This window comes from Sinohyriopsis cumingii, chromosome 12 (assembly GCF_028554795.1).
Source record: "Sinohyriopsis cumingii isolate HCF-2022 chromosome 12, ASM2855479v2, whole genome shotgun sequence".
Classification (NCBI taxonomy): domain Eukaryota; kingdom Metazoa; phylum Mollusca; class Bivalvia; order Unionida; family Unionidae; genus Sinohyriopsis; species Sinohyriopsis cumingii.
The window spans coordinates 40,628,333-40,700,421 of NC_142972.1; the positions used below are offsets into that span (position 1 = coordinate 40,628,333).

Sequence of the window (72,089 nt, forward strand, 5' to 3'; positions counted from 1 at the left end):
AGACGGATTTATTAATAATTTAGTTGTATACGACGATGTGATGCTAGATAAACAATCAAATCCAGCCAGAATATTTTCTCGCGGCAGACATAAAAATACAGATGTGATCTATGTTACTCAACGGTATACACAAATACAAAAAGTGATCAGAGACAACTGCAATATTTTAGTTGTGTTTAATGGTCTAGATACACACACACTTAGAAATATTCATCAAATTTGGTGTGGTGGTGACATGGATTATAATAAATTCAGAAATTTCTTCTCACGAGCGCAAGCTACTCCGCATGGATTTATAACAATAAATTTACATGATCCAAGAACAAGATATCGTGTAGGTCTTGATAAAATCTTTTAACGTTTTTGATTTTTAAAATTAATAGCAGCAGAGAGGGCGCCTACCAACGTTGGTCGTCCGTGGAAATTAAACAAAAAGTAAATAAACACGTAGAGTACTTTATTTTTCAGCTACCTTTTCGAACTAAGGTTTTATTGATGGGGTTGGTTTCAACAGAAATAAAACATCTCAAGGAAACGTTTATTTGTAAAAATCTGGACCTTTCTACGAGATGATTTTATTTTTTTTTTGTTTATTTTTTTTTTTTGTCGGAATTCTTGGGTCTGTTCGCCCTCTCTGCTGCTAATGTCATGGAAATAAATAGGATCTTTTAATTGTGTGTTAAATGTCCATAACGTATTCCAGAGATATCACGAAACAATAATATCAAGCTTCATTTCATGTCGAAATTTGAAAAAATGTTCTTGCAGTAGATTTGTAACATAACTAAATGCAATGTGTTCGCACGCACAGCCACGTATTATCAACGGAAACCTTTGTTAGCCAGTTGTCAAACTGTGCTATGTACGTCTCTGATTCCTTGTTATATGCACTTCAGCTCTACACATTTATAATACTGCAATATTTACAAGCAATTCCGTTTTGCTTGCTTCTGCTTATCGCTTTATATTACAAACTTTTATGGCTAAATCATTGTGCTACGAACTGATGCTAAGGTTACTTGTCATTCAGTAGCATTTTTCTTACTCCCCTGAGACAGAGCTTCTTTACAATACAAAAAAATCTAGCTGATCATCCCTTGATAAAACTTTAAAGATTACACGCAATATGGTGCGTTCATGTGTAATAAACGTAACAAAATTTAATCCGATTTAGTAGCAGCTGTATAATAATGAATTGTATACATAACACAGAACATAAAAAGACAATTAACTATGGTCTAACGTCACTATTAGCGGTACGGGTTCTATTCCTGGTCGGGACAATAAATGTGTGTGTGTGTGTGTGTGTGTGCGTGCGTGCGTGCGTGCGTGAGTGCGTGTATGTATGATATTCATAGAGTAAGCAAAACTGTATTCAGTCTGTATGGCACCCGCCAGGTTACACCGTGGTGATTACAAATTACATAGATTTTTACTTTGAGCCTCTAATCTACCTGCAAACTAGTCTGAACAATGATAATGTTATCGATTCCTTAACAGGAGTGCTCCTACATGTAACATTTTATTGCTGACTCATCCTTCAGGAAAAAAAAATGAAACTTTAGATTAGCAAACTATGTGTATTCCTCCAGTCACTGCAGTTAGGTCAGCTGATTAACTCACCTACTCTGTATTACCCATCCCGCAAGTGTGGAACGTGACGGTTATATATTAAGCAAGATTTGCAGGCGTGGTTTTTATGTCAATCAAAACCCAAATTAACATTTTCATGGTTTACATGTATCTATGTACCACACTACATACATAAATCAATACGCTTGTGTCGTTTTCTTATGTAAAATTCATCAAACCCTTCAGTGCGAAGAATATGTATATGAGATGTGCTTTTCTATCATTGCAATTTGTCTCCAGATTATTTTTTACTTATAATATTTATATGTGTATATGTGTGTATGTTTCTATGTATTCTTACTATTCTGTGGTTTTAAAATCAGTCATATAAAAGAGTGAGAACCAACAAGTTTTGTAAAATTTAACAATTCATTTATTTGTGCTAGACATCACTATAACCTGCCACACTGCAGACATCGTAGCGATATGACTGAAAAGTTGTTAAAGCTATGTTACAAATCCAAATCACACACACACACACACACACAAACACACACATTTCACTAGAATAAAAAGTGAAAAATGTAAAAGGAACGTACAGAATTGCTAAATAAGCTAAATTATCCTAGAATTTTCAAGACAATTCTTAATGATTAAAGTTCTCAATAAACTTTAGTGGTAATACAAAATAAATAAGCCAATGCTGGAAGTGTTGATGCGCCTGTGGTGGCCCGTGTCGTGGTGATGTGCCAACAAAAAAATATACCTATGGTCGATGTTGTAGAAATTTACTGTATAAAAAGCAAAAAAAAAAACAAAACAAAAAAAGCGTGATTTTTGTACGGGTCCCTACATGAGGTTACTATCTTAAACAAGCCCGTATCATTGAATGAGGTCTGCTTTGTGAAGACATTGGTTGTACTATTTTCAATAATGAATGAAGGTATATAAAGCATGTAGTGCATGATACGACAGTTACTCTACATAAATATCCATCAACATTCTGAGTTTATAATGAACAATTTACATTAAATGAGTGATACTCCATATTATAGTGTTACAGGTCTTACGCCAGTCGGCTCGGGTCAGTTATGGGCTTTTGCCAATGTGACTGATATTGAACCTTTGACATACATATAACAACATCATGCCATCATAGCCTATGTGCGTTTCCCCCCACCCCAACCCATCAGTCCTCTTTCCATTCATATTTTCTCATTACAGTAAGAAATCAAATGTCAGTTTAGAAAATGAAAATTTCTCTTCATTTCCTGCCATCTTTCATTCCACCATTTTAATAAAGGTATCACTTGTTAAACATACGGATTAGACATATCACTTGGATTTGAGCAGAAAATGAATACAGAAAAATGAAAATAAGTGATAGCAATTAACGTTTTCCATTAATAGAAATGGATGATACAACGAAGATAGTCAAAGAAATGTTGTCTCATATAAGTTAAATGATAATGCACTGTATAAAATACCGTGTTCACAATGCATTCTCCGCAATAATTAACGTCATAAATGCGTCGCAGACAACTTACAATTAATTTTTGATCCTAAATGGAAACGTTAGACTTGTACCACATTCCACGTTGAATACCATTCTTCACAATAAAATTGAACTCTTGCTCATCAAGAAAGACTAGATCAATTATTGCAGTTGTTAGTAAAGGGTTAACTCTAAGCATATTGTAATGTGTAATTGTAATATGTAATTACATATAGAAGAGGTATAAAGCTTTCGATCGAGAGAGAGAGAGAGAGAGAGAAAGAGAGAGAGAGAGAGAGAGGGCGGAATGCTCGATTCGTTCGTGAGATGATCCTACTTCAATTGTGTCCCCTTCAAATAGATACACATGGTTCGTTCTTTATTGTTAGAGAAATTAAACAGCTATACAAGATGCAAACATAAGACTAAATGTGTCCCTCAAGGACAGTTAGATGTATTAGGCAAAATGAATTCACTGGTCCAAAAATGAACCATTCTACCATATCAAATCTACATTCAATAACATTCCTTACGATTTTCTATCAAATTCTACTTATGTCTCTACAATACCAATATAATTTCAATTATTAGTTGGTAGTAAGTCATTTCACGAAGTACTAACAATGCAAAAAGTTAATAAACAAAACAATCGGGGAAACATATATCCCAAAAAGGACTTACTGCAATTTTCGAGATAATAACAATGCTATAATTTTTCTTTTACGAAGAAATGGTGATATTTCGACGAAAGCTTGAATATACAGTGATATGGTTGTGCTTCACATGGTTCCCAAATGGTACTTACTCAATCATTACTATTAAATGTACACTCCATTGCAAATGTAAGTAATACTCCTCTAAGCTAGCTGACCACGAAGTTACTATCAGTTCATATCCAAGGAGTTCTTTGTGAACTACGAGGAAATGAAGTTAATATCCTTGCAATATTCATGAGCAATTGCATAAATAGACCCAGAGAGTTTCAAGAGAGTACGATCATGACACCGAGCTCACTAATGCTGAACCTTTTCATTCTTTGGGAATATATGTATGGGATAATGGCTTTTCTTAGTGACTACATACAGCTAAAGACAATGAAACCCTTAAATATATCACTAGTCTTCCAAAGTGGACCAAAAAAGGGGTGGGGGCGAACAAATTGCCATCATACAGCGAAGGAAACTGTTAAATATATACATTATAACCAGGGGCGGATTAAGGCTCACTGGTGCCCTAAGCACTGACAAATCTTGGTGCCCCCTCCTTTCCACGTACACCTGGGAAGATAACCCTAGGGTGCACCATGATCAAGAAACAGAACATTATGATCAATTTGCACTAGTTTTATCAATTTTTTTTTACAAATCTTCATTCGTTTTTTTCTTTTCACTCTTTTCTCAACTTTGTGGTGCCCCATTTGGCCCTGGTGCCCTAAGCACGTGCTTAGTCTGCTTAATGGTTAATACGCCCCTGATTATAACTGAAATAAATATCGTAGCGTGTCAGTGGTAAAAGGACTCGACCCTTTATTAGGCTGGTGTTGTCACGTGCACTACCACGTGTCCTAATACTGTATTCACGAAACTCGTTAATATAAGTGCGCACTAAACGTCAAATTTTAACACCTAGAACAAAAGAAACTGATTGAAGTAGACGCGATTTTAAAACACGGTACATTTAGTTACTCATGCTGTTAAATATGCATAGTTTATTTATTAATCGTTTAACAAATAAAAAAACATGATAAATACCAATTTCAAGTTCTTGTGCAGATTTTAGTTTAGGAGTTTCGTGAATAAGGGACCATGTCATTTTCTGAATTAACCAACATTTTATTGCTTGACACAGATAGGTTACATTATCCAGAAATAATCGCAGTGAACTAGGCCAATTTTCGACTGAACTACAGAACGCATATCAAGAGAGAGAGAGAGAGAGAGAGAGAGAGAGAGAGATAGAGTACGGTTAGATTATTCAAGAAAGCTAACATTATATATCCTCACAAATTCACTCAGTAATTACACACACACACACACACACACACACACACACACATTCATGATCTATATGCTCCATAATTCTTCAAGTGAATCACCGGTACTTTCAACCTGATTGCAAAAACATACATCCTATTCATGCCACACACAGGCGAATCACATTCAAAAATTGTATATGCAAAGGAAATAGTAACCCTCCCCAAAAATAATGTGAAAAAAGTAAAGTGACACACCCGTATATTGCTTGCGAATAAAAGTCCCATACAGATTTATCCTTGCGGAAATTTCACATACTACGCAGCCCACCCATCTGCCTACCAGGCGACCTAAACTCTTATTTACCTAAGTTAAGGTGACTCACTAAATAAAGGTACAGGACAAAACCTTATCGGGATGTAAATATTCACGACCCAAAATTTTAACTGTTACATAACAAAGTGTAAATTTATATATTTGTTAAATAAGTAACGAATATCTCGGGTATTTAGAATAATGCATGTTGTTTCCTTCCATGGCAGGTAATGACATGGATTTTATGAAATGCCACAAATTTTGAAATGTATTTTTTCCATTATTATTATTATTATTATTCGCGCGGATGAGGTTCATATACTATTTTGTTTGGCATATTTGAGAACCAAATTTTCACTGTTAATGTACGAATAATTTAATTTCATATCATCCTTCAGGGGTTTTATTCTAGGAATTTGCACAACATTTCCCGATATGTTCCAGTTTTTGCTACTTATTTTTTTATCGCTCCGGTACCATAAATGGTTAGAGCGTCCGCCTCGGATGCGGGAGGCCGCGGTTTCGATTCCCGGCCGAGTCATACCAAAATACTTATAAAATTGGTACTAGCAGCCGCCTCACTTGGCACTCAGCATTAAGAGGTTAGTGTTAGGACTGGTCAGCCTGGTGTCAGGATAATGTAACTGGGTGAGACATGATGCTACATGTCTACAGCATGATGCCCCAGTGCTAGACATCGCTATAAACTGCCACAATCCTGACATAGTAGCGATATGACTGAAAATTTTTTAAAGCTACGTTAAAAATCCAAAGCACACACACACACACACACACACAGAATATTTATCTCACTGAGATCTATAAATAATTTTGACAATTACCTCTTTTGCGTCTACTACTTCTACTTCTATCATTACTAATCTCACTACTATTACTACTACTACCGTTGCAACACTCAAACGTAACAAGAAAAACAAAGCAAAACAAAAACTTATAAAATAACAGCAGAATGTCACATGCTTTTGATTTTACTAAGTATCCCATGACATCGCATAAAACAGTACCTATTTAGGTGACCGGAATTACTGTCTCCACCCTCATGACATCACCAGTTACTTTATTTTTTTTTATTAGAAACAAATCTTTAATTGCTGTATTCAACCAAAATGTCACTGCCGTATATTCAATAAATACATCTACGGGGCATAAGACTGGATACTGTTTACTAAATATGTTAACAGTTAGCAAAATGATTCCTATTTGATGTATGGCGCTGAATACTGTTCACACTATTTTTGCGCTGAAGTTTATCTTTATATATTTTAGTTCACCATACCAATGGCTACGCAGTTCATTCTGCTGACGTAAAATGAAGTGATCAATAATTCAATTAAACCCCAGCAATACTGAATTCTGTTAACTACACAAATATATATGTGGGGATAAGGGGCATATATTTCTTAGTCGCTTTTGTTCAATAAAACTCAAGGAAAAAAACGAAAGCTGTTTAAAATTTGGAATTGTATACACATATTAAAAAGCTAAAAATATGACTAATATGAGTTAAGTGCAACATACCTTAATATTCCATGATAAACAATGGCTATCACAGGTTACAAAAGATTTTCTGCCCACACCTCTTTAAAATAAAACAGCAGAGATACGATCCGTTGTATACTGTTGGCTGGTACATTTTCATCGGTGATGTCAAGATTTTCAAGATACATTTTCAAGATGAAAATGTACCAGCCAGCAGTTTACAACGGATCGTAATTCTGCTGTTTTATTTTAAAAAGGTGTGGGCAGAAAATCTTTTGTAACCTGTGATGAGAATAACTCTGACAGGTAATATATACCGAACATTTTTTTCAAGCCCAATTTATGATAACTACCATAGAGATTATATCTTGTATCAATTCTTCCGGGTCGAGAGTATCAGAAACGTTCGTTTCTTAATATGCATAAACCCCTCTGTATAATGACAAACGATAAAACAAATTTTGTTCACTTAAAAATATTCAGCACCAGCTGTGGGACAATTTGGGATCTAATGTACTCAAAATTTCTATAACATTATCACTTAACTATTGTTTCGTGCGAATCATCGGAGGCATTTCAGTACAAATTATAATTACTTGCAGCAATGTTTTTGTTAAATCTTGCCATATGAGTATATCATATCCTACAATACACAGCAACAAAACTCAGCAGTTTTGTTGAATTTCAGGGAAGAAACTAGTTTGATATGGCTTATAAATATGTCTGGGACTGACTTCCACGACGTATCCTTGCACCACATCAAATGTGTTATTTCCACCTATTCAGAACGAAACATATATGCAGTTTTGTGTACATAGCTAAACCGTGTCACGCGTATAATGTAACGGAAGAAAGATGCATTCCACATGACTTTCTCACATGGGCAGGGTGTATCACACATAAATGAATGAGAGAAAGTGTTTCGAAGATTGTTCTCTTCAGATGACATTGTCAGCAATATAAATAATGTCACTGGCTATACAGACACCCTCGTTTCGAGTTGTCATTCCAGTAATTTTTGCGTAAACTCCACGAATCTTCTCCCAATAATAATAACAATTCAGATCTGGATATGTTCAAGGTTTATGTTTCATTGTGATGCTGAGTTCCCTAGATAGCTGTGGTAGTTCATTTGGATGCCGAGTTCCCTAGACAGCTGTGGTAGTTCATTTTGATGCCGAGTTCCCTAGACAGCTGTGGTAGTTCATTTTGATGCCGAGTTCCCTAGACAGCTGGGGTAGTTCATTTGGATGCCGAGTTCCCTAGACAGCTGTGGTAGTTCATTTGGATGCCGAGTTCCCTAGACAGCTTTGGTAGTTCAATTTGATGCCGAGTTCCCTAGATAGCTGTGGTAGTTCATTTTGATGCCGAGTTCCCTAGACAGCTGTGGTAGTTCATTTTGATGCCGAGTTCCCTAGACAGCTGTGGTAGTTCAATTAGTAGAGCATCAGACTCATACTCCAAAGTCTACTACTTTACTAGTTTTGTAACCGACCAGAACAGCCCATGATGGCTGTCACAATCTGTCCCTCGCAGAGATGCTGAGAGCCTATTTACTCGGCATGATATTGCATATAATGTGCTGAAAGTCCAATATAGAGACACTATGGAGGTAATAAGATCAAGCAAAGACGTTTGTGCTAGAAAGTAGCAGGCATAACATTTGTTGTGACAGTGGTGTTTTATCAGAAATCGTGGACTTTACCTGGGTAACAGTATTAAATTTTCCGCCTGGGATATTTCACCTGAAAAATTTCTATACATGATAATGAGGGAAGTGAGATAGAAAAATTCCGAATTCAAATCAGCTCCACATTGGATGCCAGCATAACGCCCTTCCTTATTTGTCGCTATTTAATCTACTCCTTTCGCCAAAACTGAATACAAGGATAAACGAAATCAATGCAAGCTAAAGCCAAATCTACCCGGGAAGTAGCAATATAACGTCACTGCTAATACGAAACTGTGTGAAAACATTTAGCTGTAAAATGTTAACACATGTTGCCCACGGGACCATAAAATCACGCAGAATGCCTCAGGTCTTTTAGAAATAAAACTCATGGTCACCACGCACTAGAGTGACGATTGACTTTATTTCGATGAGATAAACATTTTAAAATTAATTATTTTCTCATACGATCGCTTGAGCATCAACATGAACAAAGAATGCGCTGTCAACTATATTTAATAGGTGTACACTGCCAGATCATGCTACACTTATTACTGTATTTAACAGTACAAGATACTACTTGTAAGAATTGACCCAACTACACCTGGCTCACTTTTCAAAGTCCTTTCTGGTGGGTCAGACAGCGAGCAGATTATGTCCATCCCCGGCGGTGAAGAGAGATGGCACGAGCTGTGTGGAGAGAACATTGCATCAACTCAGACGCAACATGAACTGATGGATATCCACTGCATCAGGAATCGTCTCCAAACCTCTCGACATTGTCATGCTACTGGATTTAGACAGGCCTTGACGAATGAGTATGGGAGTTGATTTAAATCCAACTCAGGCGCAAGTCATGATATTACTTCCCTACCCACTTCAGATCCTGTCGCGATGGGCTAGCAGCAAGGCAGCTGGTGTGGATACACTAAAATCTATAGCTGTAAACCTTCACACAGACGGTTCAGGGCATAGGGTAGTTTTCATTGGACCAAGGCAGCAGTGGATCCCATCAGTCCTTTGGTTGACTTAGCAGCCTTTGTTAGGATCAAACTTTTCACATCCTTAGCATCAAGAAGGGGTGGAAAAGGTACCCTGAACATTTCCTGCGTCACCTTAACATTGGTAGGTATGGAAAAGGTGCCCTAAACATTGCCTGTGTCACCTTAACACTGGTAGGTATATCGCTGCTGACAGGTTCCCACAATGCGATAAACATGACGCAACTCTTCCGTCGCTGCATGGTTATGTTCACACAGTAATGGACAGTACACCAGCAGACAGACCAGACATAAATAAAGCTTTATTTGGTATAGAACTGACCTGATTTAACATACATATAGCAGCCCTGAGTGAAAGTCGCCTCGCTTAGGAAGGGCTACTCACCGAAGCCAAGTAGGCGCTGTCCACACCTTCTTTTGGAGTGGCCTAAGTAAAGGAAAGAGATTGAACTTAAGCTGGTGTTGGGTTTGCCATCAAGTTGCAGCTAGTCAATAGCTCACAAATCTCCAAACGGGTATGAATGGCAAACTAATGCGAAAACGAGACTCCCACAGTCTAAAACAAATACATACACCTATCAGCAATGTATATGCATCCACCAATACAAACCCAGACAAGATCACAATCTTTTTTTATGAGGACCTGGAGTCTCCTCCTGTAGAAGTACAAAAGGAAGACAAGCTCCTCGTCCTTTTTAAATTCAATGCAAGAGTTGGCACGTATTACCAAACATGGCCAGATGTCATTGGCAACTAGAGCAATGAGGTCCTTCTCCTAAGAACATCCACATCGTAATCGTCAACACAGTCTTGCAGCCTGCCAAACCATAAAAAGACGCATTGGATGCACCCATGATCAAGATAATGGCACCTAATTGACTACGTCATCTTCAGAAGACACGTGCATCATGTCCGTATGACGATGACCATAAGAATGGCAGAACGCTGGACTAACTACAGACTCATAGTCTTTAAATTCAATATCCAGATTCAGAATTGCTGACAACCAAAAGTGCTTAAAGAACTTAATGTCTCCAAATTGAAACAGGAAAATGTGAAACGGGGATTTGTCAAAGAACTTTGCAGTCAAATGAATACAATCGATATAAACTCTGAGAAAATAAATTTGGGCATCCTTTACATACTTTGTTTTCTCGACTGCATCCAAAACCATTGATCCTATGACACATGACATTATGAGAACGACGCATCCATACACAGACTTCTGAATGACAACCATCGGCTACAGAAAGCCTGCTTAGGAGACACCACTTCATCATCCAGTAAAGCAACATTTAACAACATGAAGAGGACTGTCATGTGCAAACTCAGTTTTAAGACTCACGACTGAGTAATACGGCAGGTGGGATTCAGAAAGGAATCTTACAGAGAACTTACATGATGCTTTTAAGCTAATCTTCGGGCCACATTAAGCAATAACATCACTACTACTGCGTGTTGACAGCGCCACACTGCTTACTGACAAAGAAAATAAATTTTAAAGATGTGGATAACACTTCAGCTACATCCTCAGTCAAGAGTCATCTACCAGTGGGGAGCTACCTGATCCACTGCCCCAAATTAAAATCAACACATCACATGCTGATCCTCAAACGCTAGCTAAAACTGTGAAAACAACTGACCTGCTGTCGAATGTCAAAGCACTTGGAATGGATACAATACCAGCAGAATTCTACAGAGCCGGAGATTCGCACACGACACAGAAGCTGACTAAACTCTTCCAGTCAATGTGGATTCAGAGGCATAAACAGGAGGAGTACAAGGATGCATCCATCGTCCATTTGAACAAGAGGAAAGGCAGCAGACAATCCTGCGATAACCTTTGGGGTATCTCCCTCCTGTCATTAACATGCAACATGCTCGCCATAAATCTGCTGAATATCCTTATGCATAAAATTGATCATGGGCTCCTGCTTGAGAGTCAGTGTGGCTTTATAAATATCAGTCACCATAGGCATTGCGTTTGCAGCTCGTCAACTCCAGAAGAAATGTCAGGAACATAAATTCAACCTGTACTTACCTGACAAAAGACTTTGACACAGGCAACCATGGAGGCCATTGGAAGATCACAATATATATATATATATATATATATATATATATATATATATATATATATATATATATATATATATATATATATATATATATATATATATATATATGCAACACATGTAGAATCACCACAACATAATTAAAATTTGTTGGGTAAACTGTTTTAGGTTCTAAATTGCAAGATTTTCTCGGGTGATATGTCCTCATACAGTTTCTTCAAACACTTCACATTAAAATACTGTGTCTTGCAGGGTGGAAATACACTTGACAACAACGTGGTATACTGGGAGTGTATACTTCCCGGTCAAGGTTCATCTTTCAAACGGTATGCATGACGAACAAATGTATGTCCGATATAAGACTGGGACAATACCACCTCATATCTCCAATTTTTTCTTAACGAGACAAAATCTAAAAGTCTGGTACAAGTTTAACTAAACATTAGATAAGGGAGATATCAAAATATCATTTCTCTGGAATTAATATGCATGTGACAAAAATGTAAAAAAAAACCACATAATACTTGCTTAATTTTTACTAACATGTAACGAATACACTAAATTTAATTTTATACATTTGTTTCTAATATAATATTAAGTACTGTGAGTATAAAAAATCATCGAGACTTTCAGACTCAAATAAAACGTTTATAGTTTCTTGTGCTTTCCGCTGTCTTTCTAGTTCTTTTGTAGTTCTGTTAAACCACAAACTCACGCGGCTGTTAAGTTGTCCGTGTTAAGAAAACGTTTGTGAATTATTTACCAAGTATATTTTTTGTTTCTCTGAGAATACGTACCCGATCATATTAATGTACCGATAGAAGTCTACTAACTCCCGAATCCAGTCCTATTTTATAAAATTCGAATTTTTCAGTCTATTTCATATAGATCAAGGGCAATAACTCTTGCCTATTATCTCACCTTGCCACGCCAGGTCTTGCTAGTTTTTAAGCTATTATAATAGGTAATAGGAGGTGGAAATGCTGAGCATCCGACCTCAATCTCGGGTAACCTTCTAGGGAAATAAGCTAGATTCCACGCGTGAACGATAACTCATTCTCCTAATTGATAAGCAACACAACCTAAGGTCACTTGATTCTGACCTCTATTTGGTTAAGAAGATGAATATATAAGTCTTCCCACCAACAAAATTTGACTGGCGAATCCAGTTAAGATTCTAGGCTTTGCTGACTCTAAATTCGGTTTGGTGACTGCATATAAGTCAACCACTTCTATTATCTCTGGTGATACTTCAAAGTACGCCGAGTGTAAATCCCACCTCAACAGCTTAGATATGTCCTATGGAGTGTTATCCAACTTTCCAGGTTTCACCGGAAGAAATATTCGTTTGAGCATAATTGCCACCGTGCGTTTCAAGTAGAACTTGAGAGCGCGAACAGGGTCTTGCATAACCACTGCTCTCGACTATTCTATGGAGGTGAGAGTGCTTATATCAGGTGGTCTTTAATTGCCAACTGACGGAAACCTATTTCGGCTACAAAGCCTGACTGCATCAAGAGGACCAAACAATCATCTGATCTGAAGATATTGAGGGTCAATTGAAACGGCATGTAATTTGCTCATCTTACATGCTGTGACTATGGCTATCACGGAAACAGACTGTGTATGATAACAGTAGCTTAAGCGAAGCGCGGCCTAACTCTCGAACTTATTTGAATTGAGCCATGGTAGAACCCAGGTCAGATTACATTTAGGAAACAGGCTGAGTGATCTTAGTTGATGCATTTCAAATTAGTTAACAAATTCAATAGGTCTTTATCATGATATTGTATCTGCCATGACGTCCGAATGTGTCACAGATCACTGAGCGGTAGATTGTGATAGTAATTGAAGCCAGCTTATTCTGATTGAAGAGCCAGAAAAATACAAGTAGGCCTGTTAGGGAAAAGAGGAACTCACTGGAACGATATTACTAATTTGGAACCATTCGCTGCATGTGCCATTTTCCATCATAAGCCTTCAGATTGGAGGGCCTTTTTCTCGCGAGATTCCTTCCATAATATAGGGTTTAAATTATTTGTTCCACAAGGCTATCCGGACAAGAACCATGCGTGAAGACGACGGTTCAGGAAGGGGTAACACTAGAAACGATGGCTCTTTGAGAAGATTCGAGATCTGTGACCAAGAACTTGACTCATCTTAGAGAGGGTAATCATATTCATTTTGGAGCTCTGATCCCATAGCTTTCTGGATTATATGTGGTACCAAGACCTTGGGAGGGTAAGACGAATGTATGGAACCCTTTCAAGCTAATTGATAGTGCGTTCACACACGACCAAAGCATGTGTGTCTGGAACTGTGGAGACTAAGGTGAGCAGCTTATGTTTTCACCTTGTTGCAAAAAGGTCTATGATCACCCCCCCCCCCCCCAACGCGCGAAAATCCGAAGAAAGACTAATGGATGAATAACCTGACCCTTCCTAGATAGAACATCTGCTATGGCCTTGCGTCCCCAGTGATATGTCGGATTGGTGCATTGATATCGAGTTATTCCCACCAACGTAGAAATCGTTAAATCAGAACACAGGCCAGGGGCCAGGTGATTTGGTGACCCTTGTTTGAGGATGCAGGTCACAACTACAGAGTTGTTTGATACAATGACCGTTTTCCTTTCTTGAATTGGAAGGCGTTTATGACAGTCTTCATTTCTATAAGGCTGATGTAGAGAGGCCGATCACCAGGCTCCCACTGGCCGTAGTTAAGTCCGGCAACATGTGGGCACCCTTGACATATGTACTGGCATATGTACATACTGTCATTTCCGCTTGAGGTTTTTCCATAGGGACCCCCTATATCAGCCAACCCTCGGTGGGCCACTGTCCCAGGAATGATCGTACGATCATGCTTTGTTGAATCAGGGGAATGTAGAATGGGCGCCAATGAGTTAGAAATAACAAGTAGTAAGTGGCACATATGAATACAGCCTAGCAGAATCAAGTCCGCTGCCGCATTGAACAATCCGAGGTATTGCAAGGAACTCTCTTGCTGAAATCTAAGTCTTGTTGGAAACGGAATCGAACAGTTCTACGATTCTTCTTACGAGATCACGGGAAACCGTACCCGATTGAGGTTCGTGAGAAATTACATACCCAGTGGAAAAACACTGGGATAGATGAAAATCGGATTTTCCCTAATTCACATGATAGCCTAAGACGATGTAAAAGTGAAAGGAGATCTTTCCTGCCTTTGAGTAGAATCGATTCTGGAGGATGTAGTCGAAACACGCTGCCGTTGCCGTAGATGATGTTGATCGGAATAGCGGTGACTCAATTCGTAATCTTGGTAAAAGCGTACGGGTTGATATTAAGGCGAAAGAGTTGGACATTGAACAGATAAACTGTTTCGCAGTCAGCAAACCGAAGGAAATTTTGTGATGCTGAACTGATAGGAACATGAAAATATGCATCAGTCAGATCGAGACTGATGGCATACTCGTGTTTTCTAGTGGAGAAGTGGATTGATCTCGCCGTCTTAATCTTGAATTCTGTATGAGAAAACTTGAATAAACACCTGGATGTTGTGTTTTTACACAAACTCCAATGCCCGTCTGGCGATTAGTGACCATTTCTCTGGCTGGTGGTACCAGCGTAAGAAGGGGTGAAGAGGAAGGGTGTCACGTACTGTGTTGATACTGTTGTTGTTGTTGTTGTTGTTGTAGGGTTTAATGCCATTTTTCAGCACACGATAGGCTATACATGGCGGCCAGTATTAATGATGGAGGAAGAACCCGGGAAAACCCCGGAAAGAACCACCAACCCACGAAACGCTACTGGCACGCTTTCTTACATACCCACATTGGCTGAATCCGAGACTCGAACCCACGCAGACAGAGGTGAGATGGCAGTGATCCGTAACGGAGAGCGCTTTAGACCACTCGGCCACTCGGGGCCACCTGTGTTGAGCAAGCGAAGCTTTAAATCAGGCGATACCGAGCAGTGGCAAGGAACGGTAGCTAACCCGAGGTATTGCTCTTTTGTCTATATGAAATGGACAGAAAAAATGATTTTTGTCTTTGTAGTAGGGCTAAATTCGGGAGCAGTGCACTTGTATCATATTGTTAATGTGATTGGGGAACGTATTTGAAGGAGAATCAAAATAATTAGATAACACGTCTGGCGTGAATGAAACGGGTTTTGAGTTTTTACTGAAAATTATTCAGGTGGATCAAATGCCATGGCAGTGACAGACATGTTTGCGATTGCCCACTTATACAATGAATTAACAAAACAGTTCACAGTACAAATTTAATAACCTTCTTCTCATATACTTTAAACTAATCTCGACATTAAGACTTTATTTTGTACATGCGTTAGTAAATTAACTTGAAACAAAATGACATAATGTAACAAGTAATGTTTTCGTCTTCAGCCAAACGAATTTAAAAGACTCACTCGTTTTAAATGTTTCTTGAAAGAAACAAATGTATCTTCAATTTTATCATACCTAACAATAGCAGTGACATAAATTGAACTCTTGCTTTGTGTTGCAGGTCAAGTTTTCATGGCGGCAAAAATCTTTGTACTCTTTATGGAACTGCGGAGGGAGAGTTCCGGTGAGAAATATGACTGCATGTCAAGAGTGGGAAACAATTGTCAACTCCCAAACAAAATGACTTGCTGAGAGCGAAGCTGAAAGATAGAAAACAGAGCAGAAGAAACACTTCCTGATCTTGGACAAAGTATCAGTATATTTATCTGAGATTTGCAAAAGCGACAGACTACGAAACTGAAGTTCTGGCAAAAGAGACTTTTTTTACGCACTGGTAGACAAAGTTATGTAATTTCGCATTCGACAGGAGAAGCCAAAAGGTTTGAATAATGTCATTCACAAAGCCGTAGAATTGGAAATCTTTGATCGTACGATTCTTATATCAGAATACGGAGAATGTACACATATCGTAAACTTAATGTATCTTGCAAACTTCTCTGACTGATTTACTATTTGTTACTTGATATATTCGCTTAATTCAAATGTTGTTTTCATTATATACTTGTTTGTTTTCAAATGTGTGAGGCATTGCCAGGAGACACTGGTATTGTAGTGATTTTCCATGTCACTCCAGTCAGCTGTTCGTTTAAGCATCCGTGTACGAGCAACGGGATGGACCAATTATAAACAGACATTTCTGGTATCGTGATACGTCAGCGGATGATACCAATTTATATAAACGCGAAAGCTGTACACAGAAGATGATTCTGGGGTGTATCGTCCTCGGAACAAGAACCAAGAGAAACGGCATAAGGGCATTATAACAGAGAAGTAATAATACAAAATTAATACGATAAATTTGAATTATTCGTTTACGCACTCCTCTTTACAAGCAAAAATACTAACATAAATTGCGAGGATATGTATAACTACCGCACAGCAAACACCAGTTGTTCCATCTTATTATATGTTGTCAGTAACATGTCACCCCGTTCGAAGAATTTGCACACTTTTTATATGATATCATCATAGCATTCTCGAGAAATATCAAATAAAGAAGTGATTCACTCACTATTTGCACCCAAAATCCAATTAAGTTAGTACATATTCGGTTGCTAATCTTCACCCTCGTGGACACCAAGCAAACAGTAAATGAATTTTTCGGCCCACATGATGAAATCATCTTTGTGTTCCAGTAATTTTTTCTCAAAATAAATTATTGGAAAAGCAGTGAGTTCTGATGGACAAGTACATCCATCTACAATGATTAGACTAAGTTTCGATTTCTTTCCTTCATCAATTTTCTGGGCTATCTGGATGAAGTAATCTAGTTCACCTTGTGGCTCTTCATTTATATCCAGTATCAAAATAATATTGATGCTTGATTCCATTTGACGTGTTTGCTCTTGTCGCTTCCATCTGCCGGGCATGACATTCTCACTGTTTCTTGTGGTTCGTAATCCATGAGTTCCAGGCAAAATCTCCGTGAACATTTTTGCAAGAGCAGATGCAGGTGCTAGATTTTCGTTCTTTCCAGTCTCGACTTCTTCATCGTACAGGAAGAAAATATCAAAATCTGACTCTGCTCCAGATTTGTCTACGTAACCTACATCAAACGCCTGTCGAAATCTTTGTCCAGATTCTTCCTTTTTGTTAGTACCAAGCAACTGGAAGGCACACTTAAGATATACCAACTTACAGAACTCTTCACTAATTTTGAATTTCCCCTCCGTGCAACTCTGAAGGTCTAGCAAAACTGCTGCTTGTTCAAAACGCCTTTCTTCCAGCAAAATATGAATCTTTCCACGGATTATTGCAGGATCATTTGCTTGTTTCTCATCAAGTTCAATAATCTGCTCATAGAAAACAAGTGTATCACCATATTCTTTCAGAATTCTGCTGAGCTCTGCAAGGATTTTCAAAGTTCCGAGATCTTTCGTTTGTGGTTTGAACATGTCTTTCACCGATGAATATGCCATCCAACCATCTTTCAAGCAATAAAGTTCTTGACTGGCTTTATATGCTATCGTTTCTATTGCTTTTCGAAAATATATAATAGCATCTGCTTCCAACTTTCTCCTTTTCTCAGGATCTACCTCTTTTTCAGCAAGATCTCTGCAACAGGCACCAAGGTGTTCATAGCAGCATACTGTGACAGTAGCGGTGGCTAATTCTTGCATACGTAAGGTCTTTAAGAATGTATCAATGGCCTTCTTGTACTCTTTCATATGCCTATACATCAATCCCTTTTCAAAAGAAGCCCATTCATTTCCGAATTGTATTGCTTTATCCAAATGTGACATAATTTCGTCTACAGCTTCCTTCTCGTCAGCCGGTATACTACAGACACGACTATAGCCCTTTGCTGCTGCCTTCTGTCGCTTTTCTTCAGAGGATATGGGAGATTGTGATCTTCTAAACTGATGATGCTCAGCCGTTTCAATGTTTGGCTGTACATTACATACGTTCTCAGTACGTACACACCGGTTAATTTCAGAGCTTCTGAATATATTACTTCTTCTTCTTTCAAAAATTCTCTTTATTAACCTTTTCTTTAGGACCAGCGCAAGATGGTGGTGGCCATATGAAGTCTCCAAGATGCTGACGGATTTCCTCAGTATTTCTTCTGCTTTGTCTAGATTCCGTAAATATTTGAATTGCTTTCCACATATTCTTAACACTTGTGAATCCTCTGCACATTCTGCCAGAGCAAAGTTAAGTAAACATCCAATATCTTTGCATGCAATTTCCTTTGGGAACAATTCTTTTTGACTCTTTGTGCGGTGTATCCCAGCAGCGATGTGATATGAAAGCTCTGCGAGGGACGCAAAACATAGGCCTTTCCATCTAGCTGGAGAATTGGAACGAATTACTTCGTAGAAAAGATGAGAAGCGTTTTCAATACAGGCATTGATGTTTCTCTCCCTCCAATCTTCTTTTGGCAATATGTTTCCGGAATTGCAAAATTTCCTATAAATGATTCCCAGGTCCAACTTCCAAAGTTGCACCCATTTTGCATCGATATCTTTGTCATTTATTTCACCGAGCAACGTATTGTACATATTTATTGAATGGGAAAAATAGCGTGGGCCAAAAGTGGCGTAGGAACAGGCGATTTCTGCTTTTCCTTGGAGTAGAAGATCTTGTTTTGATTGTGTCAATATTTCTACTTCAGTCAATTTCTCGTTTGCCTCCGTCAACTGGCCATCCTGCCATTGCATCCAAGCTCGATTGCAAAGAGCAACAATATTTCCTTTTTCCAAATCCAAAGCTTTTCTGTTATATTCATAAGCTTCGTCTCTATTATCTGCTTTCCAATGTAGAAAACAGAGAAGATTATAGGCTCTTGTCCATTCCGTAGTTATTTCAAATTCATTGGCCTCGCATTTCAGCTCTAGCTTTCTCTTATGCGACTCTAAGTGCTTTCTTTTGCTGAGCTCTTTAATTTTAAGTCCAAACGATGAAGGTAATTTGAGGAAGGTCTGTTGGAATTGCGACTCTTCATCCATATTATATGCTTCCTGAAACATTTAAAAGAGAAATATCTGAACAAAATGGTGTTATTGTTCAATGTTGTGCTAGTTTCTTCGACAATTCTTAGTTTTCTTACCCGACTTTTATGTTGGGGTTTTGAAACAGTCTGAAGTGAATAACGGAACCTTGATTAGATTTAAAATTGTGTTCTCAGGTGAACGAAATCTAAAGATGTTTGGGAACCCGGCTAAGCCTTTCTGAGAGACAGACCTGAATAATAATAATAATAATAATAATAATAAATAATAATAATAATAATAATGAGGACTTTGTATAGCGCCTAATCTTTAGAAGCTCTAAGCGCTTTACAACATTAGACAACACCTATAAGGTAACAAATATATAATGATATGATTACAAAAACAAACACCATGAAATTAGAAAACATTAAAAAAAACATGCTGAGAATATTTAAGGTAGGAAATATTATTAGGTCTTTAAGTTTGTTCTTGCAGTCGAAATAAGTGAGTTTTGAGAGCCCTCTTGAATGTGATCACTGTGTCTTTGTGTATAAGTTCAGTGGGCAATTCATTCCATGTTGCTGGGACCTGGTATGCAAAAGAACGCTGTCCATATGACTTTGTTTTCATACTTGGAATAATGAGTATACGATTGTCAGAAGAGGAGCGTAAGTATCTTGCTGTTGTATACACTTGGGTGAGGTCGGATAGGTATGTTGGACTAGAGTCCGACAGTGAAACGTAGCACAGACAACAAATTTTGTGTTTGATTCTGGATCGAATGGATAGCCAGTATAGGGTACAGAGTAGCGGGGAGGTGTGCTCTGATCGTGGTACTCTAAGTATGATCAGAGCAGCAGTGTTTTGAACTTTTTGAAGTTTCTGGAGCAGATATTGAGATGAACCAGACGTAATTGAGTTACAATAGTCCAGTCTTGAAAGTACTAATGAACACACAAGTGTTTTAGTGGCATCAACTGAAAGATATTTGCGAACAGAGCTGATGCGTCTCAGCTAAAGATATGCAGCCTTGCATATGTTCATGACATGTTGGTGCAATGTGAGAGTACTGTCCAGAGTAACACCTAGGTTTCGTACTCATTGTGTGAATTTAATGTTGGTGTTCCTGATATTTATTGTTTGAGGTAAAGGATGTGAATGAGAAAGTCTTTGTGTTGTGATCAGAATGGTCTCAGGTTTATCATGATTCAGCTGCATCGTGTTACATGTCATCCATGATTGCACATCAGAAATGCACCTCTCTACACCTTGGATGGTAGCATCAACTTCAGTTTTGTGACTAGATTTGAATATTTGGGTGTCATCAGCGTACAACTGGTGAGACACTGGATGTTGATGTATGACACTTGAGAGCGACCGAGTGTACAGAATGAAAAGAACATGTCCAAGAACAGACCCCTGTGCAATACAGTTGTTATCAGTCATGCTTACGCCGCACCCGGACTAATACTATTGCTGCGAAACGCAAACGTACGTGGTTAATTACAACATTTTGACAAATATAACTAATCAGATATACCGTTTTTGGGTAGATTTAATACCTTTGAACTATGTAGACAGGTTTGTATGATGCGAGACTACTGCCATATAACTGGCAAATACCGTGAAACAGTTCACATTGCATGTACCTTCAAAGTGAGTAGACACCCAAAGGAAACAAACATCCCAGTTGTGCTTCATAACCATCCCAGCTATGATGGTCACATTATAACTCTGGCAATCCTAATAGCTTTATCAATGCCTTGACTTTCTCATTGGGAAATCTTCAGTTTTACCTGCAATTTATTGACAGATTCCGAAAGGCAGATTCTGTCCACAAAAATCTTAACCACGGTTATATATATTTTTTTTAAAAATCGCAATCGAGTTAAATCACGTGTTATATATATATATATATATATATATATATATATATATATATATATATATATATATATATATATATATATATATATATATATATATATATATATATATATATTCGGTAACCTAGAGGACAATGCATTTGGAATCAGAATACGTTTCAAAAACGTTTTTACTCTGATCACCAATAGGACATGTCATCAGAAGGTGTGTAGAGATGTAGTGAACTCGTTTGTTAAACGTAGTAGATTGGGGTTACACGTTGGAAACAATCACTACATATCTAATTATAAACAAATGAACACACATATAAAGTACATATGTAAGATAATCCCTTTAATTTTTATTATAAAACTGTTAGGCTCGTTGCAGCATAAAATATATATTTAGTGTGTCCGTTTTAAGAAAGTCTATCAATTTCATCTTCTGTATTTTTTTATAATTCTCTTCCGTTGAAACGTATGGGACTCAAAAACTACCATAACATCTGTCTTTAGTGTTTGTTTTGTTGTTGCATATCGTTTCTTCCCTTAAGAAAGAGCTTCTTTAGCTCGAAACCTTGGGAACCTTCTTTGTTTATGGGCTATTATCAACGAGAGAGAGAGAGAGAGAGAGAGTGTGTGTGTGCGTGTGTGTGAAGTGTGTGTGAAAATCTGCGAAAAAAAATGAGGCAACCAATTAGCATTCATATGCATTAAAAAATGTTAAGTATTCCTTTTTCGCATTTATACATGCAATCCACTATTCAAAAAGAAACCTCTTTGGCAAGTTTTGCGTTTGCAGGAATTTGTTTACGGTGCAAAAAACGACCGACAGCAGTTTTGGTCCTAACTGGGAGCTAATAGATTTACAATCGATTTACTTTGTGTTGTGTTCTAGACTTATAGTTTTCTTTAAATGCATAGGCTATCTTTGTATCTCTTATATGTGTGGTGAGCGTAATTTGTACACCAGTATGGAGCCGTCCATTTAGTACGTACGCATGAAGGATGAGGGAGGTTAATCCAAATGCATACGCTTGCATGGGGGGTCTACTGATAATGTACGTAGGCATAGGAAACGGGGGGGGGGGGTACACCTCGATAATAATTCTAATACGTAACTTGTTCGACTGGGGACAATCGGCGTTTGAATTTTATCGGACACTGGGCAAACTGTTTAAAGACACGCAGCTTATTTTTTTTATGCAGCCAGACATTCAACGTCGGTTGACTATCTGTTTTATTAACCACGTTAATATTATTAATCCTTGATCGTTTCTGCGTAGGTTAAATATAAGCCGTTCTATAAAATTGGAGGGAGGGAGTGCGTCAAGCGTACGTACGCAGGTGGGGGTGGGGTGTAAAAAAGTACGCATGTGTACAGGAATGGGGGAGGGGTCGAGCTTTGCCAGATTTTTGCGCACGTACTAAATGGATGGCCCCTATCCACATATTAACCAGAATGGAAACATTAAGGTTGACAATTAAGGTCACATATAAGTTTCTTTTTGTTTTCTTCCACTAAATCAGACTTTTCCATCACAATGAAGACGCGTATCATCCGGCGAATTAGCGTTACATCTTGTATGAAAAATACTGAATAATGTATCATAAAAGCCAGCAAATTTTATAAGCTTGAATTAGGCTACAAGCGATTCTTCCTGCAATGTGTTACAATTCATTATTTCTTCTTGATAAAGGGATTTATAAGAATTTAGACAAAACAAACATACAACTTTGCAATAAGCTAGGCTACACTGCATGTATGTCATAACAGTAGACGGTGCTGATGACGCAAAATGTATTTTCATTTACTAAAGGTTTCTAGATTCCTACCAAACATTTTATCTGTATCATCAATTAATCATCAGACAGTAATACCAAATGGTGGTTTCTAACTCGCTTCAATTGATATATAGATACTGAATGAATTAATGGATGGATTTGTCGTTACTTACGATTCCTGCACGAAGAAGATTTTAACTAGCAAAATCGAACAAAATGCTTTATGGCTCTTTTGTGCACATTGGACAAGAAAAGCCGTAAACGTGGAAATAGGAAATTGTTAGGAAACCCGATACAGGATACAGGATGATATACATTTCAAGAATGTACTACTGAGAGAGGCAGCGGCACTATGTCAGATAGACGAAGTAAAGATGTATGCAGATTTCATGTGTTACATAAAAGACAAAGTCATTAGAACGTAGATACAGACTGAGGCAAGAATGTAAACGTCATATTCATACAGAAGATTATGAGAACGGACAATGTGTAATTAAAGCAGAAAAAATACCTCACTGAAAATGAAACGAGCATACTTAAAGTCAACAACATCGAGAGAGAAAATCTCATTGAGTAATTCCTAAACGGCGATTAAAAACATACTTATCAGTTAGAACAGAAATTTGACAAAAGTATTAAGTATTTTGTTATAAGAAATGCCTTCCTATCATGGAAAATAACAACTGCGTGGTGTACCCATTATTATACACACATAACAATCAAAGTAACTACGTATGCGTTGACATGAGACACGTTGTCTTTTTAAAATCAAAGTAGAAAGAAACAGATTGCAACAAAAAAGTCTTCTGAAAGAGATTCCGGCCATTTTGTTGTTTTCATTTAAAATCGTCATACAGACAAGAAATGAAGATAAAGTGAGTATTAAGTGTTTTTTTAATTATTTTTTTACAAAAATACACTAGAACTTAGCACTAGTGGTTTAGCACTCTTTGTTACAGTGAGATCACTTGTTGCACTATTTAGTGACATCATCATTTGTTGCAGTGAGACCACTTGCTGCACTATTTAGTGACAGCCTTTTTTGTTACAGTGAGACCACTTGTTGCACTATTTAGTGACTTAGCACTATTTGTTAGTGAGACCACTTGTTGCACTATATAGTGGCTTAGCACTAATTGTTACAGTGAGACCACGTGTTGCACTATTTAGTGATTTAGCACTGTTTGTTGCGGTGTGACCACATACTGCACTGTTTGGTAGATTAACACCATTTCTTGCAGTGAGACCAGTGGGATAAGATATTGTACCTTCTGCAAGGATTCATGCTCCTGATATAGAGTGCAGTCACGTGACAGTGGCATTTAGCTCATATATCCACATTTGACCTTTTTCTTTCACAGTAGATACCTCTTTCAGGTATTTCAAGATCGTTATCATTTATTTCGAATGATCAATTTTTCTAACATTTTTGTGTAATTCTTCATTTTTATATTTCAAAAGCTTTTGAAATGGCACCATCTAGTCATTATTGTTCTGAGGTACTGTTATACATGCATGCATCCATGCATACATACATACATACATACATCATACATACATACATACATACAATTTAATGTTCACAAGATATGTCCTAATTCCTTCAATATTTTTGCAACTTTCCCGTGTTAAAACACATTATACAAAATGATGCACGTTTGTTGTGTATATTTAATTGGTATTAATTGTTGGCTTCTTTATTTGTTCTATGCAATTGTATGTTGTACTTGACCTTGTCCAAAGTCAAGTTCATTGTGTATCTGACTAGGGGCATTGATTTTGTAAATAATAAAATACAAAACTAATATTTCTCTGCAAGAATAGATTAAATATTAGAATCATTATCAATGGAAGAAAACGTGTTTATCTTATTTTGAGTCTATGTCAGTGGAATTCCCCAGGGAAAAACCTGTTGTATCTGATGTTTGCCGGGTTCTTTATTATCATTTTAGTAATAGGCCTGCCTTGTTGACAACTCAGAATGTTCTAGAAATGATCTTTTGACCCTCATCCTGGTTCTATTTTTTGTCTCAGCTTTTAATATAATATTGTTTACTTAAGAAATTACTCATTCTTGCCTTAACATCTTGAAGGAGAATCGGTTTTATTGTTGTGTTCAGAATTGCATTAGTTTGAAATTATTTATTCAAATTAGTATTTACTGGAAATACAAAGTGCTCGTCAATAAGATCCTTGTTCGGAAATATTAATTTGGAATTACAGTGTATTCAGACAAGAACATTTTGGGTTTTAATACTGTGATACATCAAACGACTCTTAGCACATCGCCACACTCCTGGCTGTTGGTACATTAAGACGTTCGAGACTACAAGAGCATCAATACATTCAATATTGGCATTTAATTGGAATACGACTGTGATTTAATGAGAACTTTGTTACATTTGGACTTATATTGCTTTAAGGACTATTTGGGATTTAATTAACAATACTGTAAGTTCTTTTTAAATTTTCACTTTGAATTCTAGGGAAATATCTTATTTGTTGAATTTTACAAAGCTTGCTGGTTTTCCCTCTTTTCTGTTACTTAGTTTAAGACCAAAGAGTCGTAACAGAAAACTGAAGTCTCGTCCAAGTGATACGGATTTCTTTAAAATTTTACAGAAAACTTTGTTTTTTAAATTTAAATTCACTTTGTACGGAAGTTTCAAAGTTACCGGTATTATTTCAGATATCTGAGAAATCTATAGTGAAACAAAAAAGCTTTCACAATGTTATCGAAAGGGGTGAACGTTTTCTTATATAAAAAATCCTACCCAGGAAAGAATATATTTCTTGAAAAAGGATGAATTACTCCAGCCTGCCAGACAGTATGATCTCTCTGAGGCGAAGGCTACTTTTCACTAAAACGTTCTGATAAACTACTGAAGATATCTTATAACTTTTAAGATATACTTTATACTTTATAAGATATCATATATTCAGTTTTAATTAATATGTATTGTGAATTGTAACTTTTAAAGATATAATAAAAATGTATGAGACTTCTGAATTAACCCTATTCATCAGATATCTTATATACTTTACAGTGTTCTTTAAAATGTAGAAGATATCTTAAGAACTTAGGAGATATAAACGTTGTAAGATATCTTGATTTGTTTTTGTTTATAAGAAATTTAACGTAAATAGTACAAGAATGAGCATAACACTTGAATATTTCTTTGAAATGTATACTGCATTTTTCCACTGATATACTCCATCTGCATTGTGATATTCCAGATGCAAAACTATCTGCAAATGGTCTGGCATCTGTTCGAGATAATTGATGGGATCGTCTTAAGCTTGTGAGTGTCTGAGGTAGGGACGACTCAGTTTCTTACATTATTTTGGTATGTCAATTTTACCATTGTAAATTTTTTTAAATGATCTGAAAGGAACAACAGATCAACGAAGACAAGATATCAGGTTATCACAGCAAGAGTATATTTCAACTTATGTACGTGGCGGCGAATGGCACTGCATCATTAGACCCCATCGGTTTAATGACACATTTAGAGTGTTCAGCCTGCGAACGACTGCGCTATGAATATAGGCGTCACTTATAAAAAAAAGGCTGACAGAGTACATGTTTAAATAATCATACCAAACAGATCATATGCATGCCTTTCATCAGGATCAAACATGGAAGTAGCTAGCCAGCAACAAACTGTAACGCGGTGACAGTGTGATAGATAGAGAAAATACATTGAATGTCAACCAATTTTCTATTTTAAACAATCGTAATTATCATAATAATCATCAATAATATTAATAATAATAATAATAATATTATTATTATTATTATTATTATTTTATTATTATTATGCAATGATTTATTTCTAATACTCACGTTTCTTTCTTTTTCCTTTTTAATTCACACTGTAGATTCTCATCACCTGTCATATGATTTCTTTACATCTGCAGAGAAAGGTATATTTCATTTAAGTGGTGAAATACCTTCATATTCCTCAAGATGACTACATAGAAGATAGTCTAAAATAATTTAATTTTTGTATTAGTTATGATGAGCAGTATCACACAGTTGGATTTCCTCTGATACATTTTCATATCTAAAATATTATTTCAAACATCATTTTCAAAGAAATCAATAAGTATACTGACAAATTTAATATAAAGGCAAACTGCCGATGGAATTTATTACTTGCAAGTCTCTTTATATTATGCACTGAAAACCTTGGACTTAAACTGCTGGTAAAACAGATAATACAAAACAATGAAGATGATTAAATCGCAAATGAACACATAATTTATTACGTCAGACAAGCGCAAGAAAAATAATTTGAAACGTCTTCTGGGCATTTTGACTGGACACAGAATATCCGATCTGCTATTTTGAATAACTGACAAAACGTTCGTAAATTTTACGTTTCTAATATAAAAATTAGAATGAAGTATTTCTTAAAGCATACAAATTTCATTTTAATCTAACTTATCAGCTGAAAATGTTTAACATTTAATACACCACAATCACAAAACCATAACAAAATACACCACAATCTCAAAGCTATAACAACAAAAAAAAACGAACATATTTTGAAGTTGCGTAAGAAATATTTTGAATATTCTATAATATTTCCAAAAATAATTAGCTTGACCTCATAGGAACGTTATTCTAGTTTAACGTTCAACATATTTTAAGTTTCGTTCCTGTCAATGTCCTTAAAAATTTCGAGACTTATTCCTATAGTTATTATTTTGGACACATAAAAGCTCTTTCTTTTACGCCTTGTATTCTTGAAAATGCTGACTTCGGTGTGGTTATGAAAATTACGTCAAGCACTATCATAGCGAAAGATCGGTATATTTTCAACAAAATATATATAGAAAAGCATCGGATTTTCGAAAAGCCTAAAGTCTCTGCTATGAGTTTCTTGTTTGGTTAGAAATACATCAAGTAAAATAAATAGTTGTAGACTGGCATAAAAAGTGATTCAGTTAATCTATTTGAAGCAGGAATATACATTCTTCAACATATTGATCAGGGATAACACCAATTTGGGATGCTTTGTGTCTTGTCATTGGTATGCGCAATCTGGTTTCATGACCCATGGAAATCCGTTTTTCGTGCGATATCAGTGCACGGATTGGGTTATCTCCATAGTGAAAATTTGGCTAAGTAAATAAGGCTTAAATCTAGTCACATACACACGTTTTGAAATAAGACCATCTCCCAATTAAGACCACTTGTATGTCATGTGTGTGTGTGAGAGAGAGAGTATGTGAGTAAAACAGTCATTTTGAACAAAATTACGACACAAACGTTTTATTGCTTTTGCATTCGAAGATGCACTTATCCTTAATTCTTTAAAATCTGACATCCAAAACAATCTTTAAAACCTAACCGCTTAAAAAACACACTTTACATCGTGCACTTGCCATATTTTAACGGCCATCCACGCTGCCCTTCAGACATTCGTAACAGCAACGGGAATCAGCTAGACAAAAGAAAGTGTTGAATGAGGCATCTAGTAGTTCCTTTCCTAACAACAACAAGGGTGGGGTCATGCACACATTATACATTAGTAGTAATATATGGCACTTGGGGGACAATAAGGATTAACATTACCATCATCTTGAAATGTGGCACGTGTGAAACAATGTGAATTCAATAATAACAAGTTCATAGGATTAACATTAATGTGGCAACTGATGCACAAACGAAAATTAATATTAGCATTGCACAGCGGGGACTGGGGTGGGGGTGGGGGTTAACACTACCTCTCCAAAAAGTTGTTTTGAAAAATGGCACCATGGGAACAAGAAAATGTAATCTTAAGAATCGTCAGGGGATTTATCAACAGGTGTTACTATTGGGAAAAGGGAAAATTTATGGGGAGAACGTAAAATGTGCTTTAAAAATGTCCGTATGTTTATCATGATGGAACTGTCTGAGGACAGGGGTAATGGTAATGTTGAAAGAGTATCAACTAAATGCACTAAATGCTAAAGGGAAAACAGGATATGTAATGTTAAAACTCTATATACTAACCAACACGCTCTCTGACTGACCACTGCTAACGCATCGACTGACACTCACTCACTACTTCTGACCAAAACACAGATAGGCGAATAATATCTGAAACTTACTAAGGGGAAATGCAAAGTCAAAACAACACCTACACTTGCTAGTCAACGGGTATGAGTGCTTACATATATAAACAAGCTTAACTCAGTCCATAAATTGTCTCTTTGTCCATATAGTATCATCTCATGATATGTATACGAACGCTTTTAACATTACATTTCCCTTTGGCAGCATAGCACCACTATTTTCTTCTTTAAAAAAAGCGTTATGAAGACGTAATATTAAATTTCTCTCCACAGTGCCACGCTAATGTTAATTTTCCCTTATCCATCAAATGCCACGTTAATATTAGACCTATGAACCTTTTAACGTGGAATTCCCATTGTCCAACGAGTGTGCCAATTCGCACTGTCACCTAAGTGCAATTTCGTATAACGTGTAGGTGACACTAATCTCGTTAATATAAAGGTACTAAAAGATGCGCCATTTATCACTTTCTTATTTTTACGTACGCCCAACCTATGTTTAATACTTATACAGATATGAAACGGAAAGTTTTGTCTAGAAACCATATTTCCTCTTTCATTCAGAATCACCTTAACCTGTCGAACTTTTGTTCTTAAGTCGACAGGGTTCTACCATTGAGCAAGTGAAACATTTCCACAAAGTTTGCGTCAGTTCTTTTATCTAGAACAAACATTATTGCGCAGAAATTATTGTTATTCTTTCAGTCATATTGACCTTGACCTTTCCTCATATGTAGTCGAAATCAGTGTTCTTCCTTGCTCCAAATACAAGCAAATATAAAACCCGCAAAATTCAGATGATTTAGGGGTTTATTTTGCGAGACCTTGCGGGACCTAGACATTTGACCTGTGACATTAAACCCCAAAATAAGTTTCTTCCTTACCCTATGAGCAACCAATAATCCAAGCTTCGTAATTTTAGATCGTTGAGTAATCTAGTTATTGCGCGGAAAACATTTCTTATTCATTCAGTTAAATTGATTTTTATCTTCGACAATTCTCAGCTAGAAATCAATAGTTTTTTCTAACGCCAAGTGCAAACAATCTGCAAAGTGACCGTTATATATATATATATATATATATATATATATATATATATATATATATATATATATATATATATATATATATATATATATATATATATATATATATCCAATGCGACAGAGAAATCTAATCTAGCTTTTTTGCTAAACTTACTTTTCTTATCTCAATCTAGTTATCTCAGACCAGTCGACTCAGAACTATTATTAAAAAAAGAAACTCTTGTTCCCCTAGCTGTACCTGACGTTGTTATTCTAAAATCAAACAACAACAAATATATAACAAAAACATAGTAACTTAAGGTCAATCCATCTTTGAGAACACACCATACAAAAATATTTCGAGCAAGGCAAAGATAAACAAACATATGATGTCAAGCTTTTTGGTATTATGCTAGTTCGTTCGACACAGCATGGTCAACTGTATCCTATATGCAGGGATAGCTCAGTACCTTTTCAGACCAGTGTCATTAAATGTAGCTAAAGCTACATAACTAGTTTTAAATACTTCGTGTGAAACAAATTATATACTGTTAGCTACATTTAATGACGCTGACCTGAAAATTGATTGTGCTACAGATAGGATAAAATTCTCAATGCTGTGTGAAATGAACTATGACAGAAAACAATGATCCACGCACACAGACTATAGACCTATACACTTCATAGCCTCCCAACTCTCTCTAACAACTACGGAAAACTTAGTAACAGCCAGAAATGTGTTGTCAAACATGCTTTATTCTAATTTTCTTAAGCATATCCATTGTGCCCCAGTTGAAAAAAAATATACCTTCAATATTTAATGACAAACAATGCACTTACCAGCCAAAAGGAATCATTTATCCGTCAACACATTAATCCATAAGCAAGTTTCACTGTAGCACTTGCCATATTTCCAAGACCAAAAAAATATATTTTCAAAGAATCCAAGAATTTGAAAGTTTCGCACATAGTTATCCGCTAGGGCCCGTATTTGGATGGTCTTTTATAAACGGGGTACTTTTACAATCAATATTAAGGACAACACATGTCACAGCCACTTTCACCTCCTCCACAGAAAATTAGAGTTATATACGATATTGAAACAGATCACTAATTACCCGTGAATAGCCCAAGCATGGACACTCATGCTACATCTAACATTTCGTTATAGTAATAGCCTATACACTACAACATAGGTGTGGGACCAGTATCGTTCCATTATTTACAATTTTGTAAATTCTAAACTGATGAAAATGAAACATTTTCTTGCAATAAATATTAGTTATTTATTATTAATTTCATAACATCCATATATTAAATGTGAAAATACCTCAATACTATGCAACGTTTTAGGTTTTTATATTTTTGCCTCACGTATAAAAACTGTACTTCGGATGACATGGTCACACCACAGTCCTTATTAACATATTTGTATTAAGGCACCGCATGTAAACATTTGCTCGTGAACTATAACTGTACAAGTGAAAAGTTATTTATTACTTTAAAGGAAATTACTGGGTGAGAAAAAGAATATACGTTGGGATTTGCACCGAGACAATGAAATCTCCGTCGCGGGGTTACATTATATATCTCCCCCCTCGGCAAGCGTCGTTGGGAGACGAATAATGTAACCCCTTGACTAGGATTCCCTTGTCTCGGTCCAAACTGAAACGCAGATTATATATATATATATATATATATATATATATATATATATATATATATATATATATATATATATATATATATATATATATTACATCCATGCAACAGAGAACTGTTGCTTTTATGCTATCCTAACTTTTCTTATCTCGATCTGGTTGACTCAGCACTATTGTCGCAGTCATCATATTTACGCGTTTACAACTACATTTTATTAAGTGATGCAATTATTATAGTATTCCGCTTAGCTAGATAGAGTTGTTTTAAAATCAAATAAACACAGACACTTCAGAAATTTATCAAAATACCTTTGAGATGACAAACAGTGAACTTAAAAAAAAGATAAAAACAACGACAGAGATAAGACAAATTAAAATGGAATAAAATCAAGGGAACAGCTGGACTTTGAAACCTAGCTTAGCAAAATTGTAGAGTACATTTTTGGGACGATGGAACGTTCCAACATGTTGCTAAAACAACTAATAATTTGCCAAAACTCACCAAAGCATGAAACTGAACACTTTTCTCTTCTTCTCGATGATTGAGAAACAAATGAAATATCTGTGTCTCAATCCCAGGTAACTTTCTTCTGAGAACACAAGAAAATCAGGACCGGAAAGAAAAAATATGAAAAGGTGACAGAAAGCAGATTTACAGGAGTGGATAAAAATTTGTTGCAACTTCTTTTTTAGAGCATGAAAATGTGAATACCAAATTAAAACATTGGGACATATAAAGCTTCAAGAAGAATAGCTGGACAGAAACAAAGAGACGCCCCATACACGAAGTACAAGCACCTGACTTCGACAAGATTCTTTCTTTCCATTCGTCAGAATGACAAAAGTGAATATGAGCCAACAACACGGAGGTAAAATGGATATATATATATATATATATATATATATATATATATATATATATATATATATATATATATATATATATATATATATAATAGATACAAAAATTGAAAAATCGAAATTTAAAGAATAACGTATGAGCAATAAAATGATGCTTAAAACACTTAAGGTAATTCCGCTGTGTTCAAATGGAATCACTTTGTGAATGAGTTAATGAACGAATTAAATAACTGATTACCCACAACTCGTGATCTAACGAACAAGACTCGGATTCGCAGTGCTTTAAAACTATAAGTACATGTATGTTATAAAATAAAACAAAATCCACTCATAAAGCTATTTAAGGCCGCTCCAACGTAGATAACACGTTATACAAAAAGTGTGTGTGTGTGTGTGTGTGTGTGTGTGTGTGTGTGTGTGTAACTATTTGGTACCCATAGCTACATGACATATTTGTCATTATTTGTGATAGTTATAATGGGAAGTTTTGAATGGTTCCTGAGACGACTCAGATACAATTTCAGCTTGGTTTATGGCCCTTAATTTTACCGAAGAAGAAAGGCCCTAATCTTATGTTACGTGTTTCGGCTCTAATAAACAGAAGCAAAAGAGTGAAAACAACAATCTTTGAAAAAAATTAACAAATAATATATTTCCCGGGGGGGGGGGAAATGTAAAAATGAAAAAGAAAATAAGAACTTACGGTTTTAAGAATCAAATCCAAAAATAATCCAAGAATAATCAACAAATTAAATTTTAGAAGTCCTAGTAATGAAATGTTATAATGAGTTCAAAGTAGAGTCCCGACGAAATATCCAAAATGAAAGTCGATGACGTATACTGTAGTCATTATACCCCTGATGTGATTACAGTTCTTTGGGAACCACGGAAAATAATATTCCGGTGTTTCAGTTCCGAATAAATAAATGTCTTTTTCTAAGAATTCTGTATGAGCACTCAAATATTTCCAGGAAAAAGAATTAATCTTTTAGAATCCAAATAATTTGAATAAAAATTAAAATGTAACTCCAAACTGGTCACAACGTAACACTTTCCAGTGTTCAAGTTAAAAGTCCAAACTAAACTAATTTCTCTATAAACAAAGGTTATACAGTGAAAAATGTTCAAAAAAGATACCCGTATTAGGATCACGTGATCACATTCCAGAACAGTTTAGAAGCTATTTACATGTCTAACGCCACGTATTCTAGTACAACCTCGATTTAACTATTATCATTCACACATTAAGAATGAATTTTTTTTTAAAAAAAAGTTGTTTACTGGATTCTCAATCATGGACAAGAGCTAGGTCAGAAAAAAAGATACAAAGTTCTATTTTTAGGTGCTTTCAACTGAACAGTCAGGTCAAACTAATTTCTGGAAAGTATCAAATTCCTAGTAAATAAAATTACATTACTTTGACATGTAATGAAATTAAAAATAAAAAGATTTTAAACTTACAAACAATTAAATTAAATCAAATATAAATTAAATCAAATTAACATAACACTTCCCCCATAAAGAAAAAGAAAGATTTATATGACGAAGCATTCTATTTATCATAGATTAATGATATATGAGGTTAAAAAACTCTTATAAATTATATAAATTGTCTAGACCAGAGGTAATCATATTCATGAGCCGTTGAAAAGTAATTGGCGGCCCATTCATCCCAAACGGCATTACTTTATATTGATAAAAGTCCATCTGGAGTCACGAATACCGAACTTCCCTTTGCTCTTTCCGTTAGTGGAATTTGCCAAATTCCTTTCAGAAGGTCTCATTCGGTGACATACTTGGCATTTCCGATCTTATCAATACAGTCATCGGTTCTTGGTAATGGAAATGAGGCTGTTTTTCTCACACTATTCACCATTCTATAATCAGTGCACATACGGAAATTTTAATCTGCTTTTGTAATATGTATGCACGGTGAACTCCAGTCCCTTTTATTCGGCTCTATAAAATCATTCTGAAACAAATACTGAATATCTTTTTTCCAAGTATACCTGTTAGATAGGGTTCATCATGTACGGGCCTTGTTTCACAGGTTTGGAATTTAAAATTTCAACGTCATTGACATTTTTTTTTCGTTCTTGTGGGAAGATCTGGAAATAAGTGCTCATATTCAAATAATAACCGTTTAAGTTCATTTCTTTCTTGCTGTTGAAATGTGAACGTTTCTGGTCCAGATCTTTCGTAATATCTGAATTCCGAAGATTTATCACTCCAAGATCAGTAGAATCCGATGATATTCCTTCACTTAGATCTTCACTGAGTGGGACAGGTATAACTAAATTAATCGCACATTTAATCTGGCTGTCTCTTTTAATAAACTCCTTTAGCATGTTTATGTGGCAAAGTTGTTTTTATACACGCCTCCCAGGAGTATTTTTGATGTAATTTAAATAATTTACTTTCCTGTCAACTGTGTAGAGACCATAATACTTGGCCTGAATAAGATTTTGTGGTACTGGCAAGAGAGCCAGGACTCTATCACAGACTGAAAGCTCCTTTCCTTCGAGTTTTTATCATATCTTGACTTCAGTTTTGATTGAGTAGAGTGCAGACCTCACAAGCCTTTGACAACTTATACTTAAACTTGGAAACATAATCAAGAAGATTAATTTAAGTATCTTCATTAGAAAGAAGTTTCTCTTTCAACAACCTCGACGGTCCACGCACCGTGTGTCCAAATACCAATTCCAAGGGACCGAGGTCTAAAAATTCTTGAACACAATCCCTAACAGCAAACAATAGTAAATGAATGCCTGTATACCAATCATTACCCTTAAAAAACAATATGATCAAATCATATTTTTCAAAGTCTGATGAAATCTTTCTAATGCCCCTTGGCCCTCAAGGTGCTAGGCAGAAGATGTGAATTGTTGGATGCCTAATTCGCACGTAACTTGCTAGAAAATTCCAGACATGAAATATGAGCCTTGATCAGACCGGACAGATTTGGGAAGACCAAATTAAGTTTTAAAAAAAAACTTTATCAAAGCTTTTACTATTGTTTTAGATTTAATATTAATCAAAGGAATTACCTCTGGAAACATTGTTGACGCACATATAATGGTCAACAGGTATTGGTTACCCGACTTGGCCTTAGGTAAGGGACCAACACACTCTACCATAATTCGACTAAATGGTTCGTCAAGGGCAGGAATAGATTGTAGATGAGCCTTAGATAAATTCTGATTAGGTTTTCCTACCATTTGACAAGTATGACAAGATCTACAGTATTTAACAACATCACTTTTGATTTTTGGCCAATATAGTGAGTTAAGATCTTATGATAAGTTTTATTGATCCCTAAATGTCCAGCCGAAAGAGTTTCATGGGTGAGTAAGTATTTCCTTCTGTAAGGTTTTGGAACTACAATTTGATAGTTTACTGACCACTAGTCATCAGCAGGTACCTCAGGAGGTCTTCATTTTCTCATACGAATTCCATATTTAATGAAATAACAGACAGGTACTTCAGTGGCTTCAGTTTCACTAATGGCCCTTTGAAACAAACAGGAGATCTCTAGATCATTTTTCTGTTCGACGACAATTGATTGTCGTTTGTCACCATGATTAGAATAAAGAGAATGAGTAGTTAAAAGAGGATCACTGTGATCAATACCTTCTGATTGATCTAAACAAGGAGTGAAAGTGACTTCATCAAAAGCCTGACCAATACATGTGTCAGCTAAAAGAATACTTTCCTTATCAACATCATTCTCAAGAGCTTTCTGTGCCATAGCTCTGGTAACTGCATAAGCTGGGAATAAATCAGGGAATTCTTTTTCAAATGGATCGAATTTCTGATCCAAATAAGGCTTGTCAGCTACAAGTGGATTACCCACAACCTTTTCTCTAGCTAGGTCGTTGCCTAGCAATAAATGAATGCCCTCAATGGGTAAAGCTACACTGTTCAGACTGTCACTGGTCCTAAGACTAAGTCTGATGACAAATTTACACAACGGAGATGAACATTAACAAAGCCGGATTCTAATCTCTGAATAAGAAAACTTATTAGAAGAAGACTTCTCAGATAAAGCAAATTACCTGACAATAAAAGACTCTGAGAAGCTCCTGTGTCCCTTAAAATTTTAATAGGGATAGAATTGGCGAAATCACTCAAAAGTGATACATAGACCTTCGATATGAACGGTGCATAATTATAATAAAATCAGACTGGGGTTTATTAGACCCAACAAATGTATTACTTTCAATACATGACCGTGACAATCACCTCTTAGAAATAAGAGCATTTGGTATAGGTCTGTCCTGATTCTGATGTCTATTTTTCACTTTGAGGCAATCAAAAATAACGTGTGCTTTCTTCTTACAACAGGTACACGTTGGAAGAGACAAGGATTTTTGATGAAGCTGATCTGAAGCTTGATTATTAGAAGTTGTGCCAGTTTTAGATTTAGAAGGGACTGTATTAGGCTGAAATACTTTTCTGCCAGAAGACTAATGAGTGGAAGTCTTATTTACAAAAGGAAATTTATGAGTTAAAGAATACTCATCGGCAGCACGAGCAGAATTTTCCAAGGTTTCGATCTTCTGCTCGTCAAAATAGGTCTTAATGTCACTATGGACACAGTTCTTAATCTCTTCAAGTAATACAAGTTTTCTGAGACTTTCATAATCTTGTTCCATTTTCTTGGCTAAGCACCATCTATCAAATAACTGCTCTTTTTCTCTAGCAAATTCGACACGAATTTGTCCAGCTTCTTTTTCATAGTTTCCGATTTTTTGCCGATAAGCTTCAGGGACTAACTCCTAACCCGTTAAAATGCATTCCTTAACCACATCATAGTCACCACTTTGGTGAACTGACAGTGAACGGTAAATATCACTAGCTTTACCAATAAGTACACATAGTAATAATTGAGTCCAATGCTCCCTTCGCCATTTCAAATTTTCAGCAACTTTTTCAAAATAAGAAAAATATTTCTCTACATCTTTTTCTCTAAAAGGGGGCGCTAACCTAATATTCTTTGCAACATCAAAACGTAAATTTTTATTTGAAGCAGGAATGTGCTGTTCACTTGCAGGCTCCATTTCTTTTATTCTAAATTGATATTTCCTCTCTTTCTCTCTCTCTCTCTCTCTCTCTCTCTCTCTCTCTTCCTTTTGCATTTGTGCTTTTTGTAATTGCGTGTCTTTATTTCTCTCTTTCTTCCAATTGCATTTGTTTTTCGTTCTCTCTTTCCTGTCTCTCTCTCTCTCCTTTTATTCAAACTGTAACTGCATTTGTTTGTCTTTGTCTCTTTCCTGTCTCTCTCTCTTCTTTCTCAAATTCTAACTGCATTTGTCTTTCTGCTAACTGCATTTGTCTTTCTTTCTCTTTTTCTTCTTTATGAAGTTCCAGCTTCCTTAACTCCAATTCCATCTTGCATTTTATTATAATTCCTTTACTTTTATGTCAGAGTCTGATACAGACAGACTGATCGAAACCAAAGTACTTTAATCCAAAAGTTTCTTTTCTACCAAATACTGGACCACAACATTTTTTATTTCCTACTTCGCCAAGGAAGCCTTAACCTCAGAAAGATCATATTTTCTGGCAAGTTGAATTAATTAATTTTCTTTTTAAAGGTCTAATTGGTCCTGGGTAGGACTTGAAAGAAAGATTTCCACTTTTGATGACATTTTAGAGAAAGCTTGCCGATTTTACTAAAGATTCCAAAATTGTAAAAGAATATTTGGAATTATTAAAAGATTAAAAAAACTAGGGGAATTCAAATTTCAAAATACAACGTTTCCTGAAATATTTACTCTAAATTCAAATATCCCTGACGAGCCCCCAGTTTCTTATGTTACGTGTTTAGACTCTAATAAACAGTAGCAAAGTAAAGAGTGATAACAACAAGCTTTGAAAACTTTAACAAATAATTTATTTCCCTGGATAAGAATGTAAAAATGAAAAATAAGAACTTAAGGTTTTAAGAATCAAATCCAAAAATAATCCAAGAATAATCCACGAATTAAATTTTAGAAGTCCTAGTAATGAAATGTTCTAATGAATTCAAGTTAAAGTCCCGACGAAAAATCAAAAATGGAAGGCGATGATGTATACTGTAGTTAGTATAGCGCTGATGTGTTTAAAATTTTTTGGGAACCACAGAAAATAATATTGCGGTGTTTTTCCAAGGTAAAAGCCTAAACTAAACTAATTTCTCTATAAACAAAGGTTATACAGTCAAATAATGCGCAAAATAGATTCCCGTATGAGGGTCACGTGATCACATTCCATAACTTATTTAGTAGCTGTTTACATGTCTAAGGTCACGTATTCCAGTTCAGCCTCGATTTCACGTTATCATTCACACATTAAGAATCAATTTAAAAAAGAAGTTGTTTGCTTGATTCTCAATCAAGGCCAGGAACTAGATCAGAAAAAAGATACAACGTTCTATTTTTTTAGGTGTTTTCAACTGAACAGTCAGGTCAAACTAATTTCTGGAAAATATCAAATTCCTAGTAAACACAATTACATTACTTTGACATGTAATGAAATTAAAAATAAAACGGTTTTAAAACTTACAAACAATTAAATTAAATCAAATATAAATTAAACCAAATATACATAACACTAAAAAGTAAGCAAAGAGATATTACGAAGAAAACGAAAGGAAACAAACCCAAAATTAACGAAGCCGTCAGTGATGATAACATTAATAAATTGTTTGAATCTCTGCTTTTGGCCCCAGAACAAGTTTATTAAACACTTTATGGTTTAACAATGCGTTGAACTATAGGGTACAGAGAAAGGGACTGAAAAACTCAGAAACATCAAGGGAGTAGATATCTCTTTAACGCAAGATTGTGAACTTAAACTAGAATATTTAGAGTTTAACCAAAGACAAACGAAGACGAGTACGGGGGGGGGGATGGTGCGTAAGAAAGAGAAGAAATGTAACACAAGGGATGTATGATAAACCCCTCTCTCAAAATAGGTATCTTGTAACTATATACGAGTGTTACAACAAATGTCCCAATGATTTTTGTGACTCTGACCATCCATTCTACCTTGCCCCTGTAACTCGCGTGAATGCACCTGCGCCAAATGAGCAATGGTTTTTACGAGCAACAGTTGGGGCAAGAATGTTTAATACCCTAATGAAGAAAACGGCTCTGAAAGCAAACATGCCAGATTTTGGCTTCTAAACGCATTACAAACTCGAGCGTGAGAAAATATATATGTCAGAAACTAATATAAAACAATGTCACACACACAAAAGCTATACACATCACTGGCAACACAAATCCTAGTTCTCTCAACAAATACTGAAAACCTTGTAACGACGAGAAATGTATTTTATGTTAGACCTGCTTTCTTATAACTTTGTCAAACATCACGCTTGTGCCCCAATCAAATCAAAGATGTACATGCAATCAGAAATGACAGATCATGTACCGGCCAGTCAGAGGGAATAATATATCATATCTGTTCACACATTATTCCACAAGCAGTTTTTCCTGTAGCATACCCTTGCACTACTAAAATCAGCACCTGCTATATTTCCAGGACAGAAAATAGTTTTCCTAAACAGAACATGAACCTTAATGTCAGCACAACTTTATCAGTTGGGCACTGTGTTCGGAGGGTCTTTTAAACACGGAGGTGATTTTACAATCTTTATCAGCTAAAACACAAATAAGTCACAGTTTCACCTCCTCCAAAGAAAAGGAAAGCCATATACACCATAGTGACACAGATCTATAATTATCCATGCATAATTCCATGTATGTTCAATCGTTCCACATTCTACTCTTCGTTACAATTGTGTATCCACCAGTATCGTATCATTATTTACCACATTACTGTAAAAACAAACTGATGAAAGTTATCCGAGTAAGAATTATTTAGTGTTAATTTCATATAACATCTATTAAATGTCATAACACCTGAAAAATATCCGATGTTTTTATGTCATTTTCTAACGCGTAAAAATAAACTGTATTCGATTACTCGTGTCACGCCACAGCCTTCATTAAACTATTTGTATTAATTTCAAAATAACTGCACGCGTGACTCTTGACCTCTTGCTTCAATGCTTACAATAACAATAGATGTAAATGTTGCTGTTTGAGGATGAGGTGTATAAATGACACACATAGTGGATTCTATAAATATGGTTATTGCGATTTTCAGAAAACATTATTTATAAGACCGAATGACCTTTAGAAAAATATGAAGAAATAATATTAACTGACGAAGACTGTACGTGTTTTATATGCTGAACTATATTGCGAATGGGGTATTTTAGATTTAATGGAAAATATTGGGTTAGAAAAATAATCGATGTTGGGATTTGCCCAAAGATAAGGAAGTTCCAGTCCCCAGTTTACATTAAGTTTCTCCACATAAGGCACTTGTCTCGTGGACAGACAAATACTATAACCCTTGCCTTGGGGATTTCCTTGACTCGATGCAACCTATTCATCTCTCTCTCTCTCTCTCTCTCTCTCTCTCTCTATATATATATATATATATATATATATATATATATACTGCAAACCATGGTATATCTTAATGTTTGGGAGGTAGGGGTGGAATTGCAGCAAATGTTACTGCAGACATTCGCCAATCAACGTAACACTACCCTTTTATGAAACTGATGAATGAAGAAAATTACCAATGAACATTTCTGAGAATTTATCGTGGTCTTCAAAAACTCATAAAAGGTAACCTAATGCTCATTTCTCTATGTCCCATAATGCAGCAAAATAATAGAACTCTCTCTCTCTCTCTCTCTCTCTCTCTCTCTCGTCGCTCAATACAGTAGAGATTTCATACTTTTTGCCAAAAATGCTTTGCTACACCGAACAGACTGTCTCCCTAAACTGGAGCATTTTCACTCTGTGTATCTCAAAATGTTTTAGAGCAAAACAAAATGTCAGCTTCAAAACGTGAATAGTTAAATTAACAGATTAATATTTAGAGTGGGGTGAAAAATGTTACAGTACAAATAATCTTCAGCTTGACAATACTATATTAAATTATGCAATGGCTTGCACTGAATGTCTGTCCTGAATCTGGTGAGACAAAAATATGAAATAATCGGTTAGAATAGACGATTCTTTTTGGTCAAATCAAATGTACCAATTTATAAATCTGGGGTGGGTGGGTTTTTTTGGTGTGTGTGTGTGTGTGTGTGTGTGTGTGTTTTCTACTCTTTTTTCGTTTTTTGATTTTAAGAAACTCATACCGATTGTTACCTCTGTTGAACTAAACCATTGGTTGTGTAATTTGTTGTGTGTGTGTGTGTGTGTGTGTGTGTGTGTGATTTGAATATTTAACGTAGCTTTAACAATTTTTCTGTCATATCGCTACGATGTCTTCAGTGTGGCAGTTTATTGTGATGTCTAGCACTGAGGCATGATGCCGCAGACATGGGGCATGATGTCCCACCCAGTCATTTTATCGGGGCCTGATGTCCCACCCAGTCATATTATCCTGACATCAGGCCGACCAGTCCTAACACTAACCTCTTAATGCTGAACGCCAAGCGAGGTAGCTGCTAGTACCATTTTATAAGTCTTTGGTATGACTCGGCCGTGGTTGGAATCCGCGACCTCCCGCATCCGAGACGGACACTCAAACCACTAGACCATCGGAGCTGTCTTTGTTGTTACTGTCTTTATTGGATAATATTCCACTGTGTGCACTTTGGTCATAATGGCTGAAAAGACTATTCGTGTAGTTAGGTCAATCAGTAAGAATGATGCGATGGACAGTAAACATTAGCCACTACTTCCTTTTAGTAAATAAATATGTTGAAATGAATCATTATCTCTATTATTGTGAAAGAATGTTCAAGTAATTGTCAACATAGCTATCATCAGCCAGTATTTGCAGAACAAAATCGTCATCTAACAACGAAAAAGGCCGGGAATCAGTCATTCTTGGGTTTTCTACGCAGCCTGTGCTGTTAACTCACATTAGTAAAACTTCCTTGATGCAAGGTTCGAACTACGATATAATGCTGTTCCAGGGTACAATGTACTAATCAAATTTAGTTTAACAGCTATCCATGTCTTGTGAATATCAATGCAAATGGCGAGTTCCAGGCTAAATGTTTCCAACGCTGTAGTTGCGTGTCGTCTGTTATTAAAGGCATACAACTTTTATACGTGCAGAATCTGAGAAAATAAACCATCGTCCTGTCCATTTGATGCAAGAATGTCACGGTGGAACGGTGTTCAAGCTTGCTAGGCCTTCTAGTAAGCGGCAACCATATGCAGTGGGTGATTTCAACTTTTCAATAGGCAATTAGCTCTGACCCTACACCAACATAAATGTCCAAATATCAAAAGGTGTGTGTTTGGATAATAATAACAAAAGTAGCTGCTGGATTGTAAGGGGTGTGTTTGTATATAAATCAAAAGGTCGTTGCTGGATTGTAAGGTGTGTGTTTGGATAGTAATCGAAAAGTGGGTGCTGGATAGCATATGTGTGTACTTGATTGAACCTAAACAATTTCATGTGTTTGTTTGTCTTTATTGCTGACAAACTAAAAACCCTTTACCCCTTCCCTTGTGACAGTATTTGAATATAAGGGTATAGTAGTGTTTCTATAAATACTTCCTGCCCATGTGTACTATAGCATGTTTTGTATGTAAGTGTGTCATATTATTCCCTTCGTTTACATCTTACCTCCCTTGTGTGATAGTATGTTTTCATGAAAATACATCTATATGAAGGCCATTATCCTTTTCGTTGGATGGTAGAGATGTGTGTTTGGAGAGTAATTAAGAAGAGGGTGCTGGATTATATATGTGGTGTATTGGATTGTAATAAAAAAAAAAACGTATACTGGATTGTAAAAGTGGTGTGTTGCATTATGATAAAAGTGAGTGCTGGATTGTATAAGTGGTGTGTTTGATTGTAATAAAAAAGTGAGTGTTGGGTAAGACTCAGAAAAGTGTGTGTTGGATAGTATCTAAAAAAGTTAACATTACATTTTCCGTACGACCCCGTATAGTTCTTAGCATAGAAATAGCCTACATTAATCATAAATTTCGATTTTCCTCTGTCACTATAAACAGTTTTCCCCATACACACTTTTGACTGCTAAAACCTTTGCACCTGTAGACACTTTTGACCCCTTAATTCCATTTCCATGTTAAACCTGTCGACCCATTTAACAGAATTTCTTCCGTTAGATTCCATAAACACCGCTGACCCACAAATGCTGTTTCCATGTTAAACCAGGACAAATTTAATATCGGATTTCCATTTTGAGACCATAGTTGCACCCAAATGTTAAACTAAGGGCGCCTATCGCCTTATAGGATGATACAAGTCTATACCATGGCGCCCATGTAAGTCTATGTGCAACAATATCTGAAGCAGAATCATTTGTATTTTTGTGTTCAGCAATTAATTTAAGTATAATCATACTCGGATATCAATACTCGGGTATCAATGACCCACAGAAAAATCCATAGCGGTCAGGATGGAATGAGGGGCCAATGGCGATTGCGTACATACTTTTGTCTTTTCATGCATACATTATATATATATATATATATATATATATATATATATATATATATATATATATATATATATATATATACACACACACACACACACAAAGGGGAATCAATGAAAACCTCACCACATAACCCCATCTCAATCTTACATGTAAGCCTACTGGCTGGTCAGAACACACACACACACACACACACACACACACACGAAGACATGTTATTCTCATAATTAAGCAGTAGTTTTTGATAAATACGAAACAAAATCACCCCCACCCACCCATCCCCTCGTCCGACCCACAGTGGCTGTATTCCAGTTTGAAATATTTCGCTTCAACAGGTGGAAGACGCGCTACATTACAAACCCACTCGCTACTCGCGCACGCAAGAAAGTGATATAATCTACCTGTTAGTTTATACAAATTGGGAGGGGATCAAAATCGAAAAATGGATAGTACAGATACATTAGTAAAGATTTTCCATGAATGTACGATAAGTTTAAAATATATGCAAATCACTCACTACCCTCATTTTTTCCGTAGCGCAAAAGCCAGTGACCCACATTTACACACTGTCCCACGGGCACGTATTGTTCCTTACAATTTAGTTCTCAGTAGTTTGTTAAAATAGTACTGTAAGTAGCAACACGAGTCCTTGTGCATTAGTAACCAACAATGCAGAGTCTACTCTCCATTTCACGCATCAACATGTATGATTGCATAAATGACAATATATCAATGATTTATGATTGTACTTACCGCTATAATTTTAAACATATTCAAATGACAGGCCCAATGAACCGACTATTTTCACAAACTCATACTCCTCGTAGATGAAGGTGCACATAGACCTGCCGTTACGTCATCCAAGTCTTCGTTCAAGCACTGGGCAGAATGATGTACACGAAATAATAATAGCTCGATCTTTGAATCAACTCTCTCTCTCTCTCTCTCTCTCTCTCTCTCTGTGTATGTATGTATGTATGTGTTTGTGTGAGGTTAAAGTAAAATGTATACTTTGAGTCTTGTATCAACATTGGAGAACAGCAATACAATTATATTGTTCTTATTTCCTTTCATGCATCATTTGATGTTAAGACCGTATGTTGATTATTAGTGAAAATCTACAGCATTCAATGTAGGTTACGTCTACGGCATGATTCCCCAGTGCTAGATATCACTATAAACTGACACGCGGCATACATCGTAGCAATGTGACAGGATAATTGTTAAAACAACGTTCAAAATCCAAATCACACACACACACACACACACACACACTTCACATGGTTGATAAATTACAATCTAAGAGTTGCTTTATTATATATGCATATCTAGCACTAGATAGAGTCATCATCTCATAGAGAATTACATCTATTATTGTATTTTAAAAATCCTGAGTCGTTTTCCATAGCTACTGATATAGCCGAAAACTGAATAAATGTATGAAAATTTCGAAATAAAAGAACGCGAAAGTTCTGGAAGCTACAGAACGAGTGACTTGGAAATCGCTTCATCATTCAAATATATTAGCACATTTAATTCATCGTACCTAAGAGAAGATGGTTTTGTTGCAAATTAAAAAATCCCGAGGCAGCTTAACAAGTGGTACTTCAAGCGGTACATCACAAGTAGTTAATAACTAGATCAAGATGAACGAGTATATCAGTAAATGATTTTTTTTAATTAAAGGGGTCACACTATAGGTTAACGACACAGACAGTTTTAAAATAAAAGTCAAACAATTAAGATATCTTTTCTTCTGTTGCATTAATATGTATGGCGAGAGTATTTCATAGATTATCTCGTGCTTCATTTATTATAAACTTTTCATTCGCATCCGTTGTGTTTGCTGTCTTTACTTAATCCATACACATTCGGTTTCAATTTTTTAAAGCATAACATATATCTGTGAATATTACAATTTAATTTCGATCAAATTAAAAATTAATGGAAAATAAAACCACACCTATATATCTAGTTGAGTAGGGCGTGGCTGGTATATGTATACGTTTTGCATTAACACAAATCATTACGCTGATAAATTTTAAAATATGGTTAGTACTACGGCTATCTGAATACCGCTTTGCACATTTAATTTGTATTGTCTGTTGTATTTATCTTTAAGTGTTGTGTATAACTGTACTAAAGGTTTGACATTGTCCAAAGTGAAGTTCGTTTATATTATAAAGAACAGAACACATAGCTAATATTTTTCTTTGATTATGGATTTAGTACTCCTGTCAATATTAATGTAAACATGTTCATTTGGGTCTGGGTATAGGACATTGGAATTCCCCTGTAAAAAATATATGCCCTACCTTATGTTCCCCATGGTATAGATTAAAATTTTAGTATTAGACCTCGTCTTGCTTACAACTTTGAATATTTTAGATAAGAGATTGAACTAAATCAAGGCTCTATTTTTGTATCTTAAGAGTTTTCTATAATCTCTTTCACTGAAAAATTACTCATTCTTGCGACAATATCTGAAGCAGAATCATTTGTATTTTTGTGTTCAGTAATTCATTTCAGTATAATCATTTGTTCAGATTAGATAATGGCACCTTGGATTATATTGTGGTGACTCATCAGAAGACTTTTGGCACATTTCCACGTAACAGGCCAATACAGACAGATCAATACATTCAGATTGGAAGCTTTTTTTGTAACGTCACTGGAATTCCATTAGAACTTTATTCATTAGGAATTGTTTGAATAGCAATAAATTTATCCTGGGTTATGTTTACTTTGTAAGATGTTATGGAAAAACCTGTTGTTAAAGTTCATTGTGTTACCTTTACTGAAGCAATATGACATCTGCTCCCATATATTAATACTATATTTGTAAAATTGTAACATATTTATTTATCGTGTACTTCACCATATATCTTGTCTCCGTTTTGCGTATCAAAATGATGTCAAAGATTACAGCTAAATAAACACATTTGGTAAAGTTCGGATATATTTTGCATTGTACCTCATTTAGAAAAATCAAGTGTACCGTTTTAAAAATAACATGCACAGATGAATATTTATCAAAAACCATAAATATTTGGAGAGTACATTTTCCAAAATTTCATATGTTTAAATGCGTGTAAATGAAAATATTGTCTTTACATTACGATCCTTCTTGCTAGTAGGTTTTAATTAGTACACCTGAACAGAGCATTACATGTCGTTGCATAGAAACTGAACAAAAGAGACTATACTGTGATGTATATTTGATTTACTTATATCTGATTTAATATATATTTATTTCAATTTAATCGTTTGTCATTTTTAAATTTTTTTATTTTTCATTACATGATATTTTAATGTAACTTTATTCACTAGAGATGATACTTTTTCAGAAAATAGTTTGACCGTGACTGATAGTTTATAAACACCAGGTGTTGATCTAAATCCTGACCTTGTTTGAAAATTTGTAGCAACCATCGTAAAGTTCTATTTTATTTTAAAATGATTGGTTGTTTTCGAGGTCATGATGGGACTTCGTCTTTAAGATGTAAACAATTTTGTTGTTTTTATTTCTTAGAGTAAAATGATTGGTTTTCGTCAGGGTCACACTGAGTGTACGTGACCCTTAACAAGTATTTAGCTTCTACAGACTTCCAGAAGATGATCACGTGACCCCTTGTTTACGTTTTAGAAAGACCATGTAACCCATGGTTTGGAGAATTAATCTCAGTTGCAGCTGGGCCTTTTCTTACACTACAGGATGTATGTTGTGCTGTTTGGAGTTATTTCAAATTACTTGGATTCAAAAGGATTAATTCTGTTATTTTTCTGGAAAATACGTGTGCTCATGTAAAATCGTTGACCAAGGACAGTTTGTTATAAAAATTTATTCAGCTATCAGAAACCGGAGTGATGATTCTTGTTTCTACAAGGAACTGTAGACTTTAACACTAGAGATTGCAGTATACGTTATCATCTACCATCTTAGATTCTTCGTCGGGATTCGAACTTGAAATCAGTAGAACATTTTGTTATTAGGACTACTAAAATTTTATTCGTGGATTATTCTTGGTATATTTTTGGATTTGATTCTACAAAACCGTAAGTTCATATTTTTTTTCTTCATTTTTACATAATTTTTCCGGGGAAATAAATTATTGTATTTTTCAAAGCTTGTGGTTTTCAATCTTTCTTGTTTTGCTGTTTATTCGAGCCTAAACACGTGAAATAAGAATATAAAGTTTAAAAAAGAAAGTATTGGGAAACCTGAGAGAGGGTGATGCACATATGAAGGGTGTGCCAAATGGAGGGGCCAAGAAACCACCGTAGATAAAAGATGTAAAGAGATAGACTTAATTAACACAAACAATTTATTCAAAACAAGTAGCCGGTGGCAAGAACAATATGAAACTAATATCCAAGCTGATGATTCCTAGGAATGTGTAGTTCAGGTAGAAATAATAGCTATCTGAAAGTGAAAATACAAATCAATAAATGATAGAGGACGATTTCGACCAATCAATAAATGTTAGAGGAAGATTTCAAACCTACCCGGCCGGATAACAAGCTACAACTAAACATATAGCGATCAGACCTTGAAAGTATGTATGTATGTATATATGTATGTATGTATGTATGTATGTATGTATCTGTGTGTGTGTGTGTGTGTGTGTGTGTGTGTGTGTGTGTGTGTGACAAGATGAGGAAAGTAAATCCTCTAGATAATTGTAGAGTTTTACTCCAGATGGGCTGAATGAGGAACACAAGAGCATGTTTAGACATAATCTCATCTGGATAGAAAATCCCATTCAAAAACTCCCAAATGTAAATTAAGCACAGACTTTTCAGATAGAACTGAAATAAGATTATAGTACAACCAGAAGTCTTGAATATTTATTTATCAAGAATGATTCTTTTATAAAATAAACATTTTTTGTTTAATGCTTACAATAATTAAACGTAAATTAACAACCCGGTGACTATATATATGAGCCCGTAACTCTCGGTTACTTTTTGTGTGAGGAGGGGGAGGGAGAGGGAGTGAGCAGTACCTCCTGCCAGAAACGGTTCTGAAGAGATCCCAGCAACCTAATGCAGTAACGAAATCGGGGTCAACATAAATTCAGAAAATGTCTGGGTTTTTTTTGTTTTGTTCTGAAAACGTAGAAGCAGTGCACTTACTATTTTGAAACAGTGTACGCATCACAAAATATTTTTTTAATAAAAGATACCATTGCTTTAAAAAGAAATATTGGATAAATGTATCCTGTTTGGATTGCTTGAAACGAACTGCAGATAATTTCTTCCTGAGCGCATGCTAATAAAAGTGACTCCAGAGGAATGGGAAGAAAATGTATAGATATATCAACAATAGGTTCAGTAAACATTTGTCATATTTGCGAGAGGGTTTTTATTCTACTCTCACAAGATAATATTTCAGATCATAACCTACAACATTCTGGCGGAAAAACAATCAAAGACATTAACTAAACCCAAAGCCATATTTGACACAAGGGCATAACATTAAAGAAGGAATTACACGAAGCACTAACATCATATTTTGAAGCGGAATGGGGAGTTGCCGGAAAATGTGCTTCATAGATCCATCGCAATGTCATCGGCCTTTTCATTTGCGTGTTAGAAAATCATCAGATGTATATAAAACCAATTTTTAACTGCTGTCAATAACAGGATTGTTACTACGTCATAAGAACTTCATTGACTTCACAGTAATTTCAAATTTATGAACTGACCGAGTTTTCTGCAATTTTATTGAATATAAATGATCATGTGATACTGATCAGATCCTTTTATACATCGGAAAATTCTGCGGACTACTTTTGGTTCCCAATTTCCAGATCATTTTATGTGTAGCTTGATCTATACAATCCCTTACATCACAACAATAACAAGCCCCCACCTACCCACCATGTGATTTAATGTATTATTTGCAACCCCTTATTATAATCGCCCTTTAGAAGTTAAAACAATGTATCGCACAATCCTTACTGTACTCCATGGCTCACCACTTTTGCCATCTTTGCTAGCCAAGGTTCCGATGTGATAACCCTATCTACACCTTGGTGTATTGAGTAGATATTTCTGTACTTCGGGTCTGTGAACTTTATTGCATGCGGCAGCAAGCCAAAATTAAGTTGTTCAAATTTGAACAATGTTACTACATCATCGAGATAAGGGGACCACATAACTTGAAATATATTGATAAATAAGCAATTTTCCAGTGCCGGTCCGTATATTCAAGATAAAAAGCTGATTTAATTCTCGATAAGGATATTTACTTCATCGAAATGATGCATAGATTATAATTGACATGAAGTGCCCCTATAGGACGAAAGGAAAAATAAAACCGGAAGTTCCCTGACTATGTCGAAAGACAGAATAGTGAAGCTGAACCGTAATCATACACATTGCTATCAAATAGAAATGCAGTTATTTCTGACAAACATACAATATTGATATATTTTTAAAATATTTTCTATGTTGCCCCAAAGATTGTCATTCTGAAAGAGTATTTCCGGACAATGATCTTCTGGATATAATAACAGTTACGGAATAAAAATTTCATAGCATGTGTATTATACCAGAACTTTTGTGAACAAATAATTTACACGAAAACAAGTAGTTGTGCCAAAGACAGCTGACAAACCAATTTTAATTAGTATGGTCATATATTGTGCTTGTGGTGGAGAAGATAAAGAATGAAAGCGAGCACCGTTCAAAGAAGTTTTCATCTTCAGCGTATTAAAATGAAACATTTGCCTAACGGAACATGACTTGGTGCCGAATATCAAAACCGAGTTTCTTGAAATGCTTTTGGAAATATGAAATTATATATTAATGATTGGCTTTTTAATTTCAATGATAACCAAATGATTAATTTCAGCCTATGAAAATTGAAAATCATTACATGCTGCTGCTTGTTGATGTATCTATTGGTTTATGCGTTTGCTTATTAATAGATCTATTTATTTATGAAAAAATAACAAAGATTGTTGAAATTTCAATGTTTTACATGAAGAAAAAAAGGGAAACGCCACGCATTCGGCTGCGTGCAGTTGACATGCACAACAGAATGTGTAGTGTTAGGATATCCTTACGCCGAAAATGAGACGTGCCTTCATAATTATGGGGGACGAAGAATGTTCTTAGGTGACGGTTTGCGTGGCATGGGAATCAAAATAACGGATATGGAAGTACACGCGTTTTGCGACGTCACGTGAAAACAGGTGCAGATTGACTAAATCATTAACATTTTCATTTTTATTTTTCTGATGTTTTCTGTCCATCATGAAACATGTTTCACAAATGTGCTTTAGCTAGAATTAATGCAGCTACAAATTATGATGGCTGAACAGTATGAAGATAGTAGTAGTAAATGAATACTAAAATTGATACGAAAACAGCGATGATGTGGGATCACAAAATTAGCTTTTCTACCTCTCGTAGAGGGGCCCCGAGTGGCCGAGTGGTCTAAAGCGCTCACCGTTACGGATCACTGCCATCTCACCTCTGTCTGCGTGAGTTCGAGTCTCAGCCTCGGCTAACGTTGGTACGTGAGAAAGCCTGCCAGTAGCTTATCGTGGGTCGGTGGTTCTTCCCGGGGTTTTCCCGGGTTCTTCCTCCACCAATTATACTGGCCGCCATGTATAGCCTATCTTGTGCTGAAAAATGGCGTTAAACCCTACAACAACAACAACAACAACCTCTCGTAGATATGGAATAATTTTAAAATTCGACCAGTCCATAATTCACCAGTACACGCGTCAGTTTCAAGAAAAGATGCACCTAATAATAGTCGAAGCACGTGAAGAATCAACAATAGGTAGATCAAACATATTTTAAGAGTACCTAGTAAGTTTATGTGACAAGTACCATCTAACAAATCTTTCTTTAAGAATATTTTAGTAACTGTACACAATTTCATATCCTTAAAAAATGTCTTGCAATTTAACTACTTGAAGTTACATCCTATCATTTATCATATTAAAATAGTTATAAGGTATATTATATTAGAAGTTTGTATTAAAATTAAAGTGTTAGAACAGGCTATGTAAGATGTATAAGATATATCTAAATCTTTAACATATATTATGAACATTTGCAGATATCCTCTAATCTTATAGTTGATCTTATAAATTATGTCGTAAATGTAAAATCATATATAATTTATACTATATATAATTGTAATCAAAATCAAAATGTAAAATGAAATTGACTGAATTAGGAGCAGAGATCGCTCCGGAAAAGTAAGTTCCGGGGTGCATTTCCTCTGAACTTTGTTTCTTACACCCACAAAATGGTTATTCCTAATTGCTAACTTTAAAAACTTATGTGGCTAGAAAATGCAGGCGGTAGGTGTTATGCATCACATGTCAGTGATAAAGGTAGTTGAATTTAACTGTCTATAAATAATAAACAATTAGTAAAACTCCTTTGACCTTTTGCAAGAAATTAACTCTACAAACAAATGACCTCTCTCAAAAGCAGAGATAGCCATGCATACTGATTAAAATATCAAAGTTTTGTTTTTTCTCTTCTTGACAATCATCCCCGCATAAACAAGTGCTAATTGTGAGTAAATACTAACCAGTTTATGCAAAACGAAGTTGCCAATTGCTTAAGTTAATGCATAGTTAAGGTAAATGTTTAATGAGAACATATACCTGTGTTTCGGTTTGTCTATTTCCTGTAATGCACCGTCCATTTTCTTCTTATTATCATATTATTAATTAATTGCTTAATAATAACTGATACCCGTGTTTTTGTTTGTCTTACTATTTTCTGTTATGTACTGCTAATTGTCTTTATATTAACTCCCAATTTTATTCTCCTTTTAGGATTAATTTGCTTTTAGGTATGTTCCTAATTCTGCCCTAAAATTCCTTTTAATTTACCCCGATTTATTATTTGATGTTATATTTTTAAATTTTAATCAACGCTTAGGTTATGCCTTATCATATTTTTACTTATAACCCGTGCTTACTTTTTGACTCCATGACACCAAATTTCACTTTTGAACATCATGTCTTTAGAAGTGTCTTGATTGCTTGCATGTTAAGTTTATGTAATGTTGGTAAATGCTCTCATTAGAGTTAGTGCTTATGTTTTAATCACACTCCTCTAAATAAAATATTATCTTATCACAATTCATTTTTAAGACATTGAAAACGATGATAATGTCTCTCTATCCAAATATCCTATCTTTTTGCTCTCATGAAGTAATTTGGCATCCTCTTCGCGAGTAAATAAGACATTACCGCTCGTAGTGTGAAACTAAAGCGGTAAAATTATTTCCTTTTAATACACCAACATTTATAACTACATCTACATACGGCAAACACCCTTTACTAATAATTCAGATTTAATCGAAACTGTGAGAAACAGCGTGCGTTTTATAGAAAGCTATGTTGATTTGTTATCAATGGTAACTGGAAGGGGCTAGAGGTCTTCGGGGGAGTTGCGCAAGAGAAGTAGTTAAGAATTTATCTATTTCGTCGATGAAAACTTAAAACTTTTAAAATTTCGAGTCGCTTAGTATGAAAAAATATACGAAAGCTACATTTCAAGTGGAGATCGGGATATGCTAATTTGTCTAATCATGGCGCATATTTATATTTAATACGTTTAACACATCAAAACTATTTAAATAACGGAAATGTTGACAAAAAGTGTGTACCATTATCAAGCTAGTCTGATAGCGTCTTTACACACTTCGACATATTTTCTTAAATAAATCTTTCAAACGTCAGCGCAGTTGATTCATTCAACAATTTAAAACCTAGCAGAAACATCATCGGACCATATAATATATTTCAGTGTTGAATGGAACCACGTGCAAATGAATGCACGTATCGGAATACTAAACGAAAAATTTAAGGCTAAATCTGAGCTCCTCTGATTTTATGGCTTTGTGATATATACGTTCGTCGTTTTAAGTAAGCAAAACATCATTTGTCATATTGAAATACTTAGATTGTGGCTATGAAAAGTGTACACGTATCATTGGGTCGCACAAATAAGTGTATATCAGTTCCAGAGACTACAATTTTAGACCTTAGTTTTGCGTAATAAACAAATCGTCGATTTCTATACCTTTAAAATGACATTGTACATTTACACACATAATCAAATGTCATTCGTCAGCTTTGTTTGTATTATATGCCATGTAAAAAGTAATTATCTACTGACTCCTCTGTGGAAGGTCGCGATTATCTGCTATGTATTCATGCATATGTGAACCTTGCAGTTAGCAAACTGACAAAGCAGCAGCTATACATATTGCAGTATACATGACTGCGGATTTATCTTTGAATTGACTGTCATTGTTAGGGCAGGCTGGAGATAGAACATATACATGTATATATGATTAAAAAAAGTTTATGTGAAACTACCTACAATAAAAGACAAAATTTTGTGCGAAACAAGATTTGTAGTGTCAGTGGGTGTTTTGACAGTATAAAGCTATCATCATTCGATATAACGACAGCCTGTTCAGGTCATTTCTTGGGCTATAGGAGATTCAGAGATTATTTCCAAAGCTATAATGAAATCTAAAATTAACTGGCACATTGGTATTAGATTGTAATGATTTGTATTTGAATTAATAAGTAACTGTAGCGACCCCAGAGGGGTTTGCTATATTTGTATCTATTCCCCGCCCCCATGTACACACAAACACACGTATACATACACACAAAGCAACCACTGCTTCTAATTTCCAACATGAATTAGAAGTTCAAAACATACACAAAAGACATAATATCACAACACGAATATCTTTATAATCGATATATAACTTTTGGGAAGATTTTCTATTTTTGCAACACTTTTTGAGTTACTTTCATCAGCACCATTTCATGCAAAGAACAATGAATATTTTATAAGATGCAGAGAGAATAAAGTAATCTGACATTCAGTCAAAGCCGGAGAGAAGATAGCTCCACTTTATTTATGAACTGACAGGATGCAAGGTTCATCTAATGTATTTACTCTATTTCTACTATCTTTTTGTACACCATTATGTCCGCCAATTGTACTATATGATTCTTGAGATATAGATTGCTGGATACTTGTAAAAGAGAACAAATCGGAGCCGCAACGAGGCAGGTGCGCCTTGTAAAAGCAATTATATCTGACCCAGACCACTGCAATGTAAGTCTACATAGCCTGTTGTTACTTATCTATATGTGACTTATGGAAACTAAAATTTAGAGCGGAGCTCGAAAAGAAAGATGGAGAAATAGTACATAAAGTTGAAATGAAGACTATTAATGTCTACAATGATGAAATACCTATTCAAAATATAAATTGCTTTATACTGAGGTGAGTGTAAAATTTCTAGAAACAAAATATACAGCACTGGTTATTCAAACTGCATAATATATTAGTTTGTTGTGAAATTTCAGTGTTGTCACCTGTAAGCTTGGAAACGCGCTATCGTGTAAGTGGCACAAAATCAAGAGGAAAATTTAGCATCTTTCAATCAATTATTGCTAATCTGAAATTTGTACTTATCTACATTTGACTTATGGAAATTAAATTTAGAGCGGAGCTCGAAAAGAAAGATGGAGAAATAGTACATAAAGTTGAAATGAAGACTATTAATGTTTATAATGATGAAATACCTATTCAAAATATAAATTGCTTTCATGCGAAATATAAGAAATTCTTTGACTGAAAAATGTGTAGAGAAAGTACATGTAGATACACGAAACGGTAAAATCATTATGTACTAAATAAAATATATAGTACACCACACAAAAACCGAAGCATAAGGTATAACATAGCACCTATAATAGTTGGATAAATCAGCCGCCCAAATCTGTGTTGATATTGATGGACTATTTGTGGGTTTGATATCACATATTCATTAAATCGAGGAATTATTGGTGCTCACTTTAGACCTTTACCAATATTTATTGCACGTCTTGAGGTATCGTGGGTTAATGGTTCCTTTTGGTGGTATAAGCAGAATATTTCCGGATCAAATCATATTTTTGAAGACTTGAAATCCATGTGGAATAACACAACCCTATTTCATTTGGCCAGCTGAATTTCTTGGCTACATACGGTTGGTACCAAATACGGGTAAATGTCTAAACTATACTCCGCTATGCTTCGAACAATATTGTTCATAAAAACGTGAAATCAGATCGACAAATCGTCCATCAGTATCAACACATATTTTAGGGCGCTATGTTTTTCGGACTAGCTAAATAACCTCACATTATTTCATAAGAGGTACAAATGACACAATTATATATATTTTTTTCAAATTTGAGTTATTGATAATGTTCTCATTTTGTCCTTCCAATGTATTTCAAGATGGGTGGGCACAAAGATATAAAATTGAAATTTAAAGCTTTAATCAAATTATTGTTACAGCTCAGTCACACTTAAAAGATTACAAATTAAAATGGAGGATACCTACACACTAAACCTGAAATGACACAGATGAGGTCAATATGCACGATTTAACTAGATGACAAGAACTGAAAGAATGACAACAGTTGGATGAAATTGGCATCACAGATCATATGGTTAAAATAGTTTTGCAGATTCAGGAAACATTTTGTTAGGTGGTAACTTTAAATAGAAAAGAACCAATGATAGAGAACATTCCTTTCTTCATTTATTCCTTTTTGTACTAATGGAGAGCATTTTTTTTCTTTAATCATTTCAGTATGTTCTTTGACGTAAGACTGAAACCTGCTTTTATTAGTATTCTTAATATTGAAAGTTCTATTATTTTTCTTCGTTACAACAGAGGATGGTAGAGAATGCGTCAGTTATTATTGATGCTAAAATATCGACATTGTTGTTCAAATTTAACTAAAACGAAATTCTATAACAAAACAAGTACATTTTCATCTTAAAGCAAACAATTTAAAAGAATCGTTCATTATAAATAATATGTGAATAAATCCCATTAATGTTCCATTCTTTATCACGCCACACAAAAGCGGTAACCTAAACAGAACCGTTGCGTTGAGTTGCAAGTAATTTTTTCATGGCGGCGAAAAGCTTTGTACTCTCAACTGAACAGCTGAGGGATAGTCCTGGTGAGAATTATGACATTTATCACCTCCAGTCCAAAAGGATCTGCAAAAAGCAAACTTAAAGAGAAAAAATGAGAGCAGGGAGAACACTCTGAAATTGCATAACAACTATTGGTGTTTGTTTTTTTGGGGTTTTTTTTGTTGTTTTGCGTGGGATATCTCACAGAGCTAATCGATGAAATTGAACCTCTGGCCAAAGAGAATGTTCTTGACGCATTGTTAGACTAAAATATGCAACTTTGCATTCAACTAATACGTCAAAAGTTTAAATAATGTCATATACCATATAATGGAAACCTGGCTTCGTAGATAACAGGAAGAAAGGTTTCGTCTTCAATATCATATGTTGTTTTTGCTATTTTAGGAAGCTTTATTTACCATCAGATGTAGTACAATAATTTTCGGGATGAGAAGGATATACTCTTAATCTTCACATTGCAATCTATGGGTATTCTTTTCGATATTCTGGAAGTTTTATAAATATTTTCGTATCCGTGAGGAAATCAGCAAGTTCTGGTTCTGATGGTCCTCTATATTCTGGTGCTATCTAAAACACTTCGGATCGATGATTGATAAAATCTGCAGCATAATCTAGAGAGTTTATTTCTATCGTGGCTCATAATGTTGGTTCGTGAACAGTGATAGCTATTTTAGATTCCGCGTTGTAATTCATCGTTGATTTGTTCGATTTGATAGTTACATGTGGGTATGCAGACAAATTGCCAATCTGGAGTTCCATCAGGTTCATTTTTAATTGCAAAAACTAGTAAATTATTTGCTGCTAATTCTGACCTGATATTTGGCTAGTGTAATATACTCGTAATTGTGCTAGTGCTATTTCTTTCGCTGGAATTGCAGTTGGAAATTTAACACTAAATTTATGATTGGTTGAGCTTGCCGATATCATAGTAGTTTTAATGCAGTTGTATTAACAACAATCAGCTGTAGTAACTCGTTCGGCATTTACATTATTATTATTATTATTATTATTATTATTATTATTATTATTATTATTATTATTATTATTATTTAAATCGGGCGTGGATTCTATCAAAGTCATTATTTCTTTGTAAATCTTAATCGTCTCCGTGAACTCAGTTTCTGATATTATTCCATCGCTAAGGAATAATGTTATCAACGAAGATAATTTAGAATATGCTAAAGTCGATGCGTGTAATTTTATTATATACTCGTGTAATTTTGTATTTGTACACGTGTATATTTTTGGCGATGATATTAAGAATACCAGCAATTGTTGTTGCAGCTGAAACACAAATTGTTACAACTGCTGGTGATGTCATTGCTATTATTGATAGTAATACGCTGGTTCCAGCGGTAACAGCAGACGCTGAATAAACAATTATGTCAACAACAACTATACGTCTGCGATATTTTTTCACCTTTTGCTGTATACTCGTAAACGATACTTTTTAGATTTGTTTGCAATTAAAGTGATTGATTGTATCTGTAATTCTGAACGTTGATTGGGGAGCTCATTATATTTTAAGTAGGTGGTAATTTAGCAACTAATTCAAGACACCAATAGTACAACACGGAGTTGCCTTTTTCTTCGGCTTCCACCACGAATGTTTCTTCTATTTTTGATCCAACATAACAAACATATATCCAGTAAACGCGTTAATTGGATAACGGCGTGGTATTGTGGTGGATATCGTGAATGTCGAGTACCAAGTACTGAGAATCTCTATAATCCGGTAACCTCAGCGCGATGTTTAATGGATTTGTTAAGCGGTGACCATAATGTTGATACAAATGCTACCATATATACGACACAGTCGGTAATTTTTTTATGTCGGAGAGCTTGATATCGACAATTGCTGGACTTCTAAAAAATTTGCTAATGTCTCTATTTGTTTCTACGAAAATTAGTAAACGCTTGTACATGATTAGAATATGTAGATCTAAATGTGGTCATTCCATCGTTGATTGTCATTAACGAATTCATCATCGAAATGTTGCTATCATAGACATATTTCCTTTTTTCAGCGTCTCTCTTGATTCTAGTTCTCCAAGACCACTACTTTTATGATTAGTCATATTGAGAGAACTAGTCATTGTGTCACCTGTTGTTGATAAACGATCACTGATCTCAGTTCTGATCATGTTGTTGTTGCTGTCTACATATCTTTCTGTTACCACATCATCATCTGATTTGATCACTGATCTCAGTTCTGATCATGTTGTTGTTGCTGTCTACATATCTTTTTGTTACCACATCATCATCTGATTTTCGTTCTCTTACATTAATAATTGTGTTGTTACTCATAATGAGATAGCCTTACAAAATATCCCCAAATTCTATTGATACGCCCAGCAGTTTCTTCCATGACTGATAAAACTGATTCCTCTGATTATTTTAATTTTACCGTTTTTAGTAAACACCACTAAGTTATCTTCTGTTGCATCTGGAACCCGTAGAATAATATTTGTCAACGGGATATTACTCGTCTTTAATCGTCCTTGTTTATCTTGAAAAACAGTGACTTCATTTTGGTCCACATTCGCAAGTCTCAAAAGATTAGCAAGTTCATCCTTGACCTTGTCAAGGGTTGCACATTTAGATAAGTCGCCTTAAGGTTTGCCCTGAGCATACTCAGAGAAGATCTTCCGTAAATATCTACCATTATACTTTAAGATCTGTTTAGAATGTTGGACCGTCTGCTTGTATACTCGTGCACGACTTTATGAGGTGGTATTAGGGACTTTGGCACAGTGTTGAGTATAGCAATTACTTCAAGCCCGCATATTGGCGGATCTGTTATTGTCTGTGTTGGTAACGTTGAATACCAGACTGGAGTTTTTATTGTGTTTACGTAATTTAAAAATCATTTTGCTGAAGCCAACCCATACGAATCAAAATAAACAATTCCACGTGGAACAATTGCGTATGGCACCCAGTGAGTACCTGGACCGGAACTTTTATCGAGATTAACAATACCTATTTCAATATTGATTGGTTGTTTTGGTAATTGATCGCACATAAAAACACCTCTGAAATGTTTGATATTTAATTGTTTAGCAGCATCGAGTACATCAAAATTGGTCTTAGGAGGAATCAGCGAAGTGTTCTTGGAAGTCTCAGAACTTTTCCGTACCATTGAGGAGTTTCTGGCAATCTTAGACCCTTTTTCCTTTCATTTAGAAGTGTTTATTCCGTGACCTGTTGCTTTCTTTAATGCCATCCCAGAAGCAGTTCCAACAGCACTAAGTGCAGGTGCTGTTTCAACAGCTGGAGCCTCAGCGGCTATTAACGCTGGTATAGCTGCAAGAATTGGAAATATACCACCAGTCTTGATTAAATCTTTAATGACGCTCGGAGAAAGATTGAGTTTAATACCTGTTTTTGATTGCTTGGTGTCATTGAAATGCCTAAGTTCTGACAATGGTAGTTTATTTTGACCCGTGATTTGATCTTGTTTTAGTGATATTTTTATTTCACAGTTCTTTGCTGAATTTGATTGAAGCTTTTTAATCTGAGCAGGAGTCAGATTTACACTAAGGTGATGATATGACTTTATAAATATCATGAGCGCTTTAATTACATGTTTTCTACTGGAACATCAACAACTCTCACTCGTCCACCAGTACCTTCAAGTAGCATATTTATCGTCGCTGAGAATAACAGCAATTGCTCTGTAACTACCAACAGCGGGTAATGTGTTTACCCGAGCTCGGAAGTGTATATCAGCGACGGATTGCCTGAGTAAGTCTAAATGTTCCAGAGAAAAGTAATACATTTGTTACAGCGTTGTAAAATCTAGTTGTGATATTTGCAGACCAGAATCAACATTGTTATCACGTCCCATGAAAGTCATCAAACGATGATATAAGTACGTGCAACATGATTATTTTATCACGTCCCATGAAAGTCATCAAACGATGATATAAGTACGTGCAACATGATTATTCTTAAAGTTCAGTATTATATCCTCCGCTGGTTCTTGAAGCATGTTTATCCTTAATGAAACTTCAGTAACACCAATTGTGTTAAAAATCATTGGACTGCGTGTTTGTGAGTTTACTCGTGTAGCATCTTGAAAAGCAACAAATATATGTCTTGGTGCAGAAACACTTTTGCTGTGATGCTATATGCCATGTGAATAAACCATTAATGTTAATTTGAACACTATCTGTGGCCATCGTCAACGATGATAATGTTGATTTACCACGTTGACTCGTAATAGAGAGAGAGAGAGAGAGAGAGAGAGAGAGAGAGCGTGTTGTTTTTCGTCGATTGACGGAGTCATTACTGGCATCCATAACGAAACTTTTGTCAGTATTACTTTACCAACATCACAGATAGGGCGCCAGGTTGCATCATCGTCAGTAGCTTTTCTTTAAAAAATACAACTAAATGCTTGCCTTGTAAAATAACTTTTCTGAGATTTCTGCAAAATCCAACGATATGTGACAGTGGAATTGCACATGAAAATCTTCTACAACCATCTTTCAGCATTAATCGACGTGATATGAATCCTAAGTTGAATTCTGGATTAACGTTAATAATCATATTTTCCACATCAGCGTCAGCGTTGTCGGCGAAGTTTCTTTGTCGTCTTATATTCTACTGTCTGTTGTTAGATTGATCAAAATTATTCTTAACAAACATCATCGACGAACCAGCTGATCTAGAATAATTATCTTAATACCTTGCTAGACCAAATATCGTCGTGGCAACGTCGACGTCTTTCTGACATATTTCAATGTTTCTTCCGTCAATTATGTATAGAGCACTGTTGAATAACGCCATGCTATCATTATTAACAAAACCAACTCTAACGTCGTCTCCATATTCAGTACAATCTGTTTTCAGAATTTTACCTTCTACTTCAATAAACGCTTCAGCAGGTTAACACTATCTACTAGTATCCTGAACTTGAAGTTCGATTCGTCCACGCTGATTTGGCTCTCGTGCGTCGTAAGAATAATATTGATATCGCGCACAGACTCATCTTTGAGAACTGGCGCATCCAAGTCAAATGATGGATTAGATATACGTTTAAACGTTTTATTATAATTACTATCGTCTAAATAAAGACCACTTCCTGCTATCAGACTTGCATTTATATTTTTTTTTCTTTATCTGACATGGTTACAACAGCCAACTCTGCTAGTTTTTTATTTGCAGCTAGATTTCTTATTTTACTAACATTTGCAGGCACAACCTCAGTACTGGGCAATTTTACGGATTGTGGTTTTCGTCGAATTAATCGTGCTAGTCTATCCTTTATGACAGAGAATGCTTTACTAGCAACATCACCTACAGCACCAATACCTTTATCACAAATAGCATTAATTGTTTTGCAACCGGTATTGCTTTTGGGGCTGTCCTTCTAAACAGACCCTGAACAACATCACCCCGAGTCCAACTCAGTAGGTAACTTCGTATGTTGGTAATCGCGAATTCATCACCCTGACCATTACAGGTTCACATTGAGCATCATGTATAATTATCTTTTTTCTATTGTCACTGATCTAATTTTATACTCTTAATCACTGTGATAATCATCAACGATTTCATCAATAAGAGACCGATAATCATTAACGTCCATGATACCGCCTGTAAATAATTGTTGAAAAACATCAGCTGCTTCATTAATGATTTTCTGGGGAATTATTACCGTCTCGTTTTCCGCCAATCAGAGTTTATAATCGTACAAAATCTGTAAGAACATTATTGGGGAATGAGGTAAAAAGTTGAGTAACAAGACCACGTCCAGTTGCTCCTTCTTCCTCACTTGTTATTTTGTCTGCTTTTTTCTTACTTGGTGAAGAACTTAATTTCTTCCTTCGTCTAATTTCTTCAAGTTTCAAATCTTCTTCTTGTTTCCTTTTTTGTTCAACCTCCTTAAGTTTCGACTTCATTTCTCTTTTTCTTTGTTTCCTTTCTGCCTTTGCTCTTTCAAGTTCCAACTTCTTGTCTTCTTCTTTTTGTCTACTTTCCAGAACTGACTGTCTAATATGTTCATCTACTGTCTGGTTAAAAATGTTAAAATTATTAACTTCTTCCTCAGATCTGATTTGTTGAGTATTAGTATCGATGCCATATACATCTCTAATCCAATCAGAATTTTTTAAAGTTTTAACATATTCGGGTTTTACATATTTATCTCTATCATGATATCCAAACGCAGCAATATCAAGTATTTTGGTTGGGTCTTTGACAACGGCAATACCTTTACGCGTAAATTTATCTGTAATGTTAGTTCTAACTCTTGGTTGAAGGGTTGCGGTTGAGGGGGTTGCTGGGTGGTTGAGTTGCTTGAAGACGGCCAGCAATATCAACAGGCAACATCTCAAGTACTTTTTGAGCCGCCTCAGTTCCTGTAACAATTTTTTTGGTTGGTTCGATAATTGGTTTGAATAACTGTTCTGTAACTTTTGAAAATTCCACCTGAGGCTCCTGACGTGCTTGTAGTTGCTGCTTGACAACATCACCAACAGGAATATATTTCTTAATTGACTCTAGTCGCCCTCGAGCTAATCTAGCTGTGCGAGATTCCATTATTGATATAATAATGATTTAATTCCTCACACATTACACTAACACAATACAGCAGCAGAGATGGTGCGACCACAAATGAGTGTCCCGGTGAGTAAATAAAACATATACAAATTTAGAAAAACACGAACGACAAAAATGAAGTAACAAAATAAACTAACCCAATTAGAGAAACACTCGGCTTTTAATTAGAGGCTTCGGTTTTGTGTTATTGACCATATATTTTTCATTTCTTTCGTGTGGAGTTTTACTTTCATAAATGGACTTTCAAGCAAGTGATATGTTCGCCCTCTCTGCTGCTGCAAGGATGACACCCCGTGTTAAACATGCGGCCCTCCCTACCGCCACATACTACGTTTCATTGGCTACGACCACAACGTTGATATAGGCCTTCAAATCAACCATAAGGATTTCATTCGTTTCTTCCAATGACTCAGTCGAAGGCACCTCGACCTGGTCAAGCAATCGGTCTTTGAAATGCACTTCAAGGCCTGCGTCGCCCAAACCTATCGCCAACTATCAACCTTTCAGACTTTCACACGAGAATGAATGCGGGTGCGCATTTCCCGTCAAAAGAAAACCCGACTTGAAACCCGCCAACCACACATACACACAAATACATGAACGATGCTCCACAAATGACACTTTGTAATCCTTAACAGAGGCCAGCTGGATAAGCTTGTTTATGCTGCCCATAACGCCGGTCGAGGTGCCAAGCTGCGGTTCGGCTCTGGCAACCTTTCCAGGCGTAATCCAGTGATGCTGATAACCACCCAGACCAAGCCCATCCGTATGGCACACAAATCATTGACTTGTCGATATTTAGTTTTCGTCTATAGCGGATACGTACAAAGAAGGCGGCATTATTTCTCTCTTAGCTCTAGTAGTCGCCGTCAGGCCGTGGCTATTTGCGGTGTCGGCGAGGCTGACCACCTAGCCACCAATAGGGCTATCGGCTGAAGCCTTGATGGCAAAAGCCGGCCAACAAAAGGCGTGGTCTCCACAAAGAGCGGTGCTTTCCTATTTTGATTGGTTTCTGCACGCCCATCCCTTGAAGTACTTCTCTGGCTTCTAATACGCGACAAGCTTGCGATCCTGCCATTTGAGTGCGTTGGGAACGACGCATGTCTGCCTGCAATACTTTCACTTGAGCGGCCTTCCAGCTTGTTGAGTACCTCCACCAGTCCATGGGCTAAAGACCATACTGCATGCTCACTGTCCATAAAAAGGCTGAGGGGCCAATTTGTGACCACGTGTCCATCAAGGTGATGAAAGCGCTTGACAGCCACACAACTATCGGTACTCTGTTGTAGGTGGCATTGTCTCAGGGGCCGCCGTTAATTAGAAGCAGGCAGGATCACGGCATGTGTACGTGGACATCTTCGGTCGCTTACAGAAAGACGACGCCCTACCGGGTGACCAAGGCCCTGCTCGTAGCCTACAGCAATCGCGTAGATGCCTCAGACCCGAATTACCTTGCTGATTTTTTTACCAACAACGCATGGGACCTTAAATGATATGTCCTCCGTACTGCTAAGGGCTGGCGTCATAGAGGCAATGTGCATTCTCACGGTTTTCATGTCGATCACACGCTGCGCGACGGAGGAAACCGCTCAAAGGCGCAGACTCTTCACAAGTTGGTTGGCCCTGGTCGGCCAGAAAACTCCTCCGCGATAAGATATATGTTGATCACCAAGCAAAGCAGCAAAGAAGTACGTCCACGACAAAGACGCAGTTAGAAAACTATCCCTTGACGCCACGATCGAGAATTTAGATAGAATAGCAACGAAGTAAGTCAACAAACAAATCATTTGTAAAACGTCATGTTCAGCGACCTAAATATTGTGGCAAAATGATCTCAGACCTAACAGTAAAGATCAGAAGTCACGATGTGTCTAGACATCTATACGTTGACCTTAGAAAAAAGTGAACCGCCAAGACGTACTCAGCGTCACTAAGGGGATTGAAAATATTGCTGGCCCCATTGACATGACATAGAGCAAGACAGAAATTTGGGGAAGACGCGGTTAAAAGGGCTTATTCCGAAAATGTTAATGACCTCCAACTTCGCAGTATTCCTTATGACAGACAATATACTTAGTCCAAATGATCTCATCCAGACAAAATCCTCGTTTGGCTAGAGTTGAGGGCCTTGACATTTGTCTACTTGATGCGACATATAGTGCTGAGCCTCGGATTTAACGTTGCTTAATCAGCGGGTATGGAATACTAGAGTTTGTTTTAGAGATGGCGGCTAAACTAGGGTACCAGCTAATATATATATATATATATATATATATATATATATATATATATATATATATATATATATATATATATGCCAATTTCTCGACATTAGCTCGACAATTCATCAAGTGCATGCTCATCGATGACTAAAATCGGTCCAAAAGCAGTAACGGTTTTATACCGCCGATACCCATAAAGACCCTCATATGTTTCCGATTGCTCGCAACAAATTCCGTCAATAATTTTTTGGGAAGTGAAAAATATCCCTACGTACAAATTAACAAAGAATGATCCAGGTCAAGGTTTATTTTAGGAGTCGAATGTAGGGTCCATATTTGGCCTTTAGAGGTAATCCCTTCCCTTTACAAACTTTCTTATGGCTTTCATACTTTTAGCCCCTAGTTTTCCGAATCGGTTCAACATATCTCCTCTAAACATTTTATATTAACGAAGGGGTTTCCTATCTAGAAAATGTCAAAGGGTTGAAATAAAAATGGGGCAATCGTTTGGTATGGAATCGTTCACTACGCACCTTGTGTACGTAGCCTGTTCCTATAAGGAAACTCCTATTTCTCTCATTCTTCTCGAATAATTTCGTTGTGTGGGTTAAACAAATAGCAAACGATAAAATCATAAGGAGAGGGGATTGTTCACTATTTGACTGGTTATTTATTCGTTATTACACCTGTAAGCGTCCTGAATCGAGAAAAAGAAATAAATAACAAATTTGAAGTCAATCTGCCAGTCAGAACACATCTGTCATAACACGGTACAAGACGTATATATACCCCTGAGATCTGTTGGTCTTATGCAGTGGTTGGCGGGGAAAACCTAAGTCGTAATCTCACGAGGAAACACCCGAATTATTTGCATAATATTTAAACAACACCTTAGTAACGCTCTAAAATATGATGGCGGGCTGATTGCAATTCTCACTTACACGTGCAATTTGTGAGCGCAATTACACTATAATTGGAGATTTTTTCTGCGCATAGTCACAACTTTGCCAATTATATCAAAACTAGAAACACTGCACTAAAATAGTGTGAAAGAATTTAAAATGGGTCAAACACGAAGACCAAAAGTAATGGTTTGGACCAACAATGACAAACCCCGTACAAAGTTAATGTCAACCACTGCCACCTAATCGTTAAATAGAGACATGACGTGATATTTTAGTACTTACATGGTTTCTGAGTGTGCCTAGCCACCCTGAAACTACTATATATCTTCGTGTATGTATTCCAGTGTATCCCAGTATTATGGACTATTAATGAAGACATTTATATAAAGCAGCTAATGTTGACGCTGAGACTTGTGAAAATTATTTTTAACATGCGCAACACACTTTTTATTTTTCTTGTAACAAGCACAACGTATTTCAGTCTGTATTTAAATGCATGTTGTAAATTAGTTTGCCCCAGAATTAGTCCAGATTCTGCTATAGACATTTCCTTTATATAAATGTGTCAGCAACAAATGCAATGCGGAAGGTAAGCTATTGCTATTGTATCAGGACGTCTTCGATGAAACATACCCAGGACTGTAGGAACGATGGCAAATAGATCTACCAGAATAGAGAAATCTTAAGGTTATTAACAGCTTAAAAATACTATTGCTAGATGGAAGGTCCTTTCTTAGAGTAATTTTGTAAATATTGTTACTACGATAAAAGTAATTATACTAGATTAATTTGTCCGACTTGAGAGTACTTTTGTGCATTTTTTAAAATCATAATAGGAAGTTTTTACACAAGATTCATTTACCCTACATCATAGTAATTATGGACATTATTCGATTGCGGTAGAAATTATGCTAGATTCGTCCTACTATAATTTGACTATTTCATACTACGATAAAAGTAATGATACTATATTGATTTGTCCTAATTCTCACTAATTATGCATATTTTGTTATTACTAACGTTACTGACTTCACGAGGAGGAAAGATTCATATTCCTTCAGGAATTCAGACAATAACTAACCTTAAGATTTTTTTAACAAAACGCACCAGATTAATCTCTAAAAATGAGGTAAATTTTGTTATACAAAAGTTCAGAACTTCATGATGAAAACTTTATATTTATTCATGTATTCTTGCAATAACTAATACAAATTATATTTCATTTTTAAGATTTTTAACAAGATATACCAGAGTATGTCTAGCAAAGAAGTAAATTTTGGTTATTCAAAAGTTCACATTTTCATCAGGACAAATTTATATGTCTAATGGATTCATTGTATAAAAGAAAAAAACACAGGTAATTTTAACCTTTTCAAAAAATGAACAGGTACCAGAATAAATCTAAGCAAAATAAAATCATGCTGAATCAATAATTTACCTGATGTTCGCTCTATTTCCTTGTTGACAGTGATGAAGGAAGTTTAAATTGGTATTTACTAAAAATTACTTCTTTTTCGGCCAGTCTTTCTCGCTATATAATTCAAGCATTAACACAAATACAAACGTTGCCTCCAAAAATGCTCAGAGACTCGTATTAAAGCCTGGCTCTACCTTCACGTCGCAAAAACTTACAAAAGTTTTAACAAACAGAAAAAAAACATTAACTGATCAAAGAAAGCACGCACGCTTGTGAATGTTTCTTTTTCAGTTGAAGATGAATATATGTTTTTGAAAGACCCGGAGAAATGGGCCTTTATGACTTCTACAAGAAGAAAATTTACGACTACAGAAATAGATAACAAATATCATCATCCTCGTCTTCCTTGCCAAGCTTTCTGAGATGTAAAACTAAATTTTCAGTTCTGGTTTATTAATCAGGTAACTTTCGGTCATGTGTTTTAAAAGATTTTTATCTCATAAAATATTAAAACTCAAGTCACTTTCCCATAAAACTTTCTCTTACGAAAAGCCTCTCAACGGTGTGGTAAACTATATCAAAGAAAAGCATATGATTCCATCGGGTCAAAGTGGTTAGATAAGTAAGTCTCACAAAAAAAAGTTTGCAACAGCATTCAAAATTTAATTAAACCTGATGCAGTGTTTTTGGAGTTGCAGCCAATATGAAATAGATATTCATGCTACGGAAGGCAAATTCGTGCTAACAGGGTTTTGTACTACACTGAAATATCTGACCCGGCCGGGTGTTACGATAAAAATTTGATATTTCCGGGTTGGGTCCCCACTGCAGCAATATACTACAAAAAAACCTATAAAAAACCCAGTAGGTTTATTGTTCTCGAAAATGGGGTGGAGAGATGGGTGGGAAAACCGGACAAAATCGAAGCGGAGAAAACTGACCTGGTAAAGACCGACCTAGAAAAATATATACAGATTTTAAAAGATGTCAAAATTACTTGGTTGCCTGGTTGCTCAACAAGGCAAATGATTACTATGGAGACAAACTGAAAATGGGTCTTAAAGAGGAATCCATGCTAAGTGTTCCCTCAAAGCTTTATCAAAATTGGCGGATTCATATTGGTATAGCTGTAAAAATATGTTTTGCATATTATTTATAAGCCAAAACCCGTTTAGAATTATTCGAGATGACAAATCAAATGCGACAGACCAAAAAGGACATTCCGAAAGCAATAACAACCGTTGTTTTAGAAACGTATGTCCAAAAATTGGTTTTCTGTCTCGTAGCTAAGTGAGAGAAGCATTTGTTACAGAGGGAGAGCGATAGCTCTAATATGATTTAACCCGATAATAATGGAGACTTAAAAACACACCTTTAGTAAAAGTAATAAGTATCAAACATAATAGTTGTACCGAGGTTTAAGGAATTCTGGCTAAGAGTACTAGACGGTATACCAGTAGTAAGTTTTTCCAACTGGATTCTTTGGAAAGGAACACTGAGATCAAGAGAAAAAGAGAGAGGGGATGGGGGTAGTATGATTTCCATCTGATCCAAATGAGAAGAAGAAAAAAAATGTGTCTAGAGAAACCAGTACAAGTTAAACTTACGTGACAATGACAAATACCGAATATAATAGTCTAACCAAGTTTTACTCCAAGTAACTATGAGTGTTGAAGGGCATATCAGAAAGAATACTTTGCAACTAAAAGCCAGAGTTTCTAGGTATGTTCCCAAGTTAACAATTGTCATGGATCATATCATAATGAAACGTTCCTATAACGTTTGAAAAAAAAAACCCAATGAACTAGTTGTTTGAAGAAATTAATTAAAACACAATTTATATCGTTCTGTTAAACATGCTCAACATTTGCTAGGGAGATAGACAAAGCACAATTTCAGTAGATCGTTTCATTATGAACCTTCTTCCAAAGGTAGAAACAGACCTGCTGGTTTTTGAGACTAACAATGCGGTTTGTATCTGGTTGCGAGGTCAGCAAATACACAATTAGGAAGAGAGCTAAAACGTTATAACATATACTTCCGCAACGTTATTTAGGATTGCTATAGCTTTAGTGAGGGGGATATCGGAAGACAATTTTGTTTACATTGCCATATGAACTCAAGTTTTGTAGAAAATGCTATACAGCACAGTTACATGCATATAGTTTGATTGAAATCGGACCATTGACTCTATAGACGGCATATGCTGAGCTTCCGATGTATATCTCAGTCAGAGCAAGAAGCTAAGGAACGACCACCCAAAAAATAAAGTTAGTCGAGGTTAGGATACTAAAAGGTACGCTCAGGATGACGTGCCTGAATAAGGCTTTCCTCAACTCTAGCTGCATAAATAACGGCGGTAAGGGGATCGATTGTTTTATGATCTTGTCCACTTAGACACGTGCCGCTCGCTGATCGTGAAGATTTATCAAGAGCCGATATTAATTTATTGGAATCCAGAGTACGAACAGCACGGTATAGGTACCAAAGTTGTAAATGTTCGTTTGCACACACCCCTTATGCGTAAAATTATCTTTTTAAAAAACTGATCCGCATCAGCAAAACACTTCACATAACACAATACAACGTACAACCTTTGTCGCCCAAATCTTATATGTTTTCTGTAATATATCACCAGGTTTTAAACTTTGGCACACGTTTTTATTCCAAGCCATGTTAGCATTCGCAAGGAATATCCTTTTGAGAAACTATCACCTGTTCTTTTCTTTCCACGTACTCCCATATGATTCTCACATATTTGGTTCCTAAATTTCATTCTCGTTGACATCTAGCATACGATAAAATAAGTGTTCAACCCACTGAATGAACTTATCTTCGTGTTGCAGCTGTTTTGTCTCAAAATAAAACACTGGAAAGGCAGTGAGTTCTCTGGGACAAGCACATGCATCAAGATGAATTAGACTAAGCTTGGACCTTTTCTCTTTGTCAATTGTCTGTGCAATTTTGATGAAGTAATCTAGTTCACCTTGTGGCTCCTCGTTTGTATCCAATATCAAAATAATATTGGTGCTTGACTCCATTTGTTGCGCTTGTTCTTGTCGCGTCCATCTTCCAGGCTTAACATTTTCACTGTTTCTTGTGATTCTTAGTCCAGGATTTCCAGGCAAATTCTCTTTGAATTTATTAGCAACTTCAGATGCATGAATTGGCTTTCCATCCATTTCAGGCTCAACATCTTCATCATGCAAGAAAAATATGTCAAAATCTGGTTCAGCCCAAGATTTGGCTGCATATCCAACTGATAAAGCCTGTCGAAACCTTTGTCCAGATTCTTCATTTTTGCCAGTACACAGCAGATGAAAGGCATACTTAAGATATACAAACTTACAGAACTCTTCACTGAGTTTGTGTTTCCCTTCTGTGCAGCTCTGAAGGTCTAGCAAAACTGCTGCTTGCTCAAATCTTTTTTCCTCCAGAAAAATCTGAATCTTTCCACGGATTATTACAGGATCATTTGCTTGTTCATCATCCAGTTTAATAATCTGATCATAAAAGTCTAGTGTATCACCATAATTTCGCAGCATTGTGCTAAGCTCTGCAAGGATTTTCAGCCTTTCAATATTTGTCTCTTGTGGATTGAACATGTCTTCTAGCGACGAATATGCCATCAACCCATCTTTCAAGTAAT

General features: G+C 35.8%; 1 protein-coding gene across 5 annotated transcripts; it reads right to left on the minus strand.

Annotated features, from left to right (window-relative positions):
- Nucleotides 1-15,851: 15,851 nt before the first annotated feature.
- On the minus strand, nucleotides 15,852-45,189 carry LOC149786312 (uncharacterized). Of its 5 annotated transcripts, XM_089976703.1 has the most exons (5): nucleotides 45,069-45,185; nucleotides 32,451-32,538; nucleotides 28,588-28,646; nucleotides 27,041-27,108; nucleotides 15,852-19,570 (listed from the first exon to the last, which is right to left on the minus strand). In XM_089976703.1, exon 5 carries the CDS (start codon nucleotides 19,556-19,558, stop codon nucleotides 17,165-17,167), a length of 2,394 nt encoding a protein of 797 aa, XP_089832829.1. In that variant the 5' UTR covers nucleotides 19,559-19,570; nucleotides 27,041-27,108; nucleotides 28,588-28,646; nucleotides 32,451-32,538; nucleotides 45,069-45,185; the 3' UTR covers nucleotides 15,852-17,164. The 5 variants fall into 5 exon arrangements, with proteins under 5 accessions (XP_089832829.1, XP_089832831.1, XP_089832830.1 ...); XM_089976705.1 differs by lacking the exon at nucleotides 32,451-32,538 and having other exon boundaries at nucleotides 45,069-45,186; XM_089976704.1 differs by lacking the exon at nucleotides 28,588-28,646.
- Between the last annotated feature and the right edge of the window lie 26,900 nt (nucleotides 45,190-72,089).

What these genes read in the sequence shown, in the direction of transcription:
- LOC149786312 (XM_089976700.1), bottom strand. Translation starts at nt 19,558, where the DNA reads ATGGATGAAGAGTCGCAATTCCAACAGACCTTCCTCAAATTACCTTCA.